The sequence below is a fragment of the Glossina fuscipes genome, unplaced genomic scaffold (genome assembly GCF_014805625.2).
Source record: "Glossina fuscipes isolate IAEA_lab_2018 unplaced genomic scaffold, Yale_Gfus_2 1, whole genome shotgun sequence".
Lineage (NCBI taxonomy): Eukaryota > Metazoa > Arthropoda > Insecta > Diptera > Glossinidae > Glossina > Glossina fuscipes.
In genome coordinates, this window is record NW_023998415.1 from 32,201,850 (window position 1) to 32,268,420 (window position 66,571).

The 66,571-nt window shown below is 32.4% G+C and overlaps 2 protein-coding genes across 5 annotated transcripts; one reads left to right on the top strand and one right to left on the bottom strand.

Annotated features, from left to right (window-relative positions):
- Nucleotides 1-19,361: 19,361 nt before the first annotated feature.
- On the top strand, nt 19,362-27,071 carry LOC119632655 (FK506-binding protein 5). The gene is made up of 3 exons (XM_038025671.1): nt 19,362-19,651; nt 23,890-24,195; nt 24,255-27,071. Exons 1-3 carry the CDS (start codon nt 19,583-19,585, stop codon nt 27,069-27,071), a joined length of 3,192 nt encoding a protein of 1,063 aa, XP_037881599.1. The 5' UTR covers nt 19,362-19,582.
- Nucleotides 27,072-29,018: 1,947 nt separating this feature from the next.
- LOC119631609 lies at nt 29,019-46,823 on the bottom strand. 4 transcript variants are annotated; one of them, XM_038023983.1, is made up of 4 exons: nt 46,672-46,823; nt 33,287-33,413; nt 30,944-31,135; nt 29,019-30,542 (listed from the first exon to the last, which is right to left on the bottom strand). In XM_038023983.1, exons 3-4 carry the CDS (start codon nt 31,013-31,015, stop codon nt 30,039-30,041), a joined length of 576 nt encoding a protein of 191 aa, XP_037879911.1. In that variant the 5' UTR covers nt 31,016-31,135; nt 33,287-33,413; nt 46,672-46,823; the 3' UTR covers nt 29,019-30,038. The 4 variants fall into 4 exon arrangements, with proteins under 4 accessions (XP_037879911.1, XP_037879914.1, XP_037879912.1 ...); XM_038023986.1 differs by lacking the exon at nt 46,672-46,823 and adding an exon at nt 40,035-40,484; XM_038023984.1 differs by lacking the exon at nt 46,672-46,823 and adding an exon at nt 33,497-33,672.
- Between the last annotated feature and the right edge of the window lie 19,748 nt (nt 46,824-66,571).

Sequence of the window (66,571 nt, forward strand, 5' to 3'; positions counted from 1 at the left end):
ATGGACAGGTGTCATATAAAAAATTACCTTGTTGCGCTTTTTTTTGATCAGCGAATCGTTAAAAGCACTTAATTGTTGTTAGTAGACATTAATAGTTAATAATAGACCGTACGTATCTGGTACCATCAAAGACAGAGTATTGTGACATAGCGATTCGGTCCTACGATGAATGTTTGTGCCTCAAAATTCGCCAAATAAATCCTCCTTTGAAAAAAGAGGGGGTTCAATTTGTGTCCTTTAGGCGAAGAATGAATGTTGCTGGCAAATAATCTTTATTTGGCGCAGTTCGACATATGTTGGTGATGTCCAAGTTAAAAACACAACTTTAGACATGTATGTCCTCTGTGCGATATCAAAGACCGTTAATGGAAAATAATGGTGTTATATATATATACCCCATATACGATTGTTTATCTTACAAAAACAAAACATTAAGTTTGTTGTATTACTTGTATCGTAAACACATTAAGTTGTAAGTATTGAAATGCGCATGTAATCATCGAGAATGGACTCATCGACGAATTTTTTACCATACATATATTAGGCTTTAATTCCTTAATCGAGTTTTAGTAAGTTCTAATACTAAGCAAAAGATGCATAGGCTAATATGCTGCAATTAGTTTATTCTTTGAAAATTATTAATACCTACATCATGCATCCCAGCTGCTTACAAGTATTGGTAAGGTGACATTTTTTTTTTCACGAGAAAACGTTAAAGCAATATACAGGACCAAAAAAAAAGGGTGAAAGTCTAAAAAAACCTTCGTTACGTTGAGGCAGAGTTTGAGGTCAGCGAATTTGGTTAAAATCAAATCTAACGGATATAATCTTAGTGTTTAAAAGCGATGTTCTAATACCACTGATATCGTCCAGACATAGGAAGGTGGTAGCAAGTAAGTGTGAAAATCGACCAATCCAGAAAATGTGGATAGGCATGCATTCCATAATGCAAATAAAAGATGGATTTTGTCTTATCTTCTTTCCCAATTACGGTTATTCGCGTGAATCTATTCAAAAATTTCTTAATTAGATTAAATTGCGCATCTCTCCTCTAGAATATCTATCTATATGTACCAGGTTATCATATACGATATGATAATATTAGCATTATCATCTTCTCTTATAATGAATATAATAATTTAATGTTGTATGTGATTATCTTCAATTGTTTTGTATCTTAAAAATAATGAATAGATTCGCTCCTAAAAGTACTTTCTTTTCTATGAAATCTTTTGACGAATTTTGACAAAAATCATTAAAAAAAATATTTAAAAAAAAAAAATAAAAAAAATAAATAAATAAATAAAAAAAATTAAGTTTCAAAAGTAAAATCTAGTCTAGAATTTTAAATACTTTTTTCATTCGACTTTGCCCGGCATTAATAAAATGTGTACTAAATTGCCTCCACTCGTTTGCTGCTCTATTGGCCTAATTTTACTTGACTATGTCTGCGCGTAAAGCTTAAACCTTAATAAAATACGAAATTAGTTGAAATCCGAAAGTAACAAACAAAGAAATGAAAACAACAACTCATTCACAAAATTCGTATTCTGCCCCTCTAAGCTCACATAATTTTTGGGTTGATGGCGTTTTTAATTTTGAATGCCTTGTATCTTAAGGAACTTTATATTTACAGTTCTTCAATTTAACGCGCATTTATATTAAGTACGTATTTTCGTTTGGGTTTCTTCGTTTCGCTATTTCGTTTATTTGTTCCGTTAATGTCGGAAAATGTGTTCATTCGCAAAATTATATTTTCGACTGTAATTAAACATGATTGTTGTTGTCTAACTTAATTTGTACGATGAAAATATTTATAATTCGCTTAACGCGTCGCTTATGTATAAGCAGTCGTTGATTTTTTATTACTAAAGTGTTAAATTGTTTTTTTTTTTTTTTTTTTTTTTTTTTTTTTTTTTTTTGTTCTCTACACAAAGTTTTTAAATGCGAATGCAATGATAGTTTCGTCACTTTCCACTTATGTCAGTTTAATTAAAGTTGTAAATAGTTATGCGCCTGTCAGAAAGTGTTTATAAAAATGAACATTTTCATTGAGAGCGAGGCATTTCGTTTAAAGCTAATTTTATTTATTTATGCAAATTTTCTTTAATTTCTTCAATTTATAATAAACTTCTGTCATATATATAAATAATCTATCATTTGCTCGATCGTATATTGCGTCGTGCATTGCATCTATATATATATATATATATATATATTTATATATATACAGCACACTTGGTCGTAGCTACAGTGAGTGCTGTACTGTCTGCACATTTGCCCAATGGGCACGCGTCCGTTTGATTGCAACTGTTCTATACAGAGGTTGATAAGACGTTATAAGTAATATTGCAAACTAAAGGTCATAATATTTCGCTTTACCAACGTAAGATTTGCTTCGCAATTATAAGAAAACCTTTAGCTTTTTAGCTGATGTAGGATATTAATAAATTTAAAGCAATTAATTGGGCGATAAAAGGTGGGACAAAATTACACATTTTGTAGATGGACTCAGAAACTGTGAGTGTAAAGAAAAATAATTGATATCAAGTTTATTTATTTATTTTAGCGAGGAAGTTGTGACCGTACAGACGGACCTGTTCGATAGATACGTAAAATTGTAAGATCTTCGATTGATATCTACTTTAATACACAATAACATCTGTTGGTAGGTATAATAATTACTGTAAGGGTTAATAAAAATCAAGCCGGAAAGTATGCTAAAATTATATTATCATTTTGAAAAAAAAAAAAATTACTTTAAAAAAAAAACATATATATATATATATATATATATATATATATGTGTGTGTGTATACGTATACTTTTCTTTTAATTGCGGACTTAATCGCTTTAGTCATTTGGTTCAATTTCGATTTGTTATCTATTACAAGTAATAAGTTATTAATAACAAAGGTATTAAGACGTTGCCGTAGTTTTTTCCAAATCGTTTCATTGCCAGCGTACTTAAGAGCAGATGTTTTTAACTTTTTTAATTTAATCTGTAAATTTTTGGTTTCCATCACGCTTGCATTGATTACAAATCCATTTAAGAATATATTATATATATATACATACATATGTATATATATGGTATAAACGTTCCTTAGAACCATTGTGTCCAGACAAAATAGATTTTGATGTATTTTTATATGCACTCGAAAGAAAGCAAAAGCATTTGTAAATTGTTACAATTGATGTCCCAATCTTCGTTGATAGATGTAAAAGCTGATTTACTCTACGCGTGGTTCTTTGATTTCAAATATGCACAAAGACACATTACAGATCTCTTAAAGTATATTTGTATTGTGAACTATATAATATTCTTAAATGTCTCTGAGTCATTTTAGCGATGCCAGTGTGTTCATCTCTCCGTCCTTTCATTAGTATTCTGTGTGTTCATTAGTATTCTTTTCATTATTTTACAAGTTCTTGGGATGTACTATATCAAGTACATTACTTTTACAATACTTTGCAGCGAATATGTGCATAATTGTTAATTTTGTTGCGTTATATATTGTCATAATTATCGAAAAAACCGTATTTGCATGCAACATGCAATAGATTGCTTATATTTATATAACATTTTACATTTTTAATACTGTTAGTGCATTTTCCTAAATTGTCAAATATCGGTAAATAAGGTAAAGATTCAAAATTGAATACAATCGAAATAAGAAAGCACTTGCAAGGTGATAATGCTGGAAAATCTAGCTAATGAAAGACGAAATACTGCAATTCTTATAGCCATCACCGAAAGATGAGAATATATATTGTAATAATGTTTAATATTGGCAGCGTTCTAATATTTATGTTTAATATTTGTTTACGGGAAGATTCCCTATGAATCCTTCCCAATGTGTGAATGAATGTAGTTTAGCAGTTTAGCCCTAAGCTGCTCGGCTGCAGTACGCCAAGTCTTTCCGTCTTTTATAATGCCAAAGTGTCTCGGCATAAGACGGTCACTAATTTTAATAGTTCAGGCGGATTTGAACGCCTAGTGTTCTTAGCGAGTAAAACGCTTTGTTGAGTTGCTCTATGAGCACTGATTTTCTTTATTTTCTTAGGCACTATTTATACTAAATTTTTACACTAAACTATTCTTATCTTATTCTAAACAGGATTGTAATTGCTTACTAAATTATCCTTATCACACACTAGATTATTCTTATATAAACCGAATTATCACTGTTTACATGCGAAGTGAAGTGTGACATTTTATTTTATCAAAAGGGTTATGCTGAAGTGGTATAATTTTGTCACAGTTCAAGTGGATGCATACGATCACATTACAATATATATATGATATATATATATATATATATTATTGATTAGTATCAAATTCTGAATCGTTTTGAACATCTTCGTCTGTTACATGTCCAATGAAAACATATTCCTGGTTGCAAAAGTGAAGCTATCGGCTTTAAATTTGGCAGAAACATTGAAAGTGGAAATGTGGTAAATTCGTCGAAGGATACGCATGTGGTACCACACGTAAATCAAGAACGCCTATGTTTCTTAAAAAAAAAAAAAAAAAAAATAGTTCATGTGAGTGTGTAAAAATTGCAGTCTACATTCTATGAATTATGCTGAAGTGCCTGTATCGTACAAAAAATGGAAAAAGTTGGCCACGCCTACCTAATATTAGAGTGTATTAAAATTTGATTTTCTTATCAAAATTTTTACAACGCTCCAATGGAAGCTTCGAAGAACACCTCAAGCATTGTCATCTTCAGCACTGTCAAATTAGGAATGCGCCAAAGCATGTCCGTTTATCCGCCTGCTCAACCGTATAGCATCTGTGGTAAACATTCTTCTGTCGCTTACAAATTTGCAAAAGAATTTTTAAAATTATCCGAACAATATTACTATAGTTTGCGTGTTTTGTGGCTCGGTACGCGTAGACTACAACAGCAGTTATACGATGTACACATATATGAAAAATCAGCAACGCCAACTCGACGTTATAAAGTAGGTAACTTGATTGCTTTTCTTTTTCTTCGCTTCCTTGATTCTTGTTTCATAAACGAATTAATTTCTATTTACGGTAAAGTTGAAACTTTTTAGTTGAAAAATGTATGAAAGCCGAGAGTAATATACATATATATATATAATATTTGTTGAAAATCTGAATAAAGTGAAGAAATAAAGTACGCTCTAGATTTTTATTGTCTATGAATAATTTACGGAGTAAACTGCCGCGTGCGCCTAAATTTTGTTTTTTTTTGTTTTTGTTTTTGTTTTTTTTTACAGCGACACAAATATATAAAAAAACCTTTCAAATTTATGTCAAATGAACCTTTAAGAGTCTTTAGAAATGAAATTATAAGCGATAGTGACTGAGTGCCAGACTTCGGTAACACATTGCTGGGCAAAACTTATGCAACAATATGAGGAAAAATCATATAACATATAAATGCTTTAGTACGATATTTGAGTTTATTGCTCAAAGCATTGGAGATACAATGAGTTTTCCATTGGATTTGTTATAGCCAAGGATAACAGATACGATATTTAAAGTCTCGTTATTCATGCATGCTTGTCGTTATAGTTATTGCCGAAATACTTAAAAAATGCATAAATTAAGATGAAGCGTTACGCGACCTGACAAATACCTTTTTAGAGAAATTTTATATATTAAAGTGAAAAGTTCGCCGTTGAACACTTTTATTGTGCTCAAGAAATACAATACAAAATTCGCTTTGCTATCGTATTTTAATATATACTATGTAGTTGCATATGGGCTGTTGGGAGTGCACAGTGCACGCATTCAAGCGTGATATAGCTTCCGGCGTCTCAGTCAGCAGAGTTCAAAAGCTATTAAGATAGAAATATCAGTGAACTGACAAAGAATTTCCAGACGAGACAGAGTGAACGTAGACGCAAGACGCGATCCGAGGAGATTGGCAGCTCTTTTCTTTACCTGTTGACTTTGCTTATCGGTATGAGGTAATCAAATATTTGCAGTTAACTGGGAACGGAAATGGTGGAACAAACGTATTATTCATCTTTCACATTCCGACAAAGATGACTTCGATCGTTTCGTAACAACAAACAATACAAATTTATCATAAAAAAAACTTTCCTAATTGTTGTTGTTATTGCAAAATAAATGAAACACAACTCCTGTTGAAATAATGCCTTCAATATTGCACTGCACTGTACATATAAAGTTACGCAGTGTACGTGAGGTGTCTTTAACTGGAGTAGAAATTAAAATAGAAATAATTGGCGAAGATTGTTTCAGTGAGATACAAGCATATGAAAGCAATACCCGTAAATACACCATCGCATGTTTATATGTGAATGTAAAGTGAGGACAAATAAAAAAGGGGAAAAAAAATATGTAAACTTTCTTTTAAGAAACATGCCTACCTACCTACCTAACTACCTACCTACCTACCTACCTTACAGTTACTTAAATAAAAAATTTTTTTTTTTTTATTTTTGGTTTTGCTTGGGTTTTTGTTTTTTTTTTTTTTGCTCTTTCTTCAGATGTTCAGGTGTGTGCTTGCAGACGTGTAAATAATTCTATTTTTAATTTCTTCTGCATTCCTTAACAAATCGAGCAAATGTAATTCTGCAAACGGTAGATTTTCTTCGTTTTATTCTTTTTTTATTTTTTTTGTTTTTTTTTATTTTCTTTCTTGTATTTGTGTCATTTGAGTTCCCATAGAAACAAGATTTAATATACATATACACATGCATGCACATGTGTGATATATATATATATATGTGTGTGCGCCAGGCTCCACTAGAAGGGTATACAGAATGTAATATTAACATATATATGCATATACATTCATATATTGATATGCAAACGCAATTTTAATTCATTAATAAACGTTAATAGCGTTTCTTTTCAGTTTTTGAACGATGAGACCGATATGATAAACTAATGCAATGCGTGTATGAAAACTTAATGAAGTTTTAACAAATGTTTATGCCAACACTTATATATACGGGCGTGAGGATGGACTTGTTGTGCATATACACATATACATACATAACAATTCATGCATAAACATTTTATGATGATTTGCTTTTCTTAGTTATTCATTTTTTGCCTGCCTACCTGTGAAACGTATAATAATGATTTTTTTTTGAATTCTTGTTTTCTTTTTTTTTTTGTATTATTTTTTTTTGGATTTTATGTAAACATGATGTGCGCGTTAAGCGTATATATATTTGCTTATAATAACGCAAATTAATTTACTTATTCACCTGTTATTGCCGTCATTTAAACAAGGTCAATATCAAAGATGATAATAAAGAGGGACGTGTTAGAATGTAGGCGATCGTTAAATTTGAATTTTAAATCAAAGAAAGTCACACAATTATCGCTCTCCCTGCGAACGATTTAAGTAAAAAAACAAAAAAACAAAAAAAATCGTTTCGATTTGATTGCGGTCTTGATTGCTCAAAATGATGGATATACCAAAAATTTTTTGGGTGTTGCTTGCCTTTTAGATTGTTTATGTCTTCTTGTTCTTGTTGCTGGCTAGTCTTGTGTTTAGTTTATGAACGAACTTAAGTAAGCTATCGTTGACACGCGTGATATCGCTCTACTGGATGTTAACGGTAATTTACGATGATTTCTTTTTTTTCTCCGTTTTTTTTTTTTTTTTCTTTCTTTCAGTTCCTTTTTATGCTTCAGACTTTTGCCAGCCAAAATTTTTCATATTTAAACGCATGTCTACTTAGTTTGATAAAATTCCAAAAACGAAAACACACTTCTGCCAATTAAAAATAATTAAACTTGATCATAAACGTATGTCGCGACCATGAATAAAACAAATGCAGATGAAAATTTGTTTGGCATGAATTTTTTCCATAACCTAAACACCTGTGAACCTCGTAGTAATGGGTTAAACCACTTTAATTGCAATTAACATTTTGGCAAGCTTACTACCGCAAACGGTCTGCGATCAATTTGTTTCGTTCAATTGAATGCAAATTTATAAATCTCTAGATATATTTTCATATATGGTAAAATTTTCACCCAAGTTCTTGACTAAAACGTATCGAATTGAAACTGATCAACTGACTGCCTGACCGTTATTGTCAATAAATTATTGCCATACATTTTCACGGACATCTACAGCTGGTCTTATTTATTGCCGAGACGATCTAATCAAACTTTTCTATTCATTTAACACTGGATTGACAAGGGATCTTGATATAATTTTATATAGGTTATCAAAACTGGTAGTAGTAATAGGTTTTCGGGATTAGGACTTTCTCCTATATAAGTTAAGAATTTATATACTCACGTTTCGGAGGAATCTGGGAAACAAATTGAATTGAATTTATGAAATTTTTTTTTTTTTTTTTATTATGCAATAGCCCCGCCCCGGTGTATGTCAATCATTATCCCAAGTTTTCCATCCAAAATTTTTTTCCATTTTTCGATTATCTTCTCAGCTTCCTGTTTGAATTGCTGAGCTCATCGAAATCCAAGGACCCACTCAATGTCCATGGTCAAGCGAATTTTTGATAAATCGTTTAGTAATCTTATCCTGGTCAAGAAAAAGTATTCACGGCTTTATACGTACTCTTACAAGTGAATATAAAAAATGTTTTAGTCATATTCTCCCCACGGGAGGGTGAAAAACCAAAATAGTTTTCGTTAATTGTCTGTTGTCTGTGTGAGCAAACTCATTGAGTTTAATTTTTAATTTAGGAGACTAGGATGAGGCCGAGAAACGCTTGCAGACTTATGTATAAATGCTTGGGGAAACTATTTTGAAATTTCTACTTTCTTTCAATTAGGTAACAGTACCGTGTATACAGTAAAGTTTATGAAGATTTTCTCTAAACGGTTGACGTTAAAGTTCCCAGAAAAGAAATGAAACGAATTAATTTCTTAATAATAAAATATTGTAATATTGAAAGAATTATAAACTTTTTTGCAGTGGTGTAGAAACAAGGAATAACGTCTTTTTTACGTGACACACGCGTTTTTTGCTATTGATTTACATTCAAAATCACAAAGTAGCTGCTATAACCTCTTACACGAGCTTCCATGTCGAGCTGAAGATATAATAATAATAATAATAATAATAAAAATAATTACATACATTTTACATATTTCAATGCGACTTTTTATTGAAATTAATTTTTATCCTTTTTTTTTTTCAAATTAATTAAGGATTTAATATAAGGTAAAAAAAAAAAAAAAAAAATTAATAAATAAATTAGGAATGCAACGGATTAATAAACCAGAAATATTGTTCATGTTAAATTGGGTGGAAATCACGTTATACATTACGGTTATGACAGGTCATTGAAGCGGTCAAGAGTAAGAAGGCGGTGACGGGAGCATTTACCATCTTTCTTTTCTTAAGTTATTTTATCATTTTATTTCGCTATTTTTTTTTTTTTTTTTTTCATTCTCATTATTTCTTTCATTAATTTTTGTTTTTTCTTTTTAGTAAATCCATCTGACATATTTCAGAAGTGATTTCATCTGATTGAAATTTTTCACAATCATTTCGTCTGCGAAAATATTAATTCTTATCGACTTTTGCCGAGAGCAATATGAAAAATGATGACTTTTGAAATGAAATGTGGCTTTATATGGACAAAGATCACAATATTTGGTCCGACACAATTCAATTTAAATAGTGTACAGCCGTACCTAAAAACGTGTTGGGTGTATCGAATTTCATGAAAATATTACACGAGAATAGAAGAAACGGCCTACAGAAATGCTTAATAGATTCAGAAAACGATTGATACCAATAGATAACAGCAAAAGATGGAAGAACTTCTGGTTGTCTAAGATAGATAGAGCCATTGCATGACAAAGTACGCAAAGTGCAGTAAAATAGAACTAATTATAATAGGAAATAATTACACTAACATATATATATATATAATGGAAATATAATTAAAACAACTAAGAACATTATAGTCGGGCAAGGTCGATCGATATATCGCTTCACTTAATACGAGTATTCCCTTATTTTGGCACATTTTTCACGAAAGCTCGCATCATACCACGTGATCTAAATTTAGTAAACTTAATTTATTTCCCATTTCAGTGTGCATCATAGAGAACTAGAAGTTATACTTCCTCGCCATATAAGGGCTTTTATGGACCGATTTTCATCATAAAGCATTAAAAATTAAACCTTTTCCTGAAGGGCTTGCTATTGATGAAAACTCTTATATAGAGTGGGGTCCAAGAAATATATCCACGTGGTTCAGATTTGATCCACTTAATTTTTATTTCAAATTGCTGCCAATTAGGCCTTTCTAGGATGTAAGGGTCTATTATCCCTGAAAATCTTCGTCAGTTTATTATTATGAATCAATTTTATCCAAGAAATAATAAAGATTTTGTTACCGTAGGAACGGTTAGATGAGAGGATGTTCAAAATTTGTTATAGTCGAAGCAAATTTTTTATACAAATGTAGCATAACGAACACAGCGAGTTTTGACAAAAAATTTTGAAAATTTCAATTTTTTCGTATGGGAAATGATCGACAAAGGGGACCGATTCGAACCATTTGCATTGGAGTTCGTTATTATGTCAAACCACGTCAGTGTACCTAATTTCATCAAAATATGTAAAAAATTGCGATCTGTAGGCTAATAACAAAATTACATGGACAGACATCAGACGAATCGATTCAGAAAATGATTCTGATTTTGTCGGTATAATGAAAGGTCATTCTATCTTAGGCTTTTTTGGGTGTAACAGATGTCCGCACAAACCTGCACCACAAGTGGTGGACGGTATAAGCAAGCAAAAGGAATATTGTATATCGCAACAACTTCAGGTTGCTTTGCTAAGTAATCGTACGGTGAAGAAAGAGTTGAAGACACAAAATAAAACATCAACCAAATAAAATAAAAAAAAATGACTATGAACTGAGATAAAATTATTACGCCTTTGTAGATATCAGTCCAGCTTACCTGGATAATCGTTCCTCACAACACCCGATCGCGTAACGGGGAAATTGGATAAGTGATTGTCAAGGAGTATGGTAATTTCCTTTGCAGAAGACTATACTATACGTGGGGTACAAGAATAAGAAAGAAATGTGTATGAGCTATCATTCTTGCCGACGTCGAGGCCTATCTGACACCTCATCGTTTTGCGTCCCCAAGAAAGTTGGGGGTGAACAGCACTCCACAGTCATTACTGAGAGGAATTTTGTTTTAGGCAGTTTGGCCTCCAAGGACATTCACAAATTCTCGACTTTCCTTCTTACCATTTTCCTCAAATCTCTGTAGGTTTGGGGGATCTTATAGCATAAGCAGGTCACGCTATTCTTGCCTTTGTACCTTTCATATGTGCAGGATTAAGTTTATGTCAAGAAATGTCAATCCACTGAACTTAAACTCCACAAACACAATTGACGATTTAAAGCCATATGATAATAAAAACATTATAGTCGGGCAAAGCCGATAATTTGATATCCTACACCAATTCGTCTAATAAAATTCTTCATTTCTTTTCATAATAAAAAGTCAAAAGTTATATTATTCATGGAAGTCTTCATATAGGAGCGAAACCAAAATGTGAACTGACGTGATGGAGACTTCTCTTCTATGTGAAAGGGGAATCAACAAATTTGAAATACTGATACCAACAGTGACCAAGTCCAGCGCATTTTCAATGCGATTTCGTTCTTGAGACAAAGCATGTCAGAGGATAGCATAGTTCAATTGAAATTACTCGATATTTTCGATCTGGGGATGAGACTCAAACGTACATGGATAGATATTAGCAAGACAGACGGACAGACGGTTGCACATGCTTAAATTGATGCAGTCTGTGTCGATTGCTTTAATTATAGGTGAATATAGTTGAATAGACGTCTCTAGGAGTTTTACGCAAACATTTGCTATTCAAGGTCCAACTTTACGTTTTTCAATAGTGAATGAAATGAGAAAAAACGAGTAATGAGTAGATTACGCCCGAGATGCATAGCATAATAGAATAGAGACGTCGGCCATATATATGCCGAAACTTTTGTCTGCAGTGGGGCAATAAAGCGCTTTACCCGCGCACTTGGCTACGTTCAGTGTCGTCATGAAATTTCTTACACAATCTATTCCTTTTACAGACTCTCTTTGATTCAGATTACCTTTCCGAAATAATGGTAAATAACATAATACATATCCCAACATATATTTTTTACCTTCAAGAGTAGTGGTAGCCTTTCTACCATACTTTTCTTTTCGAGGGATTTTCAATACGAGAAGACAATAAAGCAGAAGAGAAAAATTGCTCCGATGGGTCTCTGGGCGACTGGTGAAAGGAAAGCTAGAAAAAGGGCAGATGGGAGAATCAACCAGAGCTGTTCTGCTTTGGACTATGAATTTCTTATAGAATACGTTTACTTTGTAGGATTATTAAGAAAGTGATTATAAAGAAAATGACTGTTCATTGTTGGCGTATGGCGTTGAAGTATGGGATAGCATTTTTTCCTTCGATAAACTTCTTCTTTGAAAATTTATTATAAAAATCTTTATAATTTTTTTTTTTTTTTTTTTTTTGTAATAGTTACATATGCGTAGAGCTTCTGCTTATTTACTTCCACTTGATGTATATGAATAGGGTGAGTAAATATACATATATATATATATATATATATATGTATGTATATATAAATGTATATATCATTGAGTACGTAGCCAGTGTAGTGAAGTGCATACGTATATCCCATACGTTATATATGTAGTTTTAGTATGCAATCAATGAATGTGTGATTAATTCAGAATTAAATTTAGTATTCTCTTAAATAAACATTTTGCATATATTTACGGGAGAACGTGTTGATGTCTACTTGTAGTTTACAAAAACCTGACCAGAATCGTATTGAGAAATTTTTTATTAGAGAGTTAGCATAAAGGAAAGAATGGTCTTTAAAAAATTATTTGCATACTTTTTTCTTTTTCTTTATTTATTTATTTATTTATTTTTTTTTAAGAAAACAAACCAAAGTAAAACTGTTTAATAACCCAGATTAACTTAAAATAGTTGCTAAGAAATTAAAAAAAAAATGAGTAAAAAAAAAAAATATCTAAATTATTTTACACACATGCGTTTATGGATACGTACGCATGCACTCGGTATTGTGAATGGTTTCAAAACGAGGCGTTGCACTTTAAAATAAAATTTCTTTGAACGAACGTTTCTGAACCGTTTAAATTTGAAATTAAATCATGAATCAACTTTCATTCAAAATACTAAATAAAAAAAAAATACAAATAATAAAAAGAAACTAAAACGCATTTTTAAACATTTCGATTTTAACCCAAAGCCGCGCATGCATAATTATTTTGACTTTTCCTCTTGTTAACTAAATTAATTGAGCGCCGTTTCTTTTTTTTTTTTTTTTTTTTTTTTTGGTTAAGATAGAAGAAATGCCCTTTTTTTGCAGTATGCACGATAAGCAAGGCGGCCACGTGTATATAACTGATTGCCATTCATTAATTTATGTTGGCTTGAACTTTCTAAATCGCATTTTGAATTTTACTTAATACGAAATACGGAAGCTATTGTTTAAAGAATTAGAAAAGCGAAATTTACTTGATTTGTAACAATCACTCTCCTTTAGTCAGCTTAGAGGAAGTTATCTAATAATGTCTAGCGATTGCATTGCATTTATACTGAGTTTGCCAAATCAATCAAGAAACGATAAATGCTTCGAAAATTCGAAATATGTCCGTTCTTTAAGGCTTATAAAGTAATCTGTTATTCTAAAGAAAAACTTGGGAATTTTGTAAATTCGAAAAATTAAAGTGGATCTTTTTTATATGCAAATCTTCCAATGTATATATAAATCATGTGGTAATGTATGCGAAATTCGAAGAAATAACAGACCTTAGCATCGTCAGTATAAATGGAAGAAATTGCTTCGAAATATTTGTATATTGCCAATCATTGGAATCGGAATTAAAAGTTTTCTTTTTACTTCTTCCTAAAACTAACGGTCATATCCTTTTGCAACAATCACAACATTACAGAGACATCACAAGTGACAAGATATTCTATGTTTCTTTGTGATTTTCGAGGCTTGCTTCCACCTTATTTCGTAGCGAAATTCTTTTTTTTATTATCTCGGAATATCAAATTTGATAGGAGATTACGAAAACTATGTATGTTTCGTCTCATGACGAAGGCTGTAAGTTTGAAATTCTTTGCTTTACAATGTTTCGATTTGAACGTCTTCGACTAATCGTATAAATCTTTCCTTATCGATATGTAAAAAGCGATCTAAACATTTCTAAAATCATTGTACAATAATAAGTTTTAGTTTAATTTTATTTTCATAAATATGGTATTTACCTTACATAATTGTCTATGAGTACATTTTAAGATATATTAGGAATTGCTTACGATCTTTGCTATATTAATCTCAATCAAATCATTCTACTATTAATAATAATCAGTTGAATCGCGATCACTGATACTGTGGATGTTTCATTGAAATTCTACTGGTACGGAATTACTTTTTATTGATTCGATGGATGATCGTAATCTAAAACATCACATGCAATATTTTATTTGAATTTTTCTATCAAGCACTTGGAAATGCACTTATCTCAAGTATTTTTATCTCTTACTTTGCAACACTACAGGCTTTACACGATATATCTAAGGTTAATTTTTTGCTCTCGTTTTCCGTCTTTCTCCTCTTACCCACTATCTGAGGAGGTAGAAGGTAAGGAGGTTATTTTCAATTTATATTTTCGCTAAGATCGCCTTTAAAAGTTCTTGGCGATGAATACATGTATGAATTGATGAATTTTTTCTCCTTACGGGATATGCTCAACATAAATTTCAGATAGCCTTAGAATATGTTAATAAATTCGATCGATTGGATAAGAATCGCAAGCTATCGAGTAAGTGTTTATGTCACTTTAAATTTAAGTCACTTCCAAATTCTTTTGAGCAAACAAGTAATTGGACAGACGGACAGATAGATGGATGGATAGATGGACATGCGTAAATCGATTTAGAATTCGATTCATAATCAAGAATATATATATATAATTTGTGGAGTCTCTGACCTCCTGACTTCGTTCTGGGCATTGCTAACGTTTTGACAAAACGAATATACTCCGCATACTTGGATGATGGGCATGAAAAGATAAGTTGAGAGAACGTCAAGCCGTCGGTTAGAGTTCCAAAAACAGCTGGGCAGTAAGTCAAATGTTCGAATGAGTATTTTGTGCGCATTACAAATTGAACTCATTACGTCTAATATTCAAAGTTTCTTTATGACTGTATGCAAGATGAATCCTTATGAAGCATATAATTGTGGTTAAATCTCCAGTTCGCCTCAGAGGCGAAGTGAGAAACCTCATTAAAATATTGTGGATCAAATTTTGTTCCTCTTACATTAGAATAAGTGAATTTCTCTAAAATATTGTACGCTTGCTTTTTGATTGAAATCTGCAACTATTCAGCTCGACGAACCTAGACGTTGTCACGTTTAAAAAAGATTAAACGGCGAATATCTGCAAATCGGAATTTTTCGTAATAATGAAAAATAAACATTTTAATGCTATTCGTAGGCTCTGTCCATTTAAAAAGCATTTTGATTATCGTTTTCTCGTTAATTTTTGCTTTTTAAACTTTTCTTCTAATATTTTCTTTATTATTTCAAGTAAATTGTTGCATAAGCAACTTTGTTTTGAATATATTACAGCAGCCTACTACTTACTACACATGGCCGCATAAATATTAAAGTCTCGCCTTAAAATTACAGTTCATCAATTATTTACTAATTGTTTTTTTCGTTTAATTGCTTTAATGTGCTTCGCAGCAATTACAACCAAAACAATCACTTTTAATTTTTTTGTGTTAACAAAAAAAAAAAAAAAAAAAAAAAAAGCGAAAGCTTTCATTTAATGTCATTGCCTTCGGAAATGTTGTAGGAAATTATGGTTTTATGATCGATATGGACAATAATGAAATTTATGTTAATATTGTTATCGCATATTAGTTACTTAGTTACTTAGTTACTTAATGCAACAACGATCATATCAAAAATGGAAGAATGAAGACACACACACTAGAAATATTAACAATTATTTGTTATTTACTTGATCCTGGCAACTGAGAATTGAGAAGTGATATGATAACTGTATATAAATGCTCCACATTTTTTCCATCACAAATCGTTCAAATCAGATCGTGATATCTTTAATTGGTTTCAATTACTACGAAATTTTTTTTTTTTATATTCTTCGTTAAGCTATACGCTATGATCCTAAATAAGATTCAGATCGACTCGTCATTTACTATAACTTGCAAACGAAATCTTTATCGTTCGGTGATAGGTATAACTGAGTAATAATTTTTAGCCATTGATTTAGTCAAAATAATTAAATTCTGAACTACAATAAAAAATATAAAGAAAAGCTTAAATTGATTAAAAACATAATAAGAATGAAAAGCAGCTAAGAGACTAACATGACTCATTATAGGAACAGGGCATAGATGACCTGGTGTAACCAAAGCTTTACCATAGTGCGAATGAGAGTACTCGTTAAAGTTAGCGCCGAGGAGAACTCTAAGCAAGCGAAATAATTCGCAATTAGTCCGATAATAGTAGGCATAATGCCTACTCGTTCGGGGTGGAGCGTTAATGCTCAATTCATTAAGCAAAACCGGAGAATTCACTTTTCTATTCGACAGTCTAATAATAAAGGACACACCCAATCAAAAGAAATGCAATATTAATTAGTTTAAGGTGCTTCTCATAACGAGGTAAGGTGCGTTGAGCTGAGGTTCTAACCAGAAAGCGAAAATCAATTTTGGATCTATAAGAAGTCCCAAATCATTGAAGAATGCAATATTTTCTAGTCTATAACAATGTACATAATTGTTAGCTTAAGGCCGGGGTAGACTTAGAGAGCGTTTTTCCCAGGTTTAAACACATCGCACTACTTACACCAACTAACAGATAACTCAGTGAGATTATTTAATGTTAATTAATTGAAAAATCATGATATCGTTGGTGAACATTAAAACATTCGAATTTTTTATGTATGAAGGTAGATCATTAATAAACAATAAAGTAAACAGAAGGCTAAGACAGCTACCTTGAGGTATAGCCTACAACAGTTAAAAAGGATCTGTGATCTGCTCAGTTCAATGATATTAAAAGGCAGCCCTATACGGTTGAACTTATAAAGCAGAAGAGAATGTGACACTCTATCAAATGCCTTTGAAAAATCAGTGGAAATTATATCTGCTTGTTCACTTCCTGAAGAAGTCTGAAACGTCTCGAAAATCATTTCTATGAGATTAACCTTAGTAGAACCATGCTGTGATGACAAGATGATTAAGCAAGCAGGCGATTCAAGTTTGTCCGGGAATAGACGCTCAAATAGTTTATGTATAACGCTGTAATTGTTTATAAGATAGCGTCAGGCTTTTAGACGACCGCGAAGCAAGCTTTCCCAAGGCAATGCAGGAACTAACCTATATATGATTATGCTACGTCTAAATCACATCTAAATAATCCCATATATAATATTTTATAATTATATATATTATATGAATCTATTTGAGGTCATCGAAAGTATAAAATTCCTCTCCACTCACTAATACTTGAAAAGCTTAAATTAATTTAGTATTCAAATAACATAAAATGAACGCATCACATGTATCAATGTCATCAAAAATTATTCAAATATAAATCCTTAAGCATCTCTATGTAATGTTAGACGTATCACAAGAAGAAGACTTTCAAAGAAAACGACACCTATGTAGTGTTTGTAATGCTTTGAAATGTGAATAAGAAACTTTCTATGCCTATGATAATTGTTGCATATAATATATTTGATGAGCTAAATAAGCTAAGAACATATTTAGTTATGATTGCCTGTTCTCCCATCTATTCGATCCCTAAATGGATCGAATTCGATTCTTGTCTCTCGGCAAGAGCTCGTAACAAGTCTTAACAACTTTACAATTTCGCTGGTTTTTGTTTTTTCTTTTATATGCACTTTTTAATTGTTAAATCGGACAAAGAAAAATTATTCTATATGTGTGTGTGGAATTATATGAAGAAATATGAGATAAAGGATACCAGTGAAAATTAGAATATAGTTATCCAAGTGATTAGTAATATCATCAATGGTTTCGGAGGAACGAAGCTGTCCAAGCAGAAACCCTCAAGAAAGTATGGAGCTATCGAAATTGTCATGAAACCATCAAATCATCAATTAGTCAAATTATGAGATTTGTTCACAAGATAGGGCACAGAAACGTTTGCGCTGGCATACAGTATCGCATTGGTCTGCTTTGCCTGCCTTTCGATTTCAAATCGATGAAAGCGACTGAGAAAAAGAATTGAAAATAAAAATTTGTTTTTCTACTGACTAACTGATAGCGAGATCATTTCATATATTTCTCCAAGATGGTAGGGCTTGTTTTGCAATTTGTATTTCTATGCGCTGTGCAAACAATTAAGATTTCACCCTGTGGTGTGGTATGGGAATTAAGAAAGTAATGCAAAAATTACTCATTTAGAAATTTTGAAAGAATTTCTCAAATCAATGAATAAATAAATGGATGAAAATTCTCTTTCATAAAGAAATTGAAATCAACGCCACCGCATAAATCTCTTTCGTTAATTCATAAGCGTAAATGAGTTTATGTTACGCATAATAAGTAGTATTTAATATCCACAAATGTTAATAACTTCCACATTTCAATGTAAAGGTTTACCGATTAATTCTTTCTATGAAGCGCGCCAAATAATTTCAAAAATATATTCAAATATTTAATATGATGAGCATGATGTTCGTACTCGCTAAAAGAACTACGTCGCCTGTATTGAGTTTGTACTAATGTATGCTCTTTAAAACAGTTAGCAGTTATTGTTGTTGCCGTTGTTGTTGTTGTTGTTGTTATTGTTATTATTATTATTATTGCTGTTATTGTGCGTAGTAGTAGTTAATAATGTAACTTAAGTGTGGTGTCTTGAGCGAGTTGAAAACGTACAGTATATGCATGTATTTGTAATTGAGGTGCGTTTCATATTATTTAGATATGTGTGCGTGAGTGTACATGCGTGTATGGCTTTTTGCCTCTTCTGCTTTTGAATTCTTAATAAATCAAAGTAAAGAATATAAATTGGGACCAACATACCATCGATGATCGCAGTTAGTATTTTTCAGCCAACGGAGCCTCACTTACAGGTGTGCAGCGAGTGCAAGCTTTGGTCTGACCATAGATAAAATAATTTCACATAATTTTTTTTTTTTAGTAAAAATTTACCGATACCAAATAAGGATTAAGTGAATTTATCAAGTGATTTTCGTAAGCAAGAAAAAAAAAAAAAAAAAAAAACAACAAAAAAAAAGAAGAAAAGAAAAAAACAACAAAAAGAAAAGTTAATTAAAAAAACTCTTTTTTATAAAAAATTTAAATCAAAAATTCACTAAGAGCAGTTTACGCGCAGGAAAAAGTGAAAAACCTCTAGAGCGTCATATATTCAAGAGAACTGAAGTAGGAAAAGCGTTCCTTTCAAAAAGACTATTCTTAATACAATTTATGCTTGAGGAACGACACTGAAAGAGAGAGAGAGAGAATAGAAGGAAATGTGGAAATCAACGTTGCTTTTGATATTTTTCGGTGCTTACTGTTCGGGTGGACCTTTAGGTTTAAAGGTAAGTACTTTTTATATGCATATGGATTCAAAATGCTATCAATGATATCAATAAAGGAAATCTAAATGAATGAATGCACTTCCGTTTTTTTTGCGTTAAATTTTTCATCGAACGGATATATAGGCAATAAATATAATAAACTCTTTACGTCTATTATTCGTTGCTTCCCGACTTACTGCTGTATGCGGCTGGGTAATCTTATATATCAGAGGGAATACGGACTAATTAGAAATTCTAGACACATTCTAACAGAACCGCAGTTAAGAAGGCCGCATTATACTCATTTCTTTTGTATTTTCTTTCTTTATTTTCTTTCCCCTTTGCAAACGAATCATGACAAAAAAAAAAACATTGCATTGGGCTTTCAATTTAATAAGAAGTTATGTTTCGCTTCACATTTGTTGCCTGTCTACTCTTCTTAAATGTACTTATGAGCTCGTATATAATAAGTTTGGTAAGTTATGCATTTTAAGCATTGGAATGTCTCTTTATGGATTTTTTTAGGAATTTTGCATACGTGCTTATGGGACCCCGACCTAAGTGACGGTCTATCTGCCTGCATGCGTTTGTCTCCTCTGCCCGTCTGATTGTCTGTCTGTCTGTCTGTCTGTCTGTCTAACTATTATATATCTTTGTTTTTCCATTTGTCGACTATGTCTGCATTTGCGAGAACAGATGTACAATCTATAAGGCTTTTAAATCTTATAAGGAAAGTAAATAAAGAAACATGGCGAGAGACGGAAGACTTGATGATTACGCGTATGACGAATGCTTTGCATTGAAAATAAAAAATTTCAAGAGAAGAATGCTAAGTTATTCTTAAAGCTTTTTTTTTTCTTTCTTTAGAATTGCGTTTACTATATAAAAAGGAAACGCCTTCAGTTCGGGCATAAGTTAATATGAAAAAGAAAAAGAAAAAAAAAAAAATTCGCGGAAAATTTCAAACGAAATTTCTTCAAGTTCTTATAATTTGACAGGTCGTTGACAGATTTGGGGAACGCCTACGCTATGTCTGCGTGCTATGCTTGCATGCATACACAATGGAAATGCTAACAAACTTAATAACACTATTTACATGGCATTGAATATAAAACATGTGTATGAGCTGATATTAACGGTTAACGGTCTCCGACAGTCTTAACAAAGAATTATTATTAATTGAATAGTCATTGCATTTCAAATTGACATTGTTCTAAATACAATGACATAGACAATTCAAATATAGTCCGAGAAATAAATATACCTATAATAGTTCAGATTCCTTCAGTTACTTAACGTTTCACAGCCGTCGCTACCGTAGAAAAGTCTTTTGCGTAACCCTCTACATAAAACTTTTAAAATGCTCCCATATAGTTACGTCTTCTTAAGGTTATCTTCTCCTAATTTCAAAGTAGCTCACAAGTGAACTTGCCTTGCCATTACTGCTAGCGGACAATAGGAAGCAGGAAGTAGATCTTAGCATTGCGAAAGCAAGTCTTTTCTCATTTATATTAAGAAGAGTTTTTTTTTTTTTGAAAACGTAGCTGTGATACAGTCATGAGCCCACTGACAGCCAATACTTGTCGATGGCCTCTTCTTTGCATTATAAAATGATTTATTTATCGTTATGAGTAAAGATGCTTGACAGCAAAATAGTTTTCATAATTTTTTTTTTCTTAAAGAGTGAAATGAAATGAAAAGTAATAAAGTGATTTTTGGAACTCTGGTTTTGCTCTTTTTCTAAAAGAATTTTCTAAGATAATTTTTCATCTGATAAAATATTTTCACTCATAGTTATTGCACATGAACCTAGATATAATTAACTGATTGCTTTATAATATTAAATTTTGATTTTATTATGCGAGTGCTTTCCGTCCATACTTTAAGAAAACACAAGTAAAAATCTTATAGTCGTCCACGGCTCACAATTACATATTCACTTCTGTCAACTTGATAACTGGCCTGATTCGAATCAATTTTAATCGCTCGCTTCCTTGATGGAAAAAAGTCGACCTACCAAATTTCCTTAAGATATTTTAGAAATTGCGATCTGCAGGCTGAACGCATTATTGCGTTTGGACAGACGGACAGACGGAAAGAAAAGCGTGTATAAAGTGTGTGGGTCTATCCCAAGCCCTACTGGGTTTTGTATACATCCGTACAAATGCAATATATCTTGTAACACAAGCGGCATAGGGTACAGTTAATACAGTTATATGAAATAGTGATCTGTTCCTTATCAAATACAAAATAGTATTGCAAAGGAATTCGCTAACGAATCAGCTAAAGGAGATCATATTCATAGAATGGCATCAAGTTGATGTCTCGCAGATGATGGAGATTCTTTAAATTTTGATTGTTTTGACTTTCGAATTACGTCGCTTTGCAGAATTGATCTGTGTAACTGATCAAATCTTAGTTTCTATTTCAAATGTTGCGATTTGCTAAGCAAAAATGATTAAGAGCTCACTTCACTTTTGATTTTGCCGAACTTCACTTTAATTTATCCATGGAATAGTTTCGAATGATATGAAAAAATGATTTTAGGCGTGGTCAACAAATTTTGGATTTTTCGCATACAGTTGTATAGCATCATAATAAACAGATACTTGGAACTTTGAACTTTTTGTTGCCCGAAAGACGATTTTATATATGACACGCAAAATAAATGCAACACTTTTCAGTCAAGTCATTCATAGTTTTTAAAATACCTTTAATATATAGGTAAGAAAAAGTGGGTACGTGGAACTCTACTAGAATTCGAACATTTTTTATTAACAAAATATTGCTCCTTTCGATTGAATACAAGGCAGTTGTTTTTAACCCAAATACTCGCCAATCCTTCAATAATCAATGTTTTTAAAAAATTGTATATAACTCACTGGCTGTAGAGAAATCACTTAATAGGATAGGAAAAGATTTTCCTTTTCCTTAATTGCAAAATTGCATCTCCAACAGTGCTTGCTACTAAAGATACCTCGCAAAAACGTTTGCGGTATTGCCATTTTTAATAATTTTTCAAAAATATACCGTTTTTAAGACTTTCAAATACGCTTAAGTATTTTGCATCAAATATAATTATTTCATTACATTTTCTTCCATCTCAACGCAATGTCCAAAAATGCTTTTCCACTTAGGCTGCTAAAGTGATGTTACACCCCTTATATCCCTAAATAATTTTCAGAATTTTCGTATTCTTTACAAGCGTAATGATAATATTTTATATATCATATTTCAAGCGGTGGTGGTGATGCTGTTGGTGCCTACACTGACTCTTCGATTAGCAGTAATGGCAAGAGTAAGATGTCCCTCTTTATAATTTGATTATAACATATATTCGGCATCAGATATAATTTCCATTTGACAATAGCGTCTTAGTTGAATCTGTTGGATGAGTAAAAGTCATCGAAATCAAATTTTGAAGACATTAAGAGGAAAAGACACAGACTATAAAGTTATTTCATAGCATGTTGCCTTAAAAGCAAATTTCGATATGAGTTCTTCTGTGTATATTAAAATCCATTAAAAATTATTCAAGTTATTAACTTTTTAAAGTAAAAATATCCAAGTGTGTGATAATATGTTTTGGTTTTTTTTGTTTGTGTTTCTCTTGTATTTTTTTGCTTTTAGTCGTATGTAATTCATATATGAACACGCGCCAAATTTGTGGTGAATTTATTACCCCACCAAGCCAAAATAATCGAACTTTAACTCAGGTGTCTCAGGTGGCATCTCTTAGTTCACTAACGGCCATTAACACAACAGCAATCAATTTCTAATCAAAGAAATTTACTTCCATATGTTAATAAAATTTCACTTTACATCATTGAAATTGACATGAAATTAGAACAGAAGTGAAACTTTTGTATATGTGTTGTGACGGCGGCAACGTAAAAAAAAAAAAAAAAACATATGTGGGTGTAGGCTAAGCAAAGGTAGTTGATATCTGGCAGGTTAATAGCTGCTTGCAGACATTATGAAAACTTACGTGTATAGTCTAGAGTTAAATTTGCAAAACCATTTTATATAGATTATGTGTGAACATACGATTAGTAATCATAATCCACATCCATAAATGTCACGTGCCGGTCGTACGCTACAAATATCACTAACACAATAATATCTTTCAATACAATGCGTATTGAAAGAAATTCAAAAGCTTAATATGTTAGACACGTCTGTCTTTACCAACTTTGTGTATTGTGTGTTTGAACGCTAAGTTAACGAATTTTAATGATTTTCCGTTGATTTCATTTTAGAAGAATATGCCAATTATCCAGCAAAGAGAGATTCCGGCTGTAAAGGAAATTGAGACAAGCTCAGCGGAGGTAACAAATCCCGATATGATGATAATTTCTACGCTGAATTTGCCCAGCAATGCGACTTCAATTAGAGCTGATATTACAGATGGATTCTCGTGCCGGAATAGAACTTATGGCTATTATGCCGATGTCGATAATGATTGTCAAATTTTCCATGTATGCTTGCCAGTTAGTTATGCTGACGGTAAAGAAAGTACTTTTCGCTGGAGCTTTATCTGTCCCGAAGAAACCGTTTTCAGTCAGGTTAGTTCATTTCGCATTATTCATAAGAAAGCTTTCTACATTCCGTGCATATTTAATAGGATTCATTCACTTGTATGCGGCCCGAAGACATGGTTATAACGTGTGAAGAATCATTTCAATATTATGAATTGAATCGGAATTTTGGTGTAGTTGAAAACGAATTGGAACAAAGTATTGAAAACGAATCAATTAATTTCGCCGAAAGTCAACAACCTATTGTTATATCACCGAAACCAGAATCAAATCTAGAACCACAAGCAATACAAATAGCTGACGAAGAATCTAAACCTGTGAACATACCAGTTAAAGTACAAAAACCAAATCGCAGAAAGCCTGGCTCGTCATTTATAACACAAAAAAGGCCTAACCACCCTCCTCAGTACCCTTTACGTAAATTACCACCGGCTCAAGCCGTAATAAATGACGCGGCAGCAGAAGTTGATGCTGCAAACTTGCATGAGGAAGAACCAATTAAGTCTGGTACCATTCAAAAGTTTTCAAGACGTCCTTTACCTTCAACGACACTGAAAGATAAAACATCTCCTTCCTATCCAGAGTCTACAATCGCTCTTCGAACAGAACTTTACAATCAAAAACGAAAACGCCCCACCCTGTTTAATAAAAAAGACACCGTTCTTCCCACGGATACTGATACTGCTCTAATTCCTCAACCACCTCGCATTGAAAAGCCTATACAAAACTTTTCCAAAGTGGAATCTGAATTGCCACACGTCAATGCTCCAGCTGAAATGGCCGACTCGGATTCAGAAGCCTCGGAAACTAAGGAAATCTTTGTAAAACCAGCGTTTGCGGAAATCGCCAAAGCTTCTGATGGCGTTTTATTGGTAGAGGAACCGCAAATTATTGAGCATGAAATCAATAGTGAAGAAGTTAAAGAATCACCGCCAAAGGCTATTGCAAACATTCCCGTTATTATTGCAGAATCTGAAAACACGAAAGGGATTGGAGATTTAGAATCTATTAAAGTGGAGAAACAGAATGATGAAAGAACTCAGGCTAGTGAAATTATTCAAACAGCCAATGCAAATTATAGGCCTGGAGAGAATTTAGATGAAGAGCTTAGCCATACAGGTTCAGCCGAAGGCGCTGAGTATTTTGGTGATCATATATCTGAATTCATAAGACCTTTACCAGATACCCGGATAAAAGATTCTCTTCATCCAGCAGAATCTCCAACCGTATTAGATATTCAATCTCCAAACGTATCCGAAGCCGCTGAAGACATTCAAATTCCTGAAAAGACTCAAGTAACAATAGCAACTACATCTACTGATGAAAATCAGCTTAAAACTGCTGAAGAATCTTCAGTCTCAGCGCAACAACCTTCAAATGAAATAGGAGCGGATGTAAGTTTGGCAACGGTGAGTCAAAATCAGCCAATTGCTGAAGACATTCCGAGTGGCGTAGAGGAACCGCAACCGTCAGAAGATGCTCAAATTGTTGAAGAAATTCCGCAGTCCCTTGAAGAAATTCGAATTGACGAGCAAGCTTCTGCGGGACCGACAAGTTTTGAAGAGAATTCAGAAGAAAGTTCTCCTCCTATACAATCCCAAACTGTTGAAGAAATGGAAGCTGAGAAACCAGATGATGCGCCAGATTCTATGCCAGCTACGCCAGAGATGGCTCAGCAAGATCCTCTAGTTCAGCAAATGTTTGAAGAAAAAATTAATATAGATACCAGTAAACAATCCATGGCAGGATTCAAGCCAGCAGATCCTGTTATGGCTGCTGAAGCTGAAAAACTGATCGTTGATTTTATTAATACATTAAGAAATGCTGATACAGATATTAAGCAAGTTAGCGATTCAGCGCAGATGGAAGATGAAATCAGTGAAGTCATAAAATCTCAAGAAGATGAAACAGATGATGAAACAGAAGATGAAACAGAAGTTGAAAAAGTTATCAAAGATGAAAGACTCGATCTTCAAGAGCATGAAAATATTGATACTTCACAAGATTTGGATAAATCTACCGAAACTGAAAATGCTCAAGAAATAATAAAAAATGTAAGCACAGCCGAAGTGTCAATTGAAAACGATGTACCGCTAAACGAATCCGAAATTAGTGAAGAAGAGAAAATGAAATCTGAAATTGAGGCTAATGCAGAAATAATGAGCGAGTCCGGTGAATCGGTGGCTATGAACGCTGTACAGGATCAAAATTCTGAGGCAGCTTATATAGAATCTGAGCAGATAGATCAACAGCAATCAAAGATCGATAAACCTATAGAGCAAGAAATACAACATACACCGATTGATGAAGACTCCTCCGTTGCGGAAGAAGAAGAAATTCGTGAAAATGAAGTTGCACCCGTGATTAGTAGTGAAAGTGCTGAAGAAACAGAGATCGAATCCGATGATAGTCAACCTCATTTTACTAATGGTTACAAACCCCTGAGTATTGATGATATAGTGGAATTAGTTAAGGAACGTTTAGATCATATGCCCAAAAATGAAATGGAGACTCCAATGCAATTGGATCAAGTGTTAAGTAACATTAACGAAGAAAAAAAAGAAGAAGAAGAAGAAGAAGAAGATGAGAAAGCACATGAAAATAACGCAGAAGAACAAAAACTAAATTTGGAAATACAATCCGATGAAGATATTGTGATGCCAATCTATCATCGTGTACCAAACGATCAAACCATAGCACAAGCGATGAACGCTGAATCGATAATTACATTGGATCAGGCTAATCAAAATGATAATGGGGGAAGTATGGAAAGTGATTTAAACTCCATATCCGAAGCTGATTTGCAATTAAAAACCAATCGACCTTATAGATCACGAAGTATGTTAAAACCGATTTTAGACACACGTAAACGTCGTTTCCTTTTTAAATCTGATGCCAGCTAAGCGGTATTAGTGAGTCGTTGAGATATTTGTGCAGCTAAGCCATAAAACCCGCCCAAAATCTTATTATTTTAGATTTTCTTTTTAGATATTCCCCTTAAGCGAATCGTTTCACTTTCGTTTTCTTTCTCGTCGCCCATTATTTTCGCATTTGGATATCTTACGTCTGACTTAATTAAACTATGGGACTTTTTAATATAAATTATAAATTATTCTTAATTTAAATTAAAATTATAATCTATGTGTTCTAGATTATATATAATGATATTAAACAAGAAAAAAAGAAAAAGAAGAAGAAAAGAAATAAGTCTGTGTAGTGTATTATGGCATGAAATTTTATAAAGTAATTATTTTGAATTTTAATTTTGTTATTTATTTTGCGATTTCAATGATATTTTATATAACTCTGTGAGCATGTCAATCGACTTCTAATAAAGTGGTAAGAAATTTTTTATTAAATTGACCAGAGTAGCGTTTAATTTTTCAAAATAACAGCTAATCAGTTATTTCGGATAATTATTTAACATCACCTGAAATTTTTGAGACCCATTGGTTCAGATTGGAACGTTATAAACGGTAATATAGTGCAAATCAAGAGCAAATTATCAGCATATGTTAATTGGAATTTTTTAAAAGACACTTTTCATTGTTCGCTTATCCCGACGACTGCATAGTCCGTAAGCAATCTCGATTTCGGATTTCATTGAGGATGCGTGTACTGTTCGATAAGTAATTGCCAGACTCTGACAAGTGCATATATGAAAAAAAAAAAAAAACTGAACCAAAATGAAGCGGTATTGAAGTGCCCGTATCTAACTATCTTTACCTAGAAGAGTGACAGGATCAAAAAAAAGCGAGACGAGGTAGTTAGTTTGTTTTTCTATCGTTCACAAGCTCTCTAAAAGCTATTTTCGGGCTTTTAAGAGCTTTTCATTACCTTCTTCGAACCTCTGTAAAACCCATTATACGGATGTGTACGTGATATGCTGTCTCTCCAATGCGTGAGTTTAAGTCTCTTTTAAGATTAAGATTAGATTTCATTTATTCCAGTTTTTTCTTAAGTTTAGGAAAACTTCTTAAGACCTTTTTTATTATACGGATAACGAGCAAGAAAATTTATCTTGGTTTATAGATGCTGCTTTAGTTGTTTCCTGCGACCGTTCGATGTGGCTTGTTTTCCATACCGATCTGCGTGTAAAAATTTCCAATGTTTTTGCTAAATGTGAAGCCAATAGCTTCACCTGTGTGACTTGGAAACTGTTTACCACAACAAACGGACAGATGAACTTGCCTAAATCGATTCAGAAGTTAATGCTAAGCTAGAATATATACATAGTCTAAGGAGTCTGTAATGTTTCGTACTTCATGTTTAGACAAAATGAATACACCCGCATCCTCCAGTAGTGAGTATTAAGGCAATAATTTTGCAAAATTTATTCGCTTTATAAGGAAGAACACAACGAGAATCGGACATGGTAGCCATATAAATGTAGGTTGAATCCTGTAAGAGGAGGTTGAATGATATCGTATACCACATCATTGTTATGGCATAGTCTGTCTTCAAGCCAGGAAATAGACCCTCTTAACTAATACAGGAGTGCTCGATTTATATTCTTTTCTTTCTTATGTTTATTTAGAAAAAACCAGTTTGTTATTATTATTATTAGGTGCTTGTGTAAATTATAATATTAATGAATTAATTATTAATTAAATTATTTACTCTATAGAAAATAATGTACGATGAAGGCAAGGTGAGGACTACCGGTTAATGCTCGTTTTTTCAAAAAGACAAAAAGTTAATTCATTAGAGAGAGAGAGAGAGAGAGAGAGAGAGAGAGAGAGAGAGAGAGAGAAATAGAAAGCGTAAAATTAAATCTGAATAATTTTGTTGGTATACTCTCAAGATTTCCATAGGTTTACCCGGTCTGAATGCCAATCTTCGACTTGTTGAAAGCTATAAGCAATCACAACCTAAATATTTAATTGCGGCAGACATGAGAAGCAGATTGGTGTGCTGCAAATCCCGCCAATGTTCTTGATTTGATTTCCTTGGCGTGAGTTGGATATAGTAGCTGACCTTGAATTAAGATTAACTTTAAAGTAGTGTGGATTGTAATACTAAAAATGCAAATATGTGCAAATAATGCAAATAATAACAATAATATAATTGTAGTATATACTGATAAAATAGAGTTAAAAGCACTTTTTTAAGCTAATATGCGGTTTGTTTTTTTCAGTAGTGACCACATGTTATCCATTCTTTTGATGCATTCTTTATTATATTATCGTAGCTGAATAAGCATACATAAGAAGTCTATGTCCAGCTTTGTCCTTTGAATGAAAAACGAGTTTAAAGAAAAATTATGTAAACAATTGTTTCGCCTCTCAAACTACCAACGACCAATGTACCAAGGGGCAGATGTTATTAAATCGGTACAAAATTTAATTTTGCCGGTTTTACCGGAATGTATATGTATATGTACATATATATATATATGTACATGCATACATACAATACAAATCAGTGATGAATTAATGATGCACATAAAAATCACGAACTGCTTTATGGTGCATATCTAAGGTTCATGAGAACTTGAAGGAAAACTATATGAAAAATGATAAGTAATTAGTAAAACAATAAATGTAAAATTCATTCGCTTTTACTTTGGATTATTAGCTGTATATAATGTATAACTGTTGAAATACAGGAATAGAAATCGTCCTTTCTACTTCTCAAATACAGTATGAAAATGTACATACATAATATATTACATAGATTTGGTAGCATTACAACCTGTGGATAATTGATTAATTTAAAGTCAACTGTTTGGTTGATCATTTTACTATACATACAAATACATATTCGTGTATATATATATATATATATCAGTAACGCATCACATTATTCTTAAATACTTTTAGGTTGATATATATAAAAAAAAAAAAAAAAACATATAATGAGTGCAAGTACTAGGCTTCTGTCTCATCATCAACGCCTGCTGCTAATTCTTCCGGTGAACGTAAATCGATGGCAAACTTTTGACGTGTCGGTGTTATTTTATCATTTTGAATTTCACCGTTCTCTCGAACACGTCGCGAATAATCCTGAAAAGCGGCTGCCAAAGCATAGGTCAATTTCCGAGCCATAGCACGGCTATCGCAAACGAAAGCATGCACTTCAAACGGATGCGAACAATGATCATCTTTGACTAAAATCATGGCAAATACCCGGGTATAGACTAGATCCTGTACACCATACGATATCGTATCGATAGGATAATTCCAATGATTAATGCTGGCTTTAGGTGAAATAATTTCCAAATTGACTCCGTCGACAGAAACTTTTAACTCGCAAATAGGTAAAGTCTTATTTGGCGGTAGATTTTTTGCAGCCCCTACCATTATGTCGACTGGGCGACGTGTATACTTAATCCCCCATAAACCACGTGCAACCTCCGAGCCAATGTATTTAACCTGTTTAATTAAAAATAAGAGCAAAAAAAATTTATTATAGGTAAATGAATGCGAGTTCATATAGAATGAAATTTTAATGATTACATGAATATATGAAACTAAAGTGAGATCAGTTTGTCAACGTTGACCCTATGTTCATTTCCGTTCATTCAACGGAAGTAATAATAAAATGAATATAAAAGTGGTGTTTATGCACGCATTAAATTTACTTGTAGCTCGTATTTATTTATTTATTTATTTATTTATTTTTTTTACAAGAAGTAACCAAGCATGACTTGGCAGAGTTATAGTTGAAGTAGTGAAAAATTCTCAAAATTAAAATTGAAAACTCTATCAGTTAAGGCAAGTGGGATATTAATAGAAAATTCTTCTCTTATATTTTTGCTTATGACATTACTTACTTTAAACGTTATTGGCAAATCGTTTATCGCTACTTGGGCATCGTTGCAATCGTCGATTTTATTGGAAGCCATTGTGATTTTACTAAATAAATTTCCTAAATTTTTTTACTGCTATTCGAAGAACGTTTAGCAAGTCTTTAGCTTTCGTGCCGGTTGACAAACATTAGGTTGGTGGCTTTCTCTTATGTAACTCTGAAAAGTTAAAAAAACAAAAAAAAAAACACATGTGACAAAAAGTACAAAAAGCACAATACATAAATAGTATTTTCTTAAGTGTCTTAGCGAAATGATAAACAACTTCGTTGCACCGCACCGTACCGTTCAAATCAAAATCGATACGAATTCAAAGAAAAGTGAAAGGCACAGACCTTCTTATATGAACAATTTATTTGTTAATATGTATCAAGAAGAAGAAAAAAGCCGGCTGAATATGAAAATGTATTATCAGAATGCTCTTTCGCTTCCTTCCTCGACAGATAACTTTTTAATAGCCAAAGCAACGAAATCTGCGACAGTCAGCCAACGAAAATGCAGGTGACTGGTGATTTTCCTCACAATCATCTCCTTGACGTCACCTGATGCAATTAGAGAAATTTGGTAATTTAAAAAAAAGAAGAACGAAAATTAGTTATGACCCGATGGCTCGTTAACTTAAGATAGTCACTTAATGTACACCGATCACACGCAAAATGCGAACGATCATGCATTTCTGCTTTAATTAATGTCATCTTTATATAAGAATAGAAAATTTCCGAATGAGGTAAATCATTCCAAAAACTCATCATTGTTGGTATATGACGTATTTCGAAAAGCTGGAATTTTTCAGATTCCTTTCTCTAATTTTCCATCAGAATTGTGCTATAGTGCATTAGTTTCTCGCCTCTGGCATCAGTTAACCCATATAATGTACAAAAGGACGTCAGGAGAGATTTAACAAAATTCCACGCTGTATTTGTAAAACCCAGCTTGCAGTCAGAGACCACGTATATATACATTATAAATATGCGCATGTATACATATATATACATACAAAAAATATGTATATATGATCCTTTCGCATGTGGTTGGCTTATCTGCAGATATAAAAGCTACTAAACACTGTTGAGAATCTCTCTCTCTTTCTCTCTCTCTATCTCTCTCTCCATGTCGCTATCTGCCATTATGTTCACTCTTTTGATAAGGTTGAAAATCTCATCTCATTATTATACTTAGAAATTCAATTTAAATTTCATCCAAATATTTTTAACAACATATTGGGTTTACAGCTGTGATTATCTTAAAAAGCGTCCATTAGAAAGGAAAGTAAAATTTTTGCAATTACGTTTACTTTCTTCATATACCATTCACGTGCCATATTGGTGGCGTTTGTTCGTAATCTATTTACATATATACATATATAAAAAAAAAAGAAAAAAAAAAAACCGATGCATAAACATGTTGCATTTAAACGGCCGAAATGCAAGTTTTGCCTAAAGGAGAAAATAATTTTTTTATATTTTTTTTTTTGTAATTTTGCAGAAATAAATTTATATAATAATTAACACTTTGCCAATTAATGATTTCTTTTGTTTTAAATTTATTTATTTATACATTTTTTTTTGATTGTTTTATAAACACTAAGAGAGCAGCTGAAGAATGTTCGTAGCGTTTGTAATTTTGAAAGGAACTAAGAAAAGGATTTCGTACGTGGAGTTGATTTGGCAAAATTCGCGTACACCTTTTGTTTGTTTATCTTGATACACATACACACACACACACACACAGTTTCAATTTGAAAGTGGAAAGAAGCCGCTTACAATAGTTGAGACAAATTTTGCGAAAAATTAAAGCATCTTACAATACAGCCTCGTATCATTCGTTAAGAGATTACGAACTGCATAAGATATCAATGTGAAATTCATTATAACTATATTTTTAATGAATGATTTTAATCTTTTCACTTGTGTGTGTGTATGCGTGGGTATGTGTGTATTCTATATAACACAAAGGTCAAATTTGAATGTTTACCTGTTGGTGATGAATACCTCAGCTTAATTCTAAGGAAACTACAACTTTTGTTGTTTTTTTTTTTTTACTTTTGCTTTTAATTAATTTTGATTCTTACGCATAAAATTTAAATTTAATTTCTTTTCATTTTGAAATTATATCATTTCTTTTTTTGTTTTTCTTCGCAAGCAAATTTATTTAATATGATGTTTTTTTTTTTTTTTTTTTTTTTTTTTTTTTATATATTTCTTGTAAATATATATGCGCATGTGCATGTAAACATTATGTTAACATACAATAAAATCACAAATGTCTATCTTAGCGAGCGATCCGACATTGCTGTTTTACACTACTCACTTATGAGGCAACTGCAAGTATTGTTTTCGTTGCTCTATAGCTTGCGCGCAGACGTAAAAGCTTATGCGAATGTTAACATGCCGTCACAGTTACCACGCTGATTACTACTGTGATGAATGAAGTTTTACTACAGGTTAAAAATAAAAAAAAAACAATAAAAAGAAAAATGATAGGAGAATATAAAAAAATAAAAAAAACAACAATACAAACAAAAAAAAATTGCTCTATTTAGCTGCGGGTATTTGCTAAGTTTTGATGTTATTATTGTTACTACACTCGGGCAACTAAAATGTAGGTTTTCGAAAATCCCCCAAACAAAGAGGGTATGCCAGAATATAATGCATATAATGCATAAGCGGGACATATATATATATATATATATATATACACACATATACATATATGTATATATGCATATATATATATATATACATATATGCATATACAAAGATATATAGGCAAACAATAGCATGTACATACATAATAGATGCCCATTCATGATCATGATGATAATGATTCAGTTTCACAATCGGAAATAAAATAATAATAAAATAAAACAATACTACAAGAAACTTTCATGTATATACATTTTTCAAAGCAAATCGCGAATACCCTACAGATAATTGATATTGTGCGTTAAGCAATTCGCAGCTTATTGGTGAAAATAGTTTAAAATAAAATGCAAGCACTTTTGTGATTTTACGATTCTTATTGAATTTGATGAGCGAATTAATGTCTTTTGATAATAAATTTTTGACACTCGATGAATCGTATTATCGACTAGATGTCGAACGTACATTTAGGTCGAAATGGGAAAAATGCATGAATATTTTCTTTTATTTTGTTTCCAAGTATTTTTCACGTTCTACATTGCTACAGTTGATCACACTTAAACAATGAGGACAAACTGTCAAAATGTTTTTTATTTATTTATTTTTTTTTTTATTTTTTTCTTTTATAATAATAAAGAAGTTATGTTTAGCTTAAGGCGAATCTTGCGTAGCGATTGAATTCCTTCCGCCATTCGCTGTGTGATCAGGAATTGCCTGAGTTTTATGTTTTACATGATCGTCACACCTAACGTCTATCCACATTGCAGTGAGCTTAAAAACTTGCCTTTTGAATTGCGATAATTTCCCAAATTTCTTCTTATCTCTTTTGATATTCTTCCGGCCATGAACTACAGATATGTAAAGAACAAAAATTTATTATTATCATTAGTTCAGATCGTTCGTATATTTACGAGATGGTGTGCACGATCATAAGGAACCGAAAACTTTTGAATTCGATATTCGTATGATGTCGATGAAAGCTGACGAAGTCGCAGAAAGCTCACGAAGTCATTGGACATTTTAACGTAAGGTAAGGCAGTGAAATGAAGTGAGTCAGGTTCCTTTTAACGAAAATCTCTTTTTATATATAATTTTTTGTGTTGTTTTTACAATTCCTTTGTATTACACGCGAGTTTTGTGTGTTTTTTTTTGATTGTTTTCACCATTTCTTTGTGTTACAAGCGCGATGATATATTTTATAAATTATATATAATAATAATAATAATAAAAAAAAAAAAAAAAAAATAAAGTACACAAACAAATAAAAATAATAATAATAAGAGATAAAAAAGTTAAGATAGTCTTTGCACACGTACTGCATGTTCACTTATTTGTTATTAAAAAGAAGCGGAGAAAAAAAGAAAAACTTTAATAACAACAACAGAGAATGAGTCAGAGAATATGACACTTTGTGGCAATGACGAGACTTATGGTTAATACATAGAATAAAGATGAGTGTGAGCACGAGACGCAATATATAATCATAATTTCTTTAATACACGACTCAATGTATATATAATCTCTTGCTGATAGACGATAAAGAGACAGACAAGTCCATAAGTAAATGATCATAAAGCATATAACGGTTGAGGAAAAAAAGGTACAAGTTATAAGTATTTATGTCAAATCGTGGTTAATTACAATATTTATATATAACGTAACATAATATCAGACGTTTAATAATTTCATTGGATAGCAAAAACCTTAATCACTTTTATTGAAGTTTCCCTTCAGTGCACATATTATATATTATGCCCATAGTTCATGGTGTTGTGTGCGAATTGAACTCAGATTGGTTTTTAGTGAAAGCCAACATTATATGGATGTGGTTTGTATGCTCACACCACCTCTTAAATTGGAAAATGGGATTTGAAAATCTTTTCTTTTTTTTTTAATAAGATATCACTTATCATTTAAAGTTCAATCATGTTTTAATTGCTTAATTACTATCTACTAATTTGTTTACTTTCTTGTTTAATATTATTATACTTTAAATGGATATTTTTTATTTATTTTTTTATTATTATTATTATTATTTCTTTTTTTTAATGTAGTACTCTTCGAAATGCATGCAGGAAAAGTGATAAGGTAGGTTACGCGGTCTGCCAACATATTAGGTTTATTATGACGTTTGCAACGTTTCAAAATATTCAGTGAGTTCACATTTTCCGAATGAATGAGTTCATGCGCCAGCCTATTGGCTGGCTACTTCAGCCGTTTATCAATTCAATCGTATGTCGATTTGTTCGTCTGTACATATCTCTGAGTATACCATGTGCGTAAATCTAACCGTTGTCCTTTCCATATAACCATATCAATATATGGATCTTTGAAATTACGTTTCATATATCAAGCTTGTATACGGTTGTATGATGTACTTTTGAATATAATTAAACATAAAATACAAATCTCGATATTGAGTATACGTCGACCGTAATTTGATTATGTTCAACTACTGCTACACTCAATGAGTCTTATAGTGGACATCGGTGTAAATTTGTGTGAATTATTCATCAAATGCTTGCAAATGTTTTAGGAAATGTTATTACGGGTATAAGCGAATGTGAATATTACTTAAGGTGAATAGGCGTAAAAGACCACCAGCTTGACCACCACTGTGATGGTTGTATTTTTCTTTTATGTTCCCATCTTTCTCTGTTTCCTTTTGTTTCAAATTTTTGTTTCTTTTCAGAAAAACAACAGATTGAAACAACAATGGCATGAACGGATTCCGCTTGTAATCCGCTTCCGGATTACCGGACAAATGATGACAAACATTCTGAAAATCTTTAAAAACAGTGAATAATTAATAAATGCGGATCACTAATAATGCTCTCATCAATGGCTATAGTAAGTATTCTTTTCACTCTTTGCGTTTCATGCGTGGAAGAACATTGAAAATTTTAATTGAAATTTGTATGAAACGATCATGATGTTTATTGTGCCCATGTGTATGAAGCGTTCATTATGGAACTTTGATAAAAAAAAAAAAAAAAAAAAAAAACAACAAATAATTTATTATAATTATTATTATGATTATTATAATTAATTTAGCCAGAGAAATAAATTCCAAGACCAAAGGCTTAAAGCACAAACATCTAAAGGCTATCGGTTTTATTGCAGACTCTATCACAAATAAATAAAATTTGTATTATGAAGAGATTATTGTTTTCATTTCATCGCTATAACTAGTAGGATATGAAAAGTTGAAATGCCAATGCCAATGAAACTGGAACAAATGTCGCGACATTACGTTCGAAAGAAGCAAACATAAATAGAACATGCATCAAAGATAATTCTCTTCTTTTTTTTTTTTTTTCATTCTTTATAAATTTTAAACAAGAAGAAGATTGAAGAAGTGAAAATAAATGAAAGATTTCTTATATAATTGTTGAGATGATTTGTCCGTTTGTTCGTCTGTTTCCTGTTAGTATTCCGTGAAACTATGAAAACGATGATAGAAATTTCCAACGCTTTTTTTTTATTTATTTTTTTTAAGGCAATTGAAGAGAGTAAGTTTTTGGACAATCTACTAAGCTATGTTCAAACATGTCGTATATTGAAGTAATCTGCCGATCTGTAATGAGCCGATTCGTCGATTAACCCGTTTATAGTATATAATAAAACATATTATTATTTTCGATGCTTTTTTCTAATTTGAGGTGACACACGTATGCGACACATGGACTACAACATTCAATTTTTATTTGTAGCTTAACGTCACATATTTGTTTCCAACATGTTCCATCTTGGATGGACGTTTTTTTTTTTTGCCCCAGTGAGCAAACCATATGTTTGGCCGAAATTTGGTATGTGTAGAGATGTGTTTAGCGACTCGAAAAGGAGTCGAATTTTATAGATACTTTCGTTGCATGCCGAGCACCTAGACCTGATATGCTACGTACTGAAGAATTATTTAAATTTTCGACTTCAATTCGATACGAAATTACATGGCATAGCGGAATTAGCCCCCAAAGGATCATTTATTTGTATTAAATATATCTGTTTAGTGCACGTATATTTTGACTTATATACGCCTATATATTTAATGTATATTTCCAGGAGTACATTTAGTTTAGTCATGATTGAGCTCAACATTTTCTTTTTTTTGATTATTAACTTTTTCCGCATATTTGATGGTAGAGGGAAAGCAATTTTTAAAACAAAAAAAAAAATGCATGAAAAATTTTTTGAAAATAAAATTAGTTAACTAATTAGATTTCCTATGTACCGTTACGTAAAACTCTCTTCTTATTAGGTGCTATTTCCAATACTCCCTGTGTAAGCCTCGTGCCACTGGATTATAAATAGTTTAACGGATTATTTACAAAATTGGTAGGGTTGCTTACAAAAAATTATATAGAAAGAAACTTCTCTATGGCAATTAGAGATCACATATCACATATCATAAAACAACTCAGTTGGTTTGCTTTTTATAAACCTTTCGAAACAAGTCGAGAACGCCATGTTTTGTTTGTACTGGAATTATTCCACATTTTGTTAAATTTTTCTTAACAAGCCAACTGTTATTAATTCGCACCTATATAACGCGTCATTATTCCATGAAGGAGTGACAATCATTATTTGCTTGCGTTAGGCAGTTTTTTATGTGAATCCATTTCGCCAATTACAAAATATTCATAACTATATTTAATGGTAATCTTTAATGATGAGCACAAAGATATCCGCCTAAGATTATGTTTATATTGTTACATATAAATGTATACATAGTTTGGAGATTGTACGCGTGCGTGTAGAAAATATGTACATCTTATTTATAGGGGGAAATGTATTAAAGAAAAGAGTTTTTCAACTTTCAAGTTAACCAAGTCTTGCTCTTTCTTATATACGTATATACGAGTGTGTGCAATTCAATGAAAATGAAGTGTTCATTTCTCTCATATGTGATTATTCAACGCAAGGGAAATTTATGTAATAAACAGATCAGAGATACGAAAGAAAACGTTATTCGGTTTGGGGCGCATTATGGACATCCATCATTTTAAACGGTTCGGTTCCTTAAGAGCGTTTAAAGTAAATTTCGGATCCTGTAAGTCATAAATTCTTGCTATAAACGATGACTTAAACAATTCGAATTTCTTATATCGGCTAAGAATGTTACCCTATTTAAGAAAAAATTTGGCGTAAAACGATATAAAGTTCCGAATATAGCACGAGTAAGGCTTATTGCATTGTACATGTAACGCGTAATTGACATTTAAAAGTGATGCCGTAATGAAAGCATTATCCCTGTATTTGCATACATTCAGATATTCATATAAATATATTCATATATTCCTATTATTAGACAATCATATGTTCAAACATTCATCATGCGTGCCATACATTTATATATTCATATTTTCATACATTCATATGCATATACCTGCATATTTTCATATATTCATAAATTGTTGCATCTAAACGTTCATAGATTTATACATTTTTATATTTATACATTCATATATTCATACGTTCATGTTCACAGGTTAATAAAAGCATTCATTCATGATGCACTCATGCGTTCATGGATAGATTTACATATTCATATATTCATAGTTTTACATATTCACATATTCACTTATTCATATATTCACATATTCACTTATTCATATATTCACATATTCATATATTCATAGTTTTACATATTCATATATTCATAATTTTAGATTTTCATATGTTTCTATGTAATCAGGTACTTGTATATTAATGTAATGTATTTCTATAACAATATATTCATATATTGAAATATTGAGCATGCATATTATATATACATATTTATATATGAATTTATATTTCTACATTCATATATTCATACATATATACATTGATAATATTCACACATTAATAGAGACTTTCATTCGTATACTCATACATTGACGTACTCGTGCATTTACGGATTCATATATTCATCCGTTCATATGTTCACGCGTTCGTTCACTCATGTAATTCCCTATTCATATAGTCATACATTCATATATTCCTACAGTCATATATTGATGACAGACGGGATTGAAGACTTTATGACAGACTTTTATCAAGTATCAGTTCAGTTTGTAATACTCTGATGTCATCGTTGTACATTCGTATAGAGTTTGATTTTACTGAATGGTTGGAGCATGATTTTAAAGAATTTCTATGCAATTTTTTATACGCAATATATGGCAAACAACATGATGAAGTTAACATGTTCACCGATATATGAGCCATAATGTGCAAACATTATTTGTTTATATAAGCGGTATATTGAAGTTATCTATGTCCGCTTCCTAGTTACCGCACACCAGATATTTATTTTATGTTTCTTTTTTATATGCTACCAAAGATAATATTTATCAAGTGCTTTTCTTTCGAGATTTATATAATTATTGTTATAATATTATATCAAATAGGAAAAAAATTTGTATTAAACTTACAAAATTTACTTTCAAGATGTGTCAGTAGAAGACTTAATACTCGAATCTAAAGCAAAAGATTTGTGGTCGTGGTGATGGATAATGCAAAGTTATATTAAATTATGTCTACCTTTGTACGCCCGCTACAGCACAATTACTTTAAGATCTATCAATTTTAAATGACTTTAGATTTCGTAACGACTTAGTAACCATTCATATCTTCATCTCTTATAAGAACATTCATAATAACGGAAAAATTATGATTAACAGTTGTTAGAGTGACGGAAGATATTGACTTGGTACAATTATTTACTGACACCATATCAATCGCGTAATTTAAATAAAATTCACATATACCCCTCAATTCTCTTAAGCACAATGCTTTCCAATTTTTATATATTGCCGTAAGACAATGAGTATTCTGGATCTATCTGATTATCGAGTATAAGTTTTTTCCCTTGAATTTTGCTTCTACTTTGAAAATTTGCCACAAGTCACATCTACGCAAGCTAAAGTCATTTGGTAGAAATTGTTTTGCTTAACTTTTATTACATTATAAGATAAGAGTATCTCAGTAAAACATCGATAAGAGTGTCATGCGTTCTCGAAACGAGAAAATGTGAGTTTACGAAAACCATATAAAACGCATATAAAATATATTCATAGCAACGGCTATGTGTATGTTATTTACGAGCGAAAACGTTTTGAAGAGAAGACGAAAACAGGCAACTCATCAGCTCGGACTATCCAATCACGTCAAACGAATATATACACAACGTTTTATGTATTCGTTATAGAACAAATCGTTGACAACTCAAATACGTACCTTAGAATTGGGAAAGGCTTCCGTTCTGACCGGTCTGACCGTTAATTTTACTCTGGAATTGCTTGTACCAGTAAGGATAAAGTCTTTTGTGGGCGTATAAATAAATGTTGGTCATATATTTTTTAGAAAAGTTTTAGACGTTCCTCGTAAATGTTTGGTTCGCATTTCAAAGCAATTTTCTTTATAGATTAGGAAGCATAAAAGATTGAGTAACAATGGAAAACGTGCACGTTACATTTAGCCGTCAAAAAAAAGATGAATGAAAAGAGGAAAATTATAGCGTTCAATGGGATTGGTATTCAATATTTGCCATTGTTATATGCTACGTTCTCGAACGCTTATTTTCCTTTTCTTGCAGACACGTATATCGACATATGCAGACGCTCAAGCACAAGCGTTGCGTGTATACGCAGGCATGCAAGACTCGTTTTCGTTTATATCATTTACGTGGATGTTGTGATGTATGCTATCCTATACAAGACTTATACATTGCCTTGCACAGCATTATTCACTGATGTTTTCAAAACGTGAATGCTTGCATGATAGTGTGGTGTGAATGCCAGCCTAAATTCCTTCATTTTCCTTCAGCTTATTAAGGCATCTATCGAGTTTACGGATACCATCTCATATTCGAATATTCTAATAGAATCCTGCACTGATTAATCTTGAACTTTTTTCTTATTCGTTCTTTCAAAATTAAAAAATACACCTTCATACACTTTCATACTTCATATATTCAGTTCTTTCATTCTACAAAATGAATATGCAAGCATTATCAAAATTATTATTCATTTCATCTTCTTTCTGTTGGATTGACTTGTGATGTTTGACGAGCAATTATTAACGCTTTGGTATGGAAACAACAACTAACTGGAGCACGTTTTGGTTTTTCGGACTTTTTCGGACTCGCCCGAAGTGATATAAAGTAAACATGTGGATATCTGATAAAACAAAGAGAGAAATGTAAATTTCTTGAAATAATGACAAAACATCAATACATGGATAGATTTTTCATCTTCCATACGTTAAAGCGGCATTTTCGTCGCACTCTCTATTGAACACGCAGTACAAATGCACGCTCAATACAGGAGCCAGTTTACAGAACTCAATATTGAATATGTACTCGATACGACAGTCATTTATGTTTTGGTTTCGCTTTAGTCGCTTTATTTAGTACCTATCGTACATCTGATCATTTTCCGCCAACAAAAGCACATGTTCGTACTTCTATACTTTCTATTTATTTATTTATTTCTTTATTTTTTTCAATTTATTATTATTGTTGTTCTTGTATTTATATTAACTTTTTCGCTTATGGTTCCATTTTTTGCTTATGACATCACTTTCCGCTTTTGATTTTACTCTTTGGCCTACGAATCCTGTCGGCCAGTTCAGAACTCAAAGACCCCTATTCACTTGGCCATTGCGATAGCATATTTGATGTCATTCTCTTTGTCACGAATACGTGTTACAGGTCGATGTTGAAATTTTCACCAGCTTTTCTTCTACATCATACATACAAATTACAGTTTATATTTTATCGGTATTTTACGTTTGTGCGGGTGTATGTAATACCAAAAAAAATTTTGTTATTTTTTAGTAAAGTAGTAGTCGATCTGGAATCATTTTCTAAATCGATTCTAGCGTTTTTATCTATCTATCCATTTGATGTCTATATGTGCACACTCGCGTTTTATGCCCTGAGACCGGATAGGCTGTTCGCATGAAACCTACTTTGGAAAAATTGCCTTTTTTTATATTTCTCGAAAGAAATCGGCAAAAACTACTACCTGACCTATACAGGTGCTTACATGGTATTAATCCCGATATGTTAACAAATTTCAAGTTTTATCATTTTACGATAGAAATTGATTCAACAGAAATTAGTGAGCATATAAATCCACTGGAGTAAGCTTGAATCATATAGGTCTATTTGTTAGACCTCTTTCTAAATGAGCCTAGTTGTGAAAGTATGCCTTTATTACGGATAATTTTGGATATCTTTTCCGCGGATTTTTTAATAAAATTGAACGGTGGCTAAGTAAATAAGTAAAACTCGAGCTATTCAAAACTTAAAAGGGACTTGCATAACTTACACTTACACTGTTATGTAATGCTTAGAGATGTTATTTTCCGCCGTAGGGCAATCATAATTTTGTTCATTATGCTGTCGTACTCGTTACGTTTTCTCTTATAAAACACTGGCAACTTATCCAAACTACCCTGAAGCCTAAAGTCAAGTTTTTATCTTAACTAGTTAACTAGTCATGCATGATATTATATTTTGCCGACAAGAACGTCTATAAGCAAAATATATTTCAAATTTTTGATCATAGGGCTCGCAAGTAAGAAGAAGAAGAAGAAAACAAAAATATATTGTTACAAATTATTCAAAATAAGTAAAGTGCAGATATACATATGTAGAAAATGCTTTCCGGTGACCGGGACCATAATAATCAAAGCAACACAATGTTTTAATTAAGCACAAATTCATTCTTATTGTTTCTATACCGTACACCACTTATAGTGTAAGGCATATTAAATTTATGCAGATGCATGTGAAATACATAGAGAGATTAAGATAATCATTCTCGTACTATACCGATGGATTCATAATCACATTTCCTTCTTTCTTTCTCTATCCGTCTGATATTCGACCAATTTTCTGAATGTTGCAAGTGACGTGCTTTGATCCAACAACGAATCCTATTGAAAATTAAATTGCATTATACCATTTTTACGGTGACTCTCGCGATAAAACGCCTTCTTTTAAAGCAATCGTTACATGAAGAAATTCGAAATTCTCAGAATTTCTGGACAAAGTTCGCCGATTAATAGTACTTCAGTCTATTAAGTTTCTGTCAAGCATTTGGATCGAAGGGAACAATATTTTTAATCTTCTTCTTCTTCTATGGCAAAAACATTCAAAAATTTACTGACGAACGCTGGAACGTGAAAAATATCACATTACTTGCAAATAAATGAAGACTTGTATTAAACGAAGCTATGCAGGGTATTTAATGATCGACTCTGTCCGCCTATAATGTTTGTACTTTTTTGTGCTTAATCAAATTCAAATTAATTTCACGCGGTAAAGCGAATGCATACAAATGGGTCAGTGAATAGTGTCAAACGTACAGTTAACTATCTAACTGACGATTTGGTTAGTTGGTTAACTTTTTCTTTAACGTTCAATTTCGTCACATTTATCGTCAGAATGCAGCTGTTTAGTTGTTGTTTGCTTTTCGTTGGTAAACTGTTGACTGCCTTTTCATTGCTAAGCATTACCTTTTTTTGTTAATTTGTCTTTTGGTGCTTTTTTTTATAATTTATTGTGGTCTTATTTTTACGCTTTGTAAGTAAATGTATACTCGAGGCACATAAGTTTTGTTACTCTGCTTACATAAGTGTCTTTCTAATTAGCGTGAGAATTGAAGTCAATTAAGTAATGTCCGTCTGTCCATCGGTTTTATCGTTTGCTTGGTTGCTTGCGTGCTAACGGAACTAAGAACCTATGAAAAGTTAAAACAGATAATTAGAACGCATAGATAAATACACATATACACGCTTATGCATAATGACTGTTCGTAACAATTTTTTTGATGCACAACGAATGCTGTTGCACTGTAAGCCGCAATTACACGTAAAATGGAAAGAAAAGTGTTCATACGATATATTTTCGTATGTAGTACATACCAATAGATAGATTAGATATGCAGATAGTGACTATAATGGGCTAGCTAACGATCGTCCCATAGCGGTGAAAGTCCTAAGTAAAAATACATTTTAATGCGTTACAAGTTTGAACTTCGGCTTTAGGTACATTATTCTTAATGCAAAACGACACACATACACGTACGTGCAGACGACTATGAACATATATTAGTGTTCACTCAGGTATGGAAACGTATGTAATGCATATGCGGTATGTAGTACCACGGTGCACAATGGTTCGTACCTTTGCATAGATATTTATTAAGTCAAAAATTTGCCAAAGAATGATTATAAAAGCGATCGAAAGATTGGCAAAGCGTCAAATAAGCCTAACACAATATATTGATATTTAATTTAGGTGACATATTATATATATATATATATATATATATATATATATAAAGCGTATATTATTGACTTATTTGTTTTATTTTAACGCTGAAACTATTCACGTACTTCTAACGTTATGGGTCACTTTACCCCACCCCCCAAAGATAGATGCAATTTGTCCATATATCTATTTTTTGGACTATTTTCGCCTATAACTTTCGATACCGTAAAGGTATAACCAAACATCTGCTACCTACGTGTGTTACGTTAAAATCGCCTGCATATTCAGGTAAAAAACACACATAACGATAAAATTTTAATTTTCTTTACTATTAATTTTTTATTTATTTGCAAGCGGATGGTGCTAAGATGCATTAGAATAAATTGGAAATAAGTTGGCATGAAAAGTTTGTCGTCAATTCTGAACGAAGTAATAACCGTACCTATTGTGTCCATTTTGGACTGGCGAATACTTAGCAAGCAAATTTTTACATATATCTTTACAGTATCGAAAGTTATAGATAAAACTATGGAGACAATTCGGCGTTGTTCCCGAAGTTGTTGCACTTTCAGTTTCCATATTACAGGCGTGCACCTAACAGTTCACGATCATTTTTTAACTTTGTATTACGGCAAAGTTCACGTTCCCAAGTCGCCGGTATCTCGAAAACTAGACCACGTAGGCAAAAACTGATTGTTAATATTTAAAGATGCTTTCACATAAATAAAAATCATCAAAAAATATTGTTTACATGGTTTACATGTTTTATGATCTATTTTTATTAAGGTCAAAAGTTCAAACAGATCATATTCACCCACGCGGTAGTTCTAGTGTTAAACCAAGTCAATATTTGTTTAGTTTTGTTATTTTAGAGGATACAACTGAGTGTACGTCACAGAGGATATCAGAGATCGACCAAATGCTTGTAATGCATAATGATATAGATCCGAGAGCAAAGATTCTTAGCATAAATAGTGAATGGAATCGATGTTGATATGGTCGACTATCCGAGTGGTGATTTATCCATCTGCCGAAATCGCGATTACGGTTCTACAGCTTTATCTGCGGAAATAAAACCGATGCCATATCATTGAGAACCTTCCATTTCCAGCATAATTTTTCCAAGTACTCCTTAATAAAGTTTCGATCTCACTGCTCAGTTAAGTTGGGCGAAGAGCTTACTTCGTCATTGTTAATAAACCATTTAAACGTAATGGTTGCGGGAAGAAGGTTGACGAAGGCCTAGGGGATAGTGAGCACGTCATATAATTCACGTTTATAGCTTGAGATTCTGCAATGAGCTGACAAATCGTATATTAATACGACTTTAGATTATCGCATATGATTTTTGTTAATACATCCAAATGAAATTAAATGAAAGCGTTTCCTTACTGAACTGAACAAATTTCAGATCATAAAAAAAGTTTTTTTTTTTTTTTTTAACATGAGAAGTTCACACCACACATGCATGATGTTATATATAAGTGTCAATAATCTGTTAAAATATAGCGAAGCACACTGTTTATGCACGTAGATATACATGTTCATAATATTACAGTCTCGTAACACAGCCGAATAAATATGAATACTTAGTATAGCCGATATATCCGCAAAAAAATATATACTTTTATGCGTTGCAAACGTTCTACACAACTTAATATATATTACATGAACGTATTCGTATCTTAACATAAATACTTGTAAGTTTTGTATGTATTGAAGTGATTTTTTTTTAAATAAATTTCTTTTCATATTTGTATTAAATTATTTATCTATTTTTTATGTACCTTAATGAGTACTATTTAGTCTTTTTGTTATTTATTTACATTTATTTATAATATTTTACAAAACTTTTCCGAGTATTGCTATTATTAACAGTGCTTTTCATTTTAAACGGTTTAATTTAACTCGACTCCATTTATGATACCGCGCACACCTGTTTAGTTCAGTAAAAAATGTTCAACTATTCCATAAAACTTTTTGTGTTTTCATTTATTTATCGTTATCGTAGTCGGCCGATTTTGTTTGCAAATGTAGTGAAAAGCTTCATGTACATATATATATATTACAAAACTTTAGTAGATAATAAGAAAATGCGCAAAATTTACATTAAAAATATATTTCTAAAGGAAATGATTTTGCATAACAATAATGATATATATGTAATATACTTAAGAGAGTGATATTTAACGGTTTGTTTAAAAATGTAACTTTTGTGTGTGTGTGTGTTTTAGAAATGCACAAACATGAAAACATAACATAACATATGAGCGCCTTCATTTATAAATGCCATTCAAACTGTAATTAAAGAAATAGGTCACGTTAAGATATCTCTTATCTTTTTTCGAAATTAAAGCCTGATATATTTCTGTTATTATGGTCGTTACATTGTGCAACACTGACGCCATATTTTCATAGAACGTTTGTAATCGAAATTATTTATAGCATATTTTATGGTAAAACAGGTGATGTTATTTAATATTGGAAAGCTAAACGAACATTGCAACGAATAAAAATGAAATCGGTTAAGAGATGGCTCTGTTTTTCATCTTACATTACATTACACATAACATTCTGTGAGCAAAACTTAATTTTCAAGACGACGAAGACTTTGTCAAATGCAATTTTTCTGATGTCTGATTACGTTGTTGAAAGTCAATATTTAGCTGAGCGTTTACACTTGTGCCCCGGTTCCGTAAAAATATGATCTATCCCGCTGTTTTTTTGTTACAGTTTAGCATTGGGGCAACTCCGTGCTCGGTTGAGTTTTTTTACATTACGATTTCGTTTACGTTTTCGTGTAATGAAAAGTGTCGTGAAAAATAGTATTAGCGGCGTGAAAATTAATGTGGCGAGAACGTTGAATTGTGCAAGGGGAGTGACAATAACCAATATCTACTTTCATTGTTTACATAACGACAGCCGCAAGCGGATCACTTTTATTTTAAAAACTCCTTATTAAAAATCCCAAACTCCTCTTCAGGCCTTTTAGTGATCATTCATAACTTGTTTAAGGTTTGAATCTATTTGTTGTTGATTTGCTGAATTGTAGAAGAAGAAGAAGAAAATGTATAAGATTTTCTAGAATAGGTTTATTTGATGATATATGAAAAAAATCCACACACAGGCGATTGATTCAGCCGAAAACTTTTTCATAGGACGGAATGCAACGTAAAGTGATCGAAAACTTCTCGCATCACGAGAAACTATTCGTATAAGAGAAATTATTCTGAATCATAAATGTATGTCAGGTGATGCTTTTGAGCAGGTACAAATGGCGCGATTTCAAAGAGCATCGCCGACAATGTTGTGTGCATAATATGCAATAGTAAGCAAGGAAGTGTGTAGTTTGTTTCGGTATTAAAAAAAAGTGTCGAATAAATTGCTAAGCATAATATCAAAAGATAAATTAATTAATAAATTATGGAATTTCGTTATCATATATTTTGCGAATTTTCATCATCAGTCATTTTTATTGAATGTGTATGTGTATGGGTATGTATGGATGTGTTGTATGTGTATAAATGTGTTTGTAAGGATTTTTTTAATCGGTCTCTCATGTAATAAGAATCAATTGCTGTTGTATTTATAACACTATGCACATACATATATACATGAGTTTATTGCTAGCTTACGTTAGCTTAAATTTATTAGTGGTATGATGCTTTCATCTTGGATTTTCTTTTTTACAATCGAAAAGGTTTTATGTGCGGTTCTCTGTTTAGATAGGTAAATTGTGACACTGGTCGTGTCTTGAAGCGAAAATTTGCGTGTAATACGTTAAAAAGTGTGATTGTATTGTATCGATAGTGATATTGTATTAACTTTACTTGATTTTATTTATTATGACAAATGAGTTTTAGTCCTTTAGTTACGCATTCGCTAGCATTATTATTAGTATTATTACTTACTGAGGCAAAGTAAGTTAGTAAATTATTTACGTCACATAGTAATTATAAATGCATATATTGGAGCGTAGTTTACTAACAAATAAAGAAGTACTTATCCTGTACGTATATATTTATTGATTATTTGATTCCTTCAATGGCAAACATTTTTTAACATTAACTAGTAATTATTGTTTATGTGTGGAAACTGGCATTTTCTCAATAAAAAGAAAACTCAGCTTTCACTAACAAACGGTTACACACTTATGTACGTTAGCGCTCCCTATAGGAAGGTATAAAGCAAATTGTAGCAACAGCAATACGGAGGAACGAACTCTTCGGCATTTTGAATTTAAATTTAAATTTGAATTTTGTGCTTTTGGAAAATGACGACGACGTCATATTACAAAGATAATAATTTTTCGCTTGATTAACGCACGCTTGGATTTGCAAATTAAAGTTCAATCTAGGCTCGCGTATAATCCCCAAAACAGTAAAGTTCGAAACGCAGTTCAACTTGTGAGTTTATATCATATCTATGGAACAGGCCTACAAAATATTGACTTTTTGCATTTACTCAAGTTAAGTCACTTATTATCAGGTTTTCATCTGGTTTACAATTCGATAATAAAGAGATTTTTTTTCCGACTTTCATGCTTGAAGGGAGAAAAAAAAAAAACATTTGAAGCGAGTTCGACTGCTTTCTCGTTCATTCAGACTTTCATTCACAGACTTTCTTCGTTTTTAAAATGTGTCTTCAAAAATATTATTGTCAGTTGATAAGCCGCTCTGCAGATGTCACTTATACATATATACGTTAGGCTTAGAATGGTGGTGGGGGAAAAGTGGGAATATCAAAAATGCGAAAAAAGGCCACTTCATGTTTATTGTTTCCAAGCGAGAGAGCGTGTCTCAAGCTCAAACAGTCGCGGTAATGCTTTGTACGCTATACGGGTAACGTAGTAGTGGGTGCGAACGGTGAGCAGAGTAAATAGCTCTACTTGGTGGAAAAATCTCTTCTACGCCTTTATAGAGTATTTACCATAAAGTTAAAAAAAAGCTCTCTTTAGGCGTATTGCTCAAAATTGTTGATGGCGTGAGACTGACTCTCGCCATCAGTGATTATCTGAACGCTTTGCTTTGGCTCCGATTTTGAATTCAGTTCATGGCCTGTGAAGAAATTCTAAAACGTACTGCGAGCGATCTCTCGATGTATAATCGGTCCTAGATTTTGTGTCGATTGCTCCCGGGATCCCTTTTGCATTTTGAAATTATGAGACTCCTTCTGGTAAGATTTGTTGCAGAAACGATTGGCGTCATGATTAACTGCAAATTTAAAAATAATGTTTGGTTTTTTTTTCAGTATTATATATTGCTTTAAAGTAAAAGAAAAAATAATGTTTTAAAAATGCAATGCAAATAATTAAAAAAATTAAGTTCCAATATTAAACGAGGCTACAAGTCCCGAAGTGATTCTATCCGGGTTACAGTAAAATTTATTGTTGGGCAATAATTTTAAATTAAGAAATAATAAAATGGGGCGTTTATTGTATATATATATATATATATAGATTTTTGATAATCACAGGTTGAATTCTTATCAGTGCATAGTAAATTTAAGTGAACTAAGTATCATGACGAGGAATTTCCGGTTTGAATTCACAAATAACGTTCCTGTGAAGATAGCATGTCGTAGAGGAATTCCCCTACTTCAGGGGGTTGGGTGGACGCAGCTCTTTCAATCGCCAGCGTTTCGCTCATACATTCTGCATACACCAAATATGCCAAATATTTGTAACGCATATAAAGACATTTCGGAAATATATGATTTAGATCGCGCTGTATAGTGAAATCACTTCAATTATTATCCATTGGGTTGGTCCATTTGCGCAGCAAAATTCTGATTGCGACACTAGAAAGGCTCGCAGTTGCAGTTTATCTATTTATTTTGTTTTTTCACTCAGAGGATGTTCCCGGTACGAAGACCGTCCGGAAAAGGTGCGGGAGGGGGGGAGAGACAGAGACTGAATGCAGCCGGTGGCGAATCGAATAGGTAAATGCTATGACTTTCCGGGCATACAAATACTCATCCCTTTAGACAACCAAACCAAAGCTTTGCTATATCTCTACTAATTTATATATATAAGAATACCATCGTCTATATCGTACCCATGCTATTATATATGATTTGCTTTCGGTTACGAGCAAGTATGATTTGAGCCCGCGAACACACTGACTCTCGGTTCGGATCTACTCGGCTACTCGGGTTGGGAGTCCTAATTGAAGTGTTAAAGGTATTCTTAATAGGCATTCCCTAGAGCATAAGTCAGCTAAATAGTATCGAAATATATTTATAAGCCGAAGTGGCACCTCTTTCGCTAGGTAAGAAAGAAACTAAGGAGATGCACGATACGCGTGTTCTTTTCGGGTCGGGTTTTCTCAAAGCAATTTCATGTTTCACGTATTTGCGTTTTTTTTTTTATTTTTTTTTTTATTTTTTTTTCAATAAAATCTTAATCATATCTTTTTATTTTTGAGGCAAACTATCGAACTTATCACATTACATTACCTCACGTCAATCTAAAATCTCTTGTTCCACAACTGCTTCATGACTTTAAGACGTAAGAAAAAAAAAAAAAAAAAAAAAAAAAACTGCACAAATGCTAAATGCAATGAATGCTACATTTTCACAATTCTTCTGCTTTCTGCTTCCTACGTAGAATATTCAATTAAAGGCATTCAAAATGTTCCGAATGCATGTGTGTACGTGACGAAGAATGTTCTACGGAATATGTGGTGAAGAAAAATGCGATGAAGTGCAATTCTCAATTCGATTTAATAGAAACTTAAGTATTTTGTAGAATATTTATAATGCTCTCTCTCTCTCTCTCTCTCTCTGTTTTCCCCTTTCTACCTCTTTTGATAGCACACATATATAAAGCTATATATATATATATATATATATATATATATATTTGTAGAGGTATAGCAAAGCTTTGGCTTGGATGTGTAAAGGGATGAGTATTTGTATGCCCGGAAAGCTGCAACATAATTAACCAAAATTGTTAGATAAGATGAAAACAATCGAAGTCAATTGAATTGTGTTTGATGCTATAACAGACGGACAGGACGTTAGACAGGCTTACTACGTATCCCTTGGGTGACATAATTTTCAATAAAACTTTAGTATAGCTTAGCACATCTAACTATACATACCTAAATGGGCACAGTCAGTAAATTGTGTACACATTAGAGACTAAAGCTGCTTTTAGATTAAACAGGTAATAATGAGTAAACGCTTCGATAGCTCAATGCTTGGTGTTTTTCGAAAGAAGCAGCATATAAAAAAAAAAAGGAGAGAAGAAAATAAATAAATAAGTAAAAAAAAAAAATAAAATAAAATAAAAAATAATAGTAATAATAAGAATAACTAGATGCTTGGCTACCTTTCCGTTCCGATAAGATCATAATGAAATATATTTTAAGAGTGATTACTATGTTATTGTGAAAGTAACTAAGGTTGACTGGTTACCTGTGTCTGGTTGGCTGTTAAGTTGTATAAACGCCTTAGACCGCAAAACACATGTATACACACGTCTGTATTAAAGTGTGCTCGGGCAACTCATCCTTCGTATCGTTTCTTTTAAGGATAATGTGATTAATGGTTATGTCATGCATATATACAATCACACTTCCTTTTTATTTATTTATTTTTTTTTTCATTTTTTTTTGTTAAAAACACAGCAAGAAATTGTTGGCAGCAATACTCAACGCTAACTAAGTGGCCTAACGATTTAAAAATTATGTAGAGTGTATCGCCTAAGCAAAGGTAAGTCCGGTATTGTGTTGATTAATTTTACAGTACAAATTAGTTAATTTGTTATTATAAAATTCGATACCCTAAGGTTGTTTTAATCGTCATAACCATTTATTACTACATTTAATTATCCTATTATATCCCAAGAGAGACAGAGGGAGAGAGAAAAAGTGCAAATGAAACGGAGAATGGAGACGACAATGGTTTTCAGCAATAGTTGTGCAGCCTTTGTTATGTTAGAGCGATATAGAAATATTTGTGCGAATGTGGTTGTCCATGCATGTGTACACATATATATATATATATAAACTTTAGCGTTTTGCGGATATATTTATATCTGCTACATTGCGGTATTTGCGGCTTAAAACTAGATTTCATTAAGATTTAACCGCCAATCACTCATGGCTTTAAAATTTCAACACTTAAGAAATTGTTTTCAAACACATAATTAAATACTTTGTTAATTATGTCAACCGCAATAACAAACCTTAATCATTAAAACATAAACAAAATGTCTGCAAAACCATGCATAGCTACCTAACTAACCTTTCGGTCTTATTTGCGCCCATTGTATTCCGTCCTACAATGATTATTAAATTCGATTTACATAACATGTGTGTATAGCTATATTTGTACGCATTCATGCACATATGCATTAACATGTGCATATGCCGTTATAATCTTATGCAAATGAAAACAATTCCGACCACTACGTTACTAAGTGTGCCCATAAGTCAGAAAAGTTGCGGTTAGGTTTTCATATAAATGAATGCATATACATACGTTTAAGTAAATGTATATGTGTGCTTAGATTTGATCATATATTATACCATTAAAAGTTACTACAAAATGTGAATAATGCATTTCTTAAGTGTTTAACATGACTAGCCCCCCCCCATCTCTTAACATATGACTATCACTCAGGGGCATGCCCATGTTCACATACATATAAATACGGATATCCCATGTTTGATAAAATAGTTCGTCATGAAAACAACTCCTAAAGACGATAATATCAAGTGCAGATTTATTAATCTTGGTTGTAACTACCGACTTTATAAAATAGAGCAGTGTCAGGTAGCTGGCGACTGCCGAGAAAATAATTAATAATAATTTGCCGAAATAGGGATCAATATGAGAATGTCGTGATGTCGAACATGCGGTAACTTGCTTGTAAAAGTCGAAGTATACGAGCAATTCGAAGCCAAGGTGAAAAGTTAGAGCGGAAAGGGAAAGAGATGTAGGTGCTTCACGAAGCGAAATAGAAGCCTTAAACTAAGCAATGTCTAACCTATAAATTAATTATGTGACTGCCAGTACAGCTATATCAAGAATGCCTACATGTGATGGCATCTTCCGCTTCAACACATTTAAGCTGTGATTCGCTGTTGTTGCAGCAAAGAATGCATAGGATGAGAATGATAATAACAACTTTGAAAGGAGTAGAAGAAGAAATTATCCTTATAAGTCCGAGAAAAGAAGAATAAAATTTGCCACGGTTTTGGACGCGATGGAAAGAAACTATGGTAGCAAAGATAGCAAGGAAGTAAGACATCCATCCGATAGCAAAAATGAAACGAGACCGATCGAAATTGAACAACTGTCTTACCTCATACATATCGATGTACCCGAGCACGTGCTGGAACAGGGAAAAATTGATGTTTTTATAAAAGGACTCCGTGACGCAGAATTTAAAAAAGCCGCTTAGATATAACCAAAGACGACGTTTACCGAAACACTTTCTTCCGCGCTTACACAGGAAGCGGTTAGTGTATTATGGGGACCAAGTGTGTACGTATGCGAACCGACGACGCCGAATAAAAAAACGTCGGGATTAAGTACTCGCCACTGCTATAACTGGCGCGAGCCTGATCATTATGCTCGCAAATTCCGATCAAAACGAAATAGAGAAAGCGATAGCAATGTATCGATGAGGAGCCGTTAGACTAAAAACGCTGGTGCTAAGTAGTACCACCAACTTAAGCAGCACATTGGAAAAGGGAAATTAAGGAAAATGACAGTTCACTACGATAGCACGAAGTGTGTAGGAAGAACAAATGCCCCATAAAGTTATGGGCCATCACGAGGAACGTATACCAGAAGGAAATATCGTCGTACGTCGGACCGTGGTAAAGATTAATATAAACTTCTCAAAGCAAGGCATACGCAACGCGCAACTGGTCAATGCAGAGGTGACACTTATGAAAGCGTTTGTTAAAAGCGTTAAGTGTGCCACCAGGAAGCAAATCGATAAGTAAAGCTCTGTAGCAAAAGCGTATTAGGCTCAAAGGGAAGTTTTATTTTCGACGATGGATGTCTATTGTGCATATGGTATAGTGAAAAAGTTCACATACCAGGATGTGGGTGGTGGGCCCACGACCTAGGATCGAAAGCATTTTGAAAGAATGCCACAAAGGACCAAGCGAAAGAGACCTCGGTCTCGTAAAAATGGTTAAAACGATTAATACGAAATTCTACTGGGTAGGATGCTAGAAATCAGTGGCAGTTTGGACTTGTAACTGTTAGAGGTGCAGTAATTCAAAGTACGTGAGAAATAAGCCCAGAGGCGATCGGCAACTAAGATGTTTTCGAAAAAAGCACTCAAATCGCAAGTGACAAGTTAATGGTCAGAGAGAGAGAGAGAGAGAGATCTACTTCTGCAATCTAACTGAGGCGGACCGTGGAAATCTACCGCGACGATAACTGAGAGAGTCTATCAGATCAAGAAAGACGTAAAAGGTGGAATTATGGTGAAGGTAACCCATGCAAGTAGACGGGTAGCTTTTGCAAATAATCTTGTTCGAGGCGAATTAGGTTAAGTGGAGGATAGTGTTGCGGGGATTCTACACTTGATATAATAAATCTTCATGACAAGCCGATTTTCTAAAAATAGTAAAACTAAGTTAAGATTTGTGAGGCTTTTCCCGACGACACTAGAAGCTGACGTTTGGCGAGAAGATTAATAAAAGTTCACGTAAAAGGAAATTAACCGCAATTGTGATAATTGTGTAGTTAGACACTGGTAACTTGCTTGTAAACGGATACATAAACAGAATCGTTGCGAAGACAAAGTCAGTTGAGTCAACAGAGTTGAGTCGTAATATTTATTCAGATAAGGGCGTTAGAGATATTGTTAATGTAAGTAATATGTTAACCTAAAAATCATAGCTCAATCGGACGAACTTAATCCGAGCAAAAATGCGGCTAAACACGTACAATCACAAAGAAAACGCTTTGCGTGTCAATATATGTATGTAAATCATTTGGCACATTATAGTCAAGGCTTCCCGTTATTTAATGTGTATGCAAACAATGGCCGGCTTGTCTTCGCGTCTATCCTTCCTTGTTGGTTTTCATAGATTTATGTGCGTGCACGTGTTTGTGTGGCGTAAGTAACCGTTATTTCTAATTCAGGCTTTGAAGAGTGAAGCGAAAAAGAAGCAACATATCCTACAATGATAATTCTGCTTCAATAACTTTGGCGAGATTATGTGTTTGAGTGCTCATATGCCCACTATGGAACTTATATTGTCCGGCCAAATGTGTATTATGTACAGAAATAGTCCGAAGAGAATCGCTAGAGTATGTATATAAATATATATGTATATATACATAAAGTAATGAGCATTAATAGCGAAATTGACTTGTCTACCTTTGTTGCCCTTTGTTTCTCAATCTCTATGTCGTTCGTTTCGCTGATGAAGTTACAATACAAAAATTGCTTTTATAAGGCAATTAAATATCATATTATAGTGGGACAGCTATAATTTTCCTATTTTTGTATATATGTGCATAGAACGCTCGTGTATAGGTAAGTGATAATGGAGCTTTAAAATCGAACAGCGACAAGGATTCGATAAATGACCTTAATAAAGAAGAAGAAAAAGAAAAAAAAAAAAAACGTTTGCAAAACACACACAAACATTTCATACAACTTCTATATATATAGGGCAAGGGTTCAAAGTTGTTTCCCAGTTTGGTGGCCTCACGCTACCTAGCTATAGTCTGGATAAAAGTTAATTGCAAACACTTGATAATATTTTGTGCTACAATTAAATTAAACGTTACCTTCGAAAGCATTCGTTTTATGGTTCCCGTTTGAATCGCATCACAAAACAGGTGCCTGTAGAACTGCGCTTACGCTACTCTTTTTCATCACGAGCAATCAATGATAATTCATAAATTGAAGAAATTTAAGCATGGAACCGTATGTTCCCATATTTACGTATCCAGCGGTCTTAGTAATTGTTCAGATGATTAGAAAAATCTGTCCAGAAATACGTTATTTTCGATGACGTCAACAACACTGTCCCTAAAGGAGTAATAAAAATTTGACACGTTCTCTGCAAAGTAACGGTAACTTTCTCATTTCTTAATTTAAATCAGATGAGAGCGATAGAGAGACCGCGTGAATCAACATTTTTTCTACCATTCTCTCATAGTTGAAAGAATGCTGCATACATCGATTCCATCTGCAATACGTTTGTGTTTACGCTGTTGCATTGTCTTCCCGTTTTAATATCTATGCAGACGCGAATATATTTTGTTGAAGGTTATGCCAAAATAAAATGTGATAAATAAATGCATTATTTCGTCATTCTAAAGAGAAATTAAAGAAATTCTTTGAGTTCATTTTGAGCGTTTACTGCTGATATCGTGCTAAGGTCATTCGATATTGATAGTTCATTGCATGTTCATTGTTTGAGACATCTATCTCGTCTATATTAACACAAACAAAATTGTTATAAAACAATTATGAAAAACTTATCAATTAAATTGTTAACTTTCATTGGTTTACACTATCTATAAAAATTCTGACAAAGACAAATAAATATATTTATGTTTACGTATAAATTAAATGGAAAAAAAAACTACTCCATTAAAGAGAGAGAGAGAGAGAGATAGAGATAGATATATATATATATATATATATATAGAGAGAGAGAGAGAGAGAGAAAGAGAAAGAAAAGAAAAACAAAAAGTTGAAACTAAAGCGCGTCCGCCAACCAACTGAACATTAAATATAAAATATCAACCATTAATATTTCATTCGTTTTGTTCGTTCTATGAATTCATTAAGTGTTTCATTGGCATTTTTTTTTTTTTTTTTTTTTTGTTTTTTTGCTGTTCGTCTTCTACCATCATAAATACGTGGTATATAGTGGTATGCATATAGCAAAGTGTGTATAAAAACGGCGACCACAAATGCCAGTGTATTCCATTTGGTGTAAATACCAGTAAAGTGTTTTGAAATCCCGCACGATTTTAATGGAACTTAACTAATTGCACATACAAAACGTACATATGTACATTAAGTATTTCTTTTCACAATCATTTGTTTACCAACCATTTAGTATGAACGGGCTTGCAAAAGAATACTGTTAACTGTTAACTGTTAACAACGCGCTGAGGGCATCGCTATGCCAAAGAATGAAATTTGCACTTTATTTGAAATCCATAAAACGCCATCAGAAGCGTACATTATACTCACTATTATTGATGTTACCATCTGTTACCATCAGACCGAACTGTAGCGCATTAAGAAATTTTAGGTAATCTGATAAGCAATGCGGGTTTTCCTTTACACTCACAAATGAAAAAACTCTATTCACTTTTGCTCTTCAATTATATATATATATATATATATAGGTTGCCCTCCTCGATTTCCCGCTTTTTACTTCACTTTAGATAATAGGTTTGTCAAGCTCTTCCTTCAAAATTTATTTGCTTCCTTCTGTTGTTCGAAAAATGGAGGATATTCAGTATTTTTTTTGGAGACGAGAGCGTTTGGTTGATTGGTGAAGAAGTTAGCGTTATTTTCTATTTAAATTTTTTCCAAGATTTCTAGTGTGCAAGCGAGTGGCCAAGCGTTTTGTGATTGAAAGAATGCAGAAGAAGAGAGAGAAATCCACGTTTGAAAGATTCGGTTGAAACGTTTAAATTTGCTTTTTGTAAATTTCTTTCGTTATTGATTCGTTTTACTTTAGGTTTTGCATTGTGGCACAAGCGCATTATAAAAACCCTACAATAATGACGAACTTTTTTCTTTTTATATTCAGTTTCCTTTTTACTTATGCAATTGAAGGGACCGCATTATTTATAGAATGATCCCATATATTGACCGTACGCAATAGTTTCGCTTAACATAATAAATGAAAATTCATGATAGCATCCGGCCACTATAGCAAGACTGCAAAGCATTGTCATACCCGCCATCACACAAACAAAATTATTTTCCGACCCCGTGAACACGAGCGAGCGATCTACAGATGTGTGCTTAGTTCTTGCAGTAGTAGTTGAGTAGAATCACGTATATGCAAAACGCTTGCGTATATGTGTGTGTGTGTGTGTGTGTGCGAGAGAGGGAGAGAGAGAGAGAGAGAATATCCTAAATTGTAAGAAAAATTCACAGCAATAGAGTGTGCAGTTGCCATCGTTATTGGTGACATGAAAAGCTATTAACAATACGATAATGAACGGGTATTAAAAGAACTCTTCTTCCTCTTTTCATACTTGCTTGCAATGAATGACTCCAAATGTTTGTTCTTCTATTTATGTCCATGCATAGGCAAATAAAAACGTTACTTAAACAGGCAGGCATACGCACATATAATTTAGTTTCAAGATCGACCGTATGCTTATCTTTCGTTTTATTAAAGAAAGATTCACATGGCATGCAAGCCATGAACACACACGTTAAATACACACGCAAGCAATAATAAGCATAAGCAGATACCCCATATTCTCGTTTCGTTTATAATGATCATTTTGTTTTGAAATTTACTAAGCTTAATAGGTCTCTGTTACTTTGCATGATATCGTTATGTGAATTTTATTGAAAAATTCAAGCGTGCAAATCGCTTAAGCTTTTTTAAGGCATTACTCCCAACTTTTCATAATTTCTCTTTAGATTTGAAGAGTCCTTTTTTTGAAAGAAATTATGTAGTAGAACTAATTTATATATTTATCTATTTGTCTAAACAAACAACTTTGTATATTCTTCATTTTTTTTTATATAAAATATTCATTCATTCATATATTGCCTTAAATTTCAACTTTCTAAGTGACGTCGAAGACGATCGTTATAGATCTGTATTGTAAGAACACTCGCATTACGTATTCAACAATTGTATAATGGAATTCTAATCAAGCGAAATTTCTCTGAATTTCATAAAAATATTTTCGGTCTTTGCAACAGTAAGGGAGACAAATCTTCGCCAATGATCTGCCTCTATGATCATCAATTTCATTTTGAGAAAGTGAAAAAGGCGAAGTAACGTTTATTTCGGATAGAAATTGTGCGCGCAAATTAAGGCAAACCTCAACGATATTTGAAATTTTTATAGCTCCTCGTATAAACATAACCATATATGAAAGTTTTTCCAGATATTGAACAAAATTTTGAATGTATCTGAAAGATGCTAAAGCAAGCATGCTTCGCAATAAAAATCTTAACTTCAAGAGATCGATGCTAGCACAGTGGTGGCATTTGTAAGTCCCCGCAGAAATGGGTGTCAATCGCCAATCTGATGCATTGATAGCATTAATGATCATGAAACAATTTTATATGTCGGGTACACAGTGAAAAAAAAAAATTACCTTAAGGGAGAAGTAACTCCGAAAAACTAAATGTGATCCCTGTGATCCTGGCTGTGCTAGCGGCATAAAAGAAAGCCAAGCTAAGTCAGTTCGATGGTCAAATAAATAATGATTTTTGTCATGATATTAATGGGCGGGATGTTATAGGTTTTTTGAAACAAAAAATGAAATATACGTGGAATGAAAAGGCGTGAAGGTATTTGCTGTTTTAAAAGAACGAATGATGATAAAGCTAAACGTCGATCATTTTTTCGGGGAAGGGTATGGATGGTGGAAGATAGAAAACATATGAAGCCGTAGGATAAGCTGAATTATATATGAATTATTGCTACAGCATAATTTCATTTAAAGAAATGATCTTAAAACTGAATAGAGAAATGATAAACGATGGCAAAAATGCCTTAACAAACTTAAATAAAATATATGAGCTTTAGAGTGCAATTCATAATGAAATGAATCTTCGAGCATTTTCTTGCAAGATGATGACGCATATAATGGGGAGAATTATAATTGGTATCTCATCTCAACATTTACAGGTGTCCCTCGTATAACACCGTACACATAACAGTTGAGAAAAGAAAAAAAAGAAAACGAAAAAAATTTGCTGCAATTAAGTGTTGATCTGAAAATATATTGTTTTCAATCTGTGCATTTCATCATTTAGGTTGAATTTCATATAATTTATTGCTTTTATATAAACTTGAAGTCAATTCATTTATTCATTTATATGCGTGTCCTTAAGACCTTCGGTATATATTGCCTTGATTTATATAATGTAAAGGTGTCGTTTAACACGCGGTTCGCTAAAACAACACAATATACTTTGCCTTATTTCATACGATATCTTAGTTAGTATAACAAATAAATGAATAAGTTCCATGTAATACGTTTTCGATATAGCGCGTTATACGAGGGAAGCCTGCATATAATGTAAATCGTAAAAAAAAAAAACAAATGCACAGAACTTTTTGTTTATTATGCCTGCCTGTACATATAATATAAAGGTTGTGTATGGCTATATGTCGATAATTATTTCTGCAATAAGAGGAAAATAATCACTAGAGTATATAGTACATGAAAATGGAAAAACAGAAAAAAAGTTCGTTATCGTGCTGTTGATCATTTTTTTTTTTTTCCCCAAACTGGTGAAATTAACCAATGCAAACTCTATGGTTATTCATTCTCTTTGTTTAAATGCAATATAAAAGAGATATTATTAAAAAAAAAAAAAAAAATTAAAAAAAAAAGAAAGAAGAAGAGGAAAAACAACTCTTTAGTCTGGTCATTGTTAACAATTGCAATGTTTTGCAATGTTATTAATTTTTGGTACGTTAAAGACTTTATATCAAATAGCCGGTACTGGCTTATGGCTGCGCGTGTTTGTATTTTGTTTGCATTCAATTGTGCCATTAAGTGAATAACGGTGTTGCGGTCATTGTCTAAAAGCATTATCAGTTCATTTACATGTCATCATCGTTCTCATAGTTTAGAGTCATTGTTCGTTTGACTATCATAAACAGCTGCAACGGCTCAATGTAATAATTAAGCATTTGATTGAGCTTATCAAACGATTTGTCGTCCATTTACGTTTGACCGCATTTAACCGCAACATTTGGATTTGAGTTTTCATACTTCAATTCTTCACCTTCAAAATTTTATGCATACGTCAGAGTAATTCATTCGTCAGTAAATAAAACCAGAGACAAATTTTTCGTTTCGCCATAAGTAGAAAGAAATTAAAAATAAAAATTAGAAATAAAATGAAAAAAAAATCAAGCGAATGCTTCATATATATAATATGGGCATCATTTTGGGAACTTTTGACTGAAGAAAAAAAAAAGGAACGAACAACAATTCAAAATGAATACATGAACTGAGTTCGTATAATCCAATGAATCATACTCAAGCTCTTAGATTTTCGGTCTTGATTACTCTCGTGGCCCAGCATACTCTGCTTATTGCACAGAGTGATTTCCGATTATTATTATATAGGTTGCAATAGTCTTGTAAACCAAAATTTAGAATTTCGATGTGATAGCAGTAATTAGCTCATACTCGCACACACACACACACACACACACACACGTACACGTACATATGCAGACGTTCGAGAGAGCCGTTAACGTTCATCGTGCTCGGACGTGTTTTTATGCAAACGCTCTTTATTGCGATAAATAAAACGACATAGACTCCTAAAACATTCAAACAACATTGTCAATAGGGTTCAAGTGCGTCTTAATCGGTGCTCGTGAACAATTTACTTCTTCATTCTTTCACGCTGTGTTCTAGATGTGTTGTGTGCTTAACGTCGAAAAATAAAGTACTAAGCCAGTGCTTTCGTTAATAAAGGACCTAGCGCACTAACGTGGAACCTACTCCACTTTTCAAAGACCATTTAATTTGAGAAACAATAGTTGTGAGAGTGTACAGTGGCTTTCGTACAATCACAATAGTATGAATTTTTTTTTATTAGAAACGGGAATCTGTGTTGTATATATCGATCCCGGGAATTATTGATCAATATATCATTCATTTGGTGGGTATTTAGTAAATTAAAGCGAGATAAAAAGAAAGCGAAAAAGCAAACATTTTGTAGTGATTGTTTGCTGTTGTCTCTATCTGAACTGAAGGGCAATTAATTTCATTCATTTGCTCATTTCAACAGAAAATTCATCAATTTTGGTCGAATGCCCTTTCAAATAGTATTTCGATTACTATCTACTCAGAGATGACTTATGTTACAATTTGGCATTCTTTATTTCTTCTGTTTATGAAATATAACAACAACAACAACAACAACAATAACAACAACAACAGCAAATACCTGCTTACATATACATTTACATATTTTTCATAATTTCGCAATTTATGCATTAGAGCTCTAATGCAAATAAAAAGAACCTGAATAGAACAGAGCAGAACAGGACAGAACAGAACAGAACAGAACAGGACTGGATCGAATAGAAGAGAAAAGAATCCTTTTACGTTATATATGCTCGGTGCTTGTAGGTGTGCATGTATAATTATATAAAGTGTATTGAACTTTGATAAAAAAAAAACCCTTTATTAAATATCTATAAGACTTTAGGAGCTTTCGGAAATCAGTTTATATAAGATAAGCAATCACATAAATTTGTAAATAAACGACCCGAATAGGCAAATATCCAAAAAGACCATAATAGAAATGCGATAATGAAGGGAGAGAGGAGCATACAGAGAACAGAGAAAGAGAGAGAGAGAGTGAAAGAGAAAAGACTTTGAAAAGCATGAATGAGGGAGAAATAAGTTCCATTTTCATTTGTAAACTTAAATACCTTTTTTAAGGCTTGGGCAGCAATTTTAATTCCATATTTAGGTCAGGATATGGTTAAAAAGGATAAAATGACATAAAATTGAAAAGGAAAAAAGCAAAAAAAAAAAAACAAAAAACAAAAAATGAAATAAAAATAAATAAAAATAGAATTGTTTGTATGAATGCATGTGTACACATGTACAACACACAAATGCATACATTATATTTGCATGTAAGGAGAGTTTATGTCTAGTAAGCAAACGAGTTTTACAAGAAGTTTAAATCGAAACTTATTTACCCTTTTCCAATATACATGTGCGATGCAACGTAGATTATATCAAAATGTCTCAAATTCGTTGTTCATGAAAGCCATGACCTATATATATAGCCGAAATGATCCGTAGAAAGTGTGAAAGCGCGGGTAGAAATACCGTCTAGAAGAATTGATTAATTCGCCAGTATCAATCCACGCTTCTACGATTATACGCTTCGATCGTGAAATCTTTCCCCGCGTGTACATCATCGAAATGACTCAACAATTAAAACTATGGCAGAATTTAATGCTTAAACTCATTCATTCGATCGAAACCAGTTCGAATTTGCCTTTAAAAGGTAAAATATATGCAAGACCTTCACTTTGCCGTAAAAACGACAACAGGAAAAGAGCTCGAGATCGCAAAGGACTTTTTATCAGCGAAAGTGATCGAAGCAGTTCAATTTTCAAATACAGCTCTCTATAGTTAACCGCTTACAATTGCTCAAAGTGTTATGTTTCGTCAAAAAAAAAAAAAAGCACAAACAAGCGGATATTTTACCTTATGCGTTCTAAACGTTGATTGCTCTTGAATATTGCTTTCCAAAACTGTTCGATTCAAACAGTTCAATTAACTTCAATTAACTGCCAATTGCAAATTTTGATTTGAAAGAGAGAACAGCATCAATAATTGAATGCCTCACTTGCCAAATCAATTGGTTCTCTAAAACCATAAATGTAGAGAAACACGTGTTTATTTAAATTTTTTTTTTTTTTTTTTTTTTTACATTGTGTGCTTAGGAGCGATTGCAAACGATTTGTATATATATATGCATTTGTCTTTTAACTGCATTGTCACAAAGTGCTTTAACAATTTAGAATACAAATTAATTTCTGAAATGACTCATTTATTATTCGATGATTATATAAAAGTTGATGTTTTACTTATATATATATATATGTAATCATTTGTTAATCAAGTATTTTGTGACTTAATCGGTATGATATTCAATTATAGAGATATTAAGTCCGTACGTTTTTCCTAAAAAATTTGTAAGAGAAAAAAAATTAAATTGAATGTCAACGATTAAGAGGATAAATGATTGATAATGGAAACTGTCCTATTCACGAGAACTGATTAATAGGTGAACTGGCCGTTAAATTTTTTTTTTTTTCTAAAAGAAAAAGAATCAGAGTTTATACCATCATCACACACATATGGGAATATGCTTATATTTTTAAGTTTTTTTTTTTTAAGTTTTAATTAAAAACAAAAAAAAAAAAAAAAAAATATTAAAAAATAATAATAATTACTAATAATCAAATCGTTCATATTAATTTACAAATTATATGTCGTAAAAAATTAATCATATTTTTAAAAATTTTTGTAAAAATTTTTTTGATTTCATTACCAATGATATAATGAAAGTTAACGTGCTGACTATTGTGGATACAGATATTGTAGAAAGTCTTCGACTATATAGACTTTAGGTAGTTTTTCGATTATGTATTAAAATATATAAATATCATTGTAAAGAAGAGCATATTTTCCTTTTTTTTGTTTTTTTTTTTTGCTTTTTCTCCCCCGACATATGCAATTTTGTGTGCTTTGCTTATGGCAAAGGAACAGTTCATTTTTGTACATATCATCAAACGAATAGGTTATACTCAATTTGTAATGACGTTTGTAACACCTAGAAGCAAGTTTCAAATGGCCCATAAGGTGTGTATATACTTGTCGTCAGCATCAAATTCTAAATTGATTTAGGCATGTCCGTCTGTCCGTTTTTCGGGTCTGTCTGTCTGTGTAATGTTTGTATCACTCAAAAACCCATGTGACCCAAATGACCCATAAGGTGTTTATATACTTGTAGTTAGCATCAAATTCTGAATCGACTTAAGCATATCCATCTGTTTGTCCGTTTGTGTAATGGTTTCTGTAAACATTCTCATGGCCAAAAAATTGCAGATATATTTCATAGACGATGTTCTAGTATCTATACGAAAATGGAAAAAAACCGACCACGCCTACTCAATATTATAGTGTATGAATATTTAATTTCCTTGTCAAACACCTATATAATGCCCAGGAGCAAATTTCAAAGACTCTACCAAGAATATAGATGTTTGATGGGTGTCAAAATCGGAATACAGCTTAGCATGCCCATCTGTTCGCATATGGATTTACCCGACTGTGTTAGTTTATAGTATCTGCGCTAAATATTTTCCTCTTTGGCAAAAATGCAAACACATCGCCTTCAAATTTGCAAAGAAATAAGGAAATGTCCCAAATTGATCAAGCGACACGCCTACAATGCAGAAAATACTAAGGATAGTATTCATGATGAAAAATTCAACTTTTATTTCACTAAATTAAAAAAAAATTAGCCCCGCCCATCGAATGTTATGGAATCTGAAAATTTAGTTTTTCTATTTTCCCTTTTTTAAGTCTTCTTTTTTGTTTTGTTTTTTTTTTTGTTTTTAGAATAAAGGTCTTGGTTGTAAAAGATTCGGTGACAGCCAAATATAATTCTCTTACTTGTTCTATTTTTTTGGTTGTATCGTTATCATAACCGAAGGCGTTGACAACATTTTGTTGCTTCTCTTGCTTTTTGTGTTGCATATTTGATTTCACTTATATTATCTCTATATACGTATATACAAATATATATATATATATGTATGTATATATATATCATCGATATATAGACGTATATATCTACCAAACATATTATGTACTTACATAATAACTTATTGCCATAAGCTCTGTTGTATAATTTGCCTTTACTTTTGTATGCATTCATAATAAATGTGTGTTTTTTTTTTTTTTTTTTTTTTT

Bases quoted from the DNA above. Each gene is read 5' to 3' on its own strand.
- LOC119632655 (XM_038025671.1), top strand. From the start codon at position 19,583: ATGTGGAAATCAACGTTGCTTTTGATATTTTTCGGTGCTTACTGTTCG. The intron at 19,652-23,889 runs GTAAGTACTTTT...ATTTCATTTTAG, and splicing joins GTGGACCTTTAGGTTTAAAG to AAGAATATGCCAATTATCCA. The intron at 24,196-24,254 runs GTTAGTTCATTT...CATATTTAATAG, and splicing joins AAGAAACCGTTTTCAGTCAG to GATTCATTCACTTGTATGCG.
- LOC119631609 (XM_038023983.1), bottom strand. From the start codon at position 31,015: ATGGCTTCCAATAAAATCGACGATTGCAACGATGCCCAAGTAGCGATA. The intron at 30,543-30,943 runs GTAAGTAATGTC...TTAATTAAACAG, and splicing joins ATTTGCCAATAACGTTTAAA to GTTAAATACATTGGCTCGGA.